The following is a 72,089-nucleotide window of genomic DNA, read 5'->3' as shown; positions in this document are numbered from 1 at the left end:
CTCCTTGTACCTGCACTGGAAGTCAAATCTAATGAAGGCTACCTGCGCTGGGCGAGATTGGCCAAGTGGCACAGTCATTCTGCAAGGTGTCAACTGCCCAGGAAGCTTCCAAACTGACACTTGGTTCATGAGATTCGCCCTGTGATGAGTAAGAGGTACTTGATCACCATGTGTAAGCAAGGATCTCCAAGTGGACTCAAGAACTAAAGATTAACTGAAGAGGGAGAGGACACAAGGCAGCTTCATGTCAGTCTCAAGCTGACTCATCCTCTCTTCTTCTCTCCTATATATAGAGCTCTTCTATGAGATCTAAAGGAGGCTGGAATTTTGTGTAAAGCAAGGAGGTGCTGTTGGTTTACAGTTAGAGCTATTGGGTGATTGTTTTACTAGAGGTGAAGAGGAGAGTTCTTGCTGCTGGGGAGGTGCTGCTGGATTGGAGCCATCAATGGTTGTAACCTTCTCAGAACCCTGTTACTTCTATCAATAAAGTTTTGCATGTTCTCCTATATACTTGTATTGCATTGATGTATTGTATTTACTTGTATATTTGATTCACTCTAATCCATGCATCAGTTATGAGTACATGTATCTTGTAGTTTCCTCTCTTGTTTTGTGCAGGATCTGTGTGTAGCTGGACCAGCAAAGAGAGCAAGGAGCTGGGAACAAGAGACAAAGAGAGAGGATAAGGATCGACTAAGCGAAAGACACCAGGTTGGTTAATCTTTTCTTCCTTCTCTCTGTACTTTCATAAAGGAAAATATCAAAGCTTTACTTTCAGTTGTTGCTAAAGACTGTCACCTTTAGAGTAGGGATAGGGTCATCCGAGTCGGATACTTTTCCCCACAACAATCACCATCATAATACTTCTCATATTAACAAAGCCACTCCCTATGGGTAGTCATTTGGAAGGATGTACCTCATTCAATCAACCATGTCTCATAATTTATAGGTGTACCTGAATAGGAAGCTAAATACACATTCCCACCTTCATCTCAGGTGGTTTCTTCCTCTACAGAAGGAGCATCATTAGATACCTTTCCATTCTCAATAGTTTTAGATCTAGATTCATTTTTCTAGTTCCCTTATTTTCTTCATTTCTAGCATGCCTTTACAAACATTCCTGAAGATTCAAATCTCCCACTTGAGAACTTATTTCTCTCTATGTTCTATGACCATGCTCTTATAGATAAGGCATATCCATTCTAGTTCTTCATATTCTTCCATCTCATCTCTTCCAACAACAATCATGAGACTATTTCATCAAATTTCAACGTAGTTGTATTGCTAGCTATGGAAACAACCAAAATATTCCATGAGTCTAGTAGAGAAAAAAACCAAGTTGATGCACTTATCTTCATCTGTATTTTAATATCAATATATAATCACTGAATTACCACAATATTGAATAATTTTAGATGCTTTGTCACCGAGTCTAGACCCCTTATCCTCAGGTTATACAATGTTTTCCATAGGAACAATTCATTTTCCAGGGACTTAGACTAATACAAAGTGCCTGACCTATATCACAAAGTTTTAATTCTAGCCTCTTTTGAAACATTCTACAATACTAAATTTGATAGAGACAATCAAAATGTGCTCTTTGCCTTCCGATCTAACTTGGTATAGTCCTCTATTGATATTATTGTTGGTTTGTGTTGTACTACTCAACAACCCTACCCATTAAGGTTAATAGTAGAAATAATAAATAATGGGCACCCTTTAAATTTAGGATAAAATCCATAAGTTTTAATAAAATGAGGCAATATTAGATTTGTCACCAAAAAATTTCACTAAATGAGAAAATTCCCTTATCGAAGCTTTCATATCGGATCTTAGGCCCATAAGACAAATTGATAAATAATCTACCCATAGGCTTTTGTTGAAAATGTATTATCATAATAACTTTAACGGAATATTTTAAATATTGTAACATGTCCCAAAGTATAAGTTGTGATAAATCACTCCCCAATTAAAGTTTTCCAATATTTTAAGTCTAGAGGTAATAAAGTTCTTATTTTCGAATATAATAATAAAAGGCCTGACCGCAGAGGATTTCCACATAGCATTATCAGAGCCTCTAAATATTGGAACTTTTCATCTAAGCATGAATTAAAATTCTCCAATATCTCGATCCTCCAATAAACCCCTCCTATCCATATCAGAACTTCCATATCGGAACTTCCTATCGACTACCACTCTTCTCAACCCCCGATACAAGACCTCTTATATCCCTTCCCGCTTATATTTTTACTTGTTACATTTTAATAATAAAATCCTATCGGAAAGTAAGAATATCACAATTTTTAGAGGTACAACGATAACATTTCTCTTATATAATCCTCCAATATGTTGACGTGTACAAAATCCCATGTGAACCCACATTTTATCATTTAATGACCAAATGTAATGAGTTTATGATTTCAAAGTTCTAAACGATTTCATTATTGCGGCTCAATATCACTAGATATTGCTCATAAAGACATGAATTGATATGAAATTGGTTATTCGCTCTAAATATTTCATCATTTAATTCCCATGTTTTCCTTTGCAGGACAGTCTCGATAACAAAATCTCAGTAGAAATTTTTAGAGCAACTTAACCCAGGAAGAAACCCATTGTTCAACAATAGTTGGTTTCTCCTTCACCTGAAGCTAACGAAATCCCTGCGTTACTATAAGTTACAAACTGCTCCGCCGATGCTGGAAGATCTTCTTGGGAAGCTATTTATAAAATCTTTGAATATGAATAACCCACGATGATAGATAAAATAGCTACAACCGATTATTCTACCTCTGTTTCTGAAACTACTTAGAGTGACGTCGCCAATTGATTCCTTCATAGAATTGCAACCCATCCCAACATCATGCCCTATATAGATATGGTTAAATGGGTTATCGAACATATGAATATTGCAGATGGGAATTTCATGTGTAAGAGGGACACATTTATCAGGTTTTTGACCAATAGAGATTTGACCAAGATGCATAATCTGCCAAAGCCTAAGAAAAAAATACGACAAGAAATTTGTAGAAAATTCATGAATGGAAATGAAGATTAGTTAGAGGTCATCAAAGAATTGAGAAGGGATGCCAACAAACACAAGATTGAGGATAAGGGTATGTATTCTATTGCTTCCCTTGTCGGGCCATTCTATTATATAGCTACTATGATATGTAGAATCTATGGTTACTCTAATACCCATAAATTCTCAGACCAGTGGGTACCACTAATTGATGTTGCATCTAATGGTTATATTATGGATTGGGGAAACATATTATCTAACATTTTATTGTTGAAAATGGCAACAAGAAATGCTAAAAATAGAAGTGCTAAAAATAACAGTTTGACTACCAATGCTGGATTGGGCAACAGGCAATGAAAAATGGAAGTGCTAAGAATAGCATTCTATTTTTAGCAGTTCAGGATGGATTCCTATTTTAGTCATTCCTTGGACTAAAAATAGGAAGTAAATTTTGAATTTGATATTAACAACAGTGAATTAATTAATTAATTCATCTTGAGTTAATTAGTTGAGGAAAATCAAATTTGAAGTCTATGTGAGAACATGCAAAAGTTTATCTATTAATTAAGGAATTTTTCAATCAGTTAAAGAGATAAGGATGAGTTGTAATTAGTTGGATCAGTTAACTGAGTCAAGTCCAGTTAAATTAATTTAACAGTTTGTTAAATTAATGAGAGTTCAGTTAGTTAATGCTTGCATGCATTTAACTATTGTATTTCAGATAACTGAGTATTCACTCATGGATAACTCATGCATGTCAATTCAGACAAAGACCCAGTTGAGATCAGAGAAGGGATAGTGTACTATCAGTTGGATGAATATTTTTCCTATAAAGGAAGCTCATCCATGATGAGGATTTATCTCCTTCAGGATTGCATAGTTGGATTAGAGGTTAGTGAGTGTGTGAAGAGGCCAATTCACACAAGTGGCTGCATTGGACCCCAATCAAAATTGCGCAAAGGAATAGGAGGCTTGGAGGGAAAACTAGAGGTTAGATAGAGGCCTTTAACTGTCTATGAGTAGCAGAGGTATTGCAGAGAGAGCATGATAGCTTTTGAGCTGATTCTTTTTGTAATACTGGCTATATTTCCACTTGTATGATAATATAGAGATGGGGTTTTAGGCTAGTGCTTTCCCCGGATTATTCTTCTTTGTCATGTGTGTTTGATTTCTCCATATCAGTTATATGTGTTCTTATTGATGTTGCTCAAATTGATTAAGCTTCCGCTGAATTGATTGTAGAAGTAGATCAAGTATTTTGCTTTAGTATATTGCATTATCAGGTGATCTATAGGTGGGAATTTCTACATGGTATCAAAGCATAGGTGATCAAGGAAGAACAGTATACAAGAAGGGAGAAGTTGAAGTTTGTGGTTTCTAAATATTGAATTGAGTTCTTATCACATCTATTTCACCGATGGCGTTCAGTGGTTTGAGACTCGAATATGCCCTTGATGGAAGATCAAATTATATAGCCTGGAAGGATCACATGGAGGCAGTATTAGAAGATAACGGTTTAAAGGACTTCATTGATCAAGAAGTCCAGAAGCCGATTGATGCTACTCAATTGGCGGAATGGAAAAAGTGTGTGCCTAGAGCAATGAGAATCCTCCTGGAGGGGGTTCGAGATCACATTGTCTCGAGCCTCCATGGGAAGGAGACTTTGTTTTCGATGTGGAAAACATTGAAAGATATTTATCAGAATAGCAGTGATCAGAAGAAGTTGGCACTAAAGGACAAACTTCAAAAGATCAAGTGTGAAAAGGGTGACGCGATCTCCATGTATTGAACAAGCTCACTGCATGCAGGGATGAGCTTGGAAGTGTAGGGATCGTGACAGCTGATGATGACATGGTGAGTCTTACACTCCTCGGTCTTCCTAAGAGCTGACATAGCTACCAGGACTTGGTTAATGGAAGAGAGAAACAGCCAAATTGGGAACGACTTTGGTCGGATTTGATGTAGGATGAGATAAGAAGAAGCACCAAAGATGGTTCTTCATCCATGGAGGATGAAGAAAACTGTGCCTTAGCGAGTAAGGAAAAGAATGGGAAGGGGAAGGTTTCTCTTTCCGAATCCAGTTCTTTCCATGGTGGGAAGAAGTTTTACAAATCAAAAGTGTGATGATTTCGTTGTCATGAGGTGGGCCATTTTGCTACAAATTGTCCACAGAGGAAATGCAAGAGGGGATCCGGGGAAGGATTTGAAGGTGAGGTACTTGCTTCACAGTTCGAGTTGGATTTCACACTCTTCGCATGCATGGTTTCATCCATGGTGGGAAGTGGTTAGTTTCTTGATAATGGAGCTTCTTTCCACATGACCAACGAGAAGAGTTTGTTCAGTACTTTGGAGGAGAAAGATCTCCAGATACTCATAGTGATGGGTAATGATGAAAAGTATAGTGTCTCAAGTGTAGGCATGGTTATTTTTCAGAGGGTGCATGGAGCTCGCCTTACCTTGACCAATGTCAAGTATGTACCAGGACTGAAAAGAAACTTGGTGTCGATCGCGATGATGGAAGACAAAGGCTATGATGTAGTCTTCAGTAAGGGAAAGGTTTTCCTTAGACACCTCATCACTAGACAGGTGAAGTAGATCGGTTCACGGGTCAAGAACCTGTATGCTCTTGAGGTTCAAGATGCATGCAAAGCCTTGAGGAGCAAGGCAACTGATGGAGACTTGGTGGTTGAGAAGGAGAGTATATTACCTCTCAACATGCAGTGCCAGAAGAAGTCTTAGAAGATTGTGGAGGAGCCACGATTGGTGCAGCAGCTTTAGGAGGTTGTGGAGCTTCGATAATAGGGGAAGCCGAGAGGAGACACAGTGGAGGTATCCACTCATGCAGAGACCTCCAATAGGGGGAAATTTCGAGCCAGATGGGTATAGGGATCACATGCATCCATACCTCCAGGTAGGAGGTGGGGTGATGTGGAGTAATTTTCCTAAGAGGGTTGGAATAGGGGCAGGATCCTTGAGGTACCCAACCTCTTTGATTCGACTTTGCTACAGGAGTCCCGACAAGGAGTAGCAGGACTGGCTGATTGGGTAGAGACAGATGCGGATAGAGCAACAGAGAGAGATACAGTGCAAGAGTCCCAAGACTGTGTAGAGCTAGTAGGTTGCAGTGATGCGAGAGGCACAGGGGTGTTGCACCAGTAGAGCTTCAGCATTAGAGTATGTTTCTAGCCCAATCGAGAGGTCAGTTGGGAGTTTTTTTTTTGTTTCGAGAGTTGCTAGAGCAACCAAACTTGGTAAAAGTTTTGCATGCAGAACATTCCGAAGGTACAGGATCGGGTTCGAGAGGAATCCTTTCTTGTTGAGAGGGAGTGTTGAAAATGGCAACAAGAAATGCTAAAAATAGAAGTGTTAAAAATAGCACTGCTAAAAATAGTAGTTTGAGTACCAGTGCTGGATTGGGCAACAGGGAATGAAAAATGGAAGTGCTAAAAATAGCATTCTATTTTTAGTAGTTCAGGATGGATTCCTATTTTAGTCAGTCCTTGGACTAAAAATAGGAAGTAAAATTTGAATTTGATATTAATAACAGTTTGTAAATTAATTAATTAATTCATTAGTTAAAGAAAATCAAACTTGAAGTCTATGTGAGGACATGCAACAATTTATCTATTAATTGAGGAATTTGTCCATCAGTTAAAGAGATAAGAATGAGTTGTAATATTGAGTTGTAATTAGTTGGCTCAATTAACTGAGTCAAGTCCAGTTAGATTAATTTAACAGTTTGTTAAATTAATGAGAGTTCAGTTAGTTAATGCTTGCATGCATGTAACTACTGTAATTCAGATAACTAAGTATTCACTCATGGATAACTTATGCATGTCAGTTCAGACAAAGACCCAATTGAGATCAGATAAGGGACAATGTACTATCAGTTGGGTGAATATTTTTCCTATAAAGGAAGCTCATCCATGATGAGGATTTATCTCCTTCAGGATTGTGTAGTTGGATCAGAGGTTAGTGAGTGTGTGAAGAGGCCAATTCACACAAGTGGCTACACTGGACCCCAATCAGAATTGCACAAAGAAATAGGAGGCTTGGAGGGCAGACCAGAGGTTAGATAGAGGCCTTTGACTGTCTATGAGCAACAGAGATATTGTAGAGAGAGCAAGATAACTTTTGAGCTGATTATTTTTGTAATGCTGGCTATATTTCCACTTGTATGATAATACAGAGATGGGGTTTTAGGCTGGTGCTTTCCCTGGGTTATTCTTCTGTGTTATGTGTGTTTGATTTCTCCATATCAATTATAATTTATATGTGTTCTTATTGATGTTGCTCAAATTGATTAAGCTTCCACTGAATTGATTGTAGAAGTGGATCAAGTATTTTGCTTTAGTATATTGCATTATCAAGTGATCTACACGTGGGAATTTCTACATTTATCCACTTAAATACTGGATTCTATGAGAAAACACACATTTTTCCCAAAAATTGTTCCCCATTTCTATATCAACACCTATATAATGGATGTTATCTATTTCACCTCTGATTTTACATTACTGGGATGGAAATGGACCATAGAAGACCCTACACCTATTCATATCTATCACAACATACTCTACGAATCTAAAAACCAACCTCATTTCTATAAAGTTTGCCATGTAGTTATGCTTCCCATCCACCAAAGTGTCCTTGGAGAGAAGGCTCCTAGTGTTTCAACTGGAGCCAATAATGATTTATTATCAATTGGAAGATGGTTTGGAGAAGAATCCTTCACTTATATCTGGATCTTCTATAGTCTTGCAAAACCTCATGTGTTGCCCTTTTATGTTCACGATAAACTCTTAGCCCGATAGGTCACCTACAAAGCTATAGGGAATGGTCTTTCAAAGCTTTTGAAAGATGCTAAAAAGACAATGTGGCCTACCTTTCCTATTCAATGTGGTATCTATGCTCTTGATAATTTCAGGCATGCTAATCTTGAGATTGAGCAAATTCAATGCCTAAATTTCCCAGCTATCCCCAATAGAAAATATAACCCTAATGATATTGCCAAGAATGTCACTACAGAGGCAAAACTTAGGAAATTCACAAATGAGCTAAAAAAGTTTGATGATTTATTTGAATCATCTTATATCTATTCAAAGGTTGAGAAACAAGTACCATCACAGTTAAGTCTTGAAGAATTGATTCAATTTAATCAGTACAAGAATAAAAGGATATCCCACTTGCATATCGATTTATTGATTCTTCATCGAAAAATAAAGAGAAGGATAAAGTCTCAGTTAGTACAACACAAGTCCCTAATGTCTGTCAGATAAAAGAGACAGTCATTCCCTCCTCTCCTCAGGAAGAAGAAACTTTAATAGATAAAAAACTAGATGCAATATGGGAGCAGTTCAGAAAAGAGACAAATCCTAACAGGAAGAAGTCTCCATTGCAGATGAATATTACACAGACCCCTGAAGTTGTAGGGAAGACCTCTCTTCCTGGTGAGGCTTCCTATAAAGCTCTGGAAATTGATGATTTAGAAGTCATCCCGGTATCCCAGACCGTTGAGGTCGTTTTGAAAATTGAGGAAATTCCTCCTCTTGATGTGTTTTATAGTCCAAAATATAAATTTGTGGTTAACAGACAGAGAAAAAGAAGGAGAATTTAACATATCATGTCCTTAGTCCCCAGTAATGCTTCCTTTGAAGCACTTTGGAAAGATGCTCAGGCTACTCCTCTTGAGAACCTCGAGAGGCTTTCACAATTTGCAGGAGCATATGCTAGTGCTACTATTGATAAAGCTTCTGAAGTACAACAACTCCTAAGGGAGAAAGATGAAAGGATTATGCAGTTAGAACCTTGTTTTGAGAATGAAAAACATATAATCGCTCAACAGTGGCAAGCATAACTTGCAGAACTACAAAATAACTTAAATGAATTGAAGCTTCAACACAAATATGATCTGAAGGGCAAGGATACTTAAATCCACAAACTTCAAGAAAATATTGAGCAATTAAACATGAATATTGAGATAGCTAAATTTAAAAAGGAAGCAGGAGAACTAGACAATCTCCTTTCTCAATTCATTAGTGAATTAGTTGTCTGTTCTAAGGACATACCATAGGGAAATTGAGGATAATATTTTAGATTATATAGATAGGAAAGATAGTACTGAAGGGAGATCAACTGAGCTCCCTAAAATTGAATAATCACATAAACGGATTGTTTTCCAAGAGTGGGAAATAAAACTCAAGCATGCAGAAATGAAAATCTTCAGTGCCAAGGATATTTTAATTAATCTCATTGAATCTATCAGTGACAAATTATTATAGGCCAACCTAATTTCATACTATTGTGAGGATACTTTTCCCAGTGTGAAATTGTTAACTAAAACATGGCAGGAGTGTTCGAAGTAGAAGGTTGAGAACATCAAGAATATGTCAAAGGTTGACTTGGAATGACATTGTCATTTCTTAGTTAAACCTCATAGTCAGTGGTTGGTGCTAAGGTGTCTCTCTGACACAACCACCCATATGCTTTCAGCACTCAATGATGCGATATTAACTGCACAAATGTGCATAAAGCCTCATTTTCCACCTGAATTAATGCTAATGACATATATTTGTGAACTTCAACAACATATGGAAGAGAAGAATTCATCTCAGTCATAGTCAAGTTGTTAAAACTGAAATCTAGTATTGTCTTTTTAATTTTTCTCAAGTGTGTTTTTTTGAAACCACTATAGTCTTTTATGGTTCTTTACTATATTTGTATTTGCATTAGAAACTATAAATCCCCTTCACTGATATTAAGAAGAGGTTCTGAATTTTGGCAAGAAATATTTTTGTTTGCTCTACTGTAACTTGAAGTGATCTTAATAGAAAGAAAAATTGTTATTGTTTCACTTATGAGTAGAGTCAACATATATCGAGTACTACTATTTGTGTATTAGTACTATGTTTATGAGTTGAATGGTTATTTTAATTGTGTTTATCATATATGTTTTTGCACGCAATTAAACATTTATCAGTATTGATGTGTTTGATTGAAATATTTTAATGTGTATGATCATGCAAAATTTTAGGGGCTAATATTCATAGGTGGGCTAATTTTCCATGATTTTTCCAAAAAAAAGATTCACCAATTTCCATTTTTATAAAAATGATTCGCCGAAATTTTATGATATAAAATTATTTTACCCTAAAAATCACCAAAATTATATAGAGAGTATATAAAATGATTATAAATTTGAATAATTTTACAAATACATTAATAACCATTGTATAGTATGCATATTAGGGACTAGTGAGATTCACCAATGTTTTTGAACTTCAAGGTAATTTTCCATGCCTAAATTTTTCCCTAGCAATGATTTTATTCAACTAATTTAATTAAATTAGTTATCTTCATTCATTTTAACCTCATAAATGACTTGATGATCTACATTATCACGTTAAATGTGAGATCTTTCTAAGTCACATATATAGAAAAAGCTTTCTTAGGATAGATATTGTAAGTCTATTTATTGTTTATTTCTTAGTTTAATTTACATCATTATCCCCGCACTTATATATCTCATCAGTTTTTCATAAATTTTATTAAGTGAAACTAGTCTCGTAATCCCAGTCGGAGCCACCATTCCAAATGGAAAAGGAGTTGCATTAAGTTCCTAACCATGTGGTTTTCCTCGATGTTAAGGCAAAAAATTTCGAGCGTTCAATATTTTTGGCATTAGAAGGAGAGCCTCACACTATGAATGGAAAGAAGATCCACTCCTAAATTGAAAGGTCATTCTAAGAGTCAATCTCCCTCAAAATCACCACCAACTTATAGATCACATTTTAAATCTCTAAATCCAAGATCTAAAGTTGCTCAAACAACCAACAAAACTCCTAGCACACTTCCAATGCTTGTTGGCCAAAATTCTTCAAAAATACCTACAAAGGTTCCTGAAGCTCAGAATTTAATTCAAAAATTGGAGGAAATATCCATTTCTCGAGAAAAAATTGTTCAAAATGATATATCGGAAGGAAGTGTTTCATCATCCTTACAGTCTTCTAGTGTATTAACCATATCCCATAGTGAAAAACTTAGATTTAAACCTTTTAAATTTCCACTATCCACTCATTGGAGAAATAAAAGTATCTTAGAGACTTACTCTTATGTTAGTGAGCTCACATCAACATCTTTACCTCATACTCCTTCTCTCGATCCCGCTTCTCCATCTACCTCTTTACCTTCCTCTTATCAACCTCTCATCCAATCCATTCATATTTCTCATCCACAATAATCTAGTTCTATTATAATTAGTAGCACCACAGGAGCAACATCTTCAAATCCCCAATCTCCATCAGCTTCCATATCTTGTGCAACTTCCTCTGTTACTAATATTCCCAAGATGAAAAATAGCCCATGGAACAATCCTAGGGAAGTACAAATGGCTCCACCATTACATCCTCTTCCTAAACATACAGAAATATGGCTTCCTATGTTCAATCTTGATGATGGCATCCTTGCAAAGGAACATCTTCATAATTTCATGTTAGCCATAAATTTAAATGGATTCATAGAATAATATTGTGTTGTTAGAATTTTTCCTTATATTTTTTAAGGGTCCACAGGTTCATGGTATTTCTCTCTTCTTTTCGAGTCCATAACAAACTCGAATATGTTCGAACAACAATTCTTACTCAAATTTGTGGATGACTCGACAACTAGCACTATGATTAATGAATTGTCAAATCTTAAAGCAAATCCAAATGAAAAGATTAAGTATTTTAAATCAATATTTAATAAACTACTGAATAAAATCCCAACAACCTCCAGACTGGGTGCTGATGCACAAATTGAATGGTACATTAGTGCTCTCCGTTCAAATACTGCAATATTAATAGGTAGGGAAACTAAAATGGTACTATTTGATAATCTGAAAGAAGTGTTGCTTGTCAAAAAAGAAATCCTTTCTCTTGAGAAGAAGGTGGATCTTGAGGAAAGAAGGAAAACCATAAAAGTTACTTTCAAGGATGAATCTAGGAAGAAAGCCCCCAAAGACCCTTTCGACCTAGAAGGATTACAAAAGGTTCTAAAGACTATGTCTAATGAAATGGTAGATATTAAGAAACAAGTTGTTGAATATTCAAAAACATCCATGTAGTCCTTTTAAAACAAATCAACCATCCCAGTCACAACCACCTACCATTATATCAAATGCAAAATATGACCAAGATGATGAAGAGGAAGAATTACCCTTATCTGCTGAGGAGTCCCAAGAAGAATAATTAGCAGAAGCTCATGGTTTATGGGATTTTATTCTAACTTCATCAAAAATAAAGAAGAAGAAGAAGACCTACCAGGTAGTACTAGAAGTAAGGGACCTATTGATACCTCTCCAGCAAATAAAAAACAAAAGGCTCTTGCTCCTCTTACTAAAGACAAAGGTATAGTAAAAAAGACTTCTACTCCTTCAAACTCTGATCCAACTACTTCTAAGTCTTCTTCTTCATCTAAAACCTTGGTAGTCTTGGATACCATTGAATATAATATTGTGGAAGACATGAAAAAGGTTAAAGCCAACATTTCCATATATGGAGTTAGTAAGTTAAAACAACAACAACATTTTTTACTCAAGGAGTTAAATGCAGTCCCTGAATCTCCATTACCTATTGTTGGCACTGCAAAAGCTTCAAAAGGGAAAGGTAAACCTCCTAATGTCTTCTTGGATAAAATTGACCCCTCTGATGTTATTTTAATTGGAGACAAATTAAATTCTCACACTCCTCCCTTTTTATTGACTTTCCAAATATTTAACAAAAACATTAATAATTGTTTAGTGTATTCGAGTGCATCATGAAATATCATGCCTTATCTAGTTTGCCTTTAACTAAATATACCACCTTAGAAATTTCCTTTTCAAATTGTTCAATTAGATCGCTCAAAGGTAAAAATTTTGGGGGAAATGAATTTTATTTTTATTAGATTATCTTCAAATTCATAGGTTTTTCAAATAACTGAGATAGTAGTGGCTGACATTCCTGAGTTTTATGGTATTATTTTGAGCATAGACTGGGATGAAAATCTACATGGTTACTTTGCAACTCATTGGTCACATATGTGGCTTCCCTACAATGGAAAACCATATAATATTTGTGTTGATAGGGAGAAACATATGAAATATTCAGTTACTGATTTTGACGAGGAAAATGGACCAGTAGTATTTTCAAACAACATTCATGGAAACTATTCTTTGGAATCTTTCTTTGGTAATTTTCTCACACAAACATCTCCCTTTTTAGTTGATTCTATTTCATCTCAAATTGAAAATTATTCCCAAACCAATTTATCTAAGTGTATTAGTATTGTATAAAACCTTGTAAATAAGCATGATATTTTATTTCAGACTCTTTATTTTGATGGTTCAAAATCTAATGAAGGTGCGGGAATTTGTTGCATCTTAGTAAACCCTGAGGGTGAGAAAACTATGATGGCATGCATATTGAAATTTTACTGTACCAATAATGTTGCTGAATATGAAGCATTGGTACATCGTTTACATAAAACTATTATCCTTGATACGAAATATCTTAAAGTTTTTGGTGACCCAAATATTGGTATTAAACAAGTAAGAAATAACATCCATTGTGTTCCTAGTCACCTTAAACATTAACTTTCTTTTATTAAAGACCTCATTTCTCATTTTCTTGCATTCAATATAGCTCTTATCCCAAGAATACAGAATGATAGTTTTGACCTCGTAACAAATGTTGCTTCCAAACTTATTCCACCCAATGATCCGAATGGAAAATGGCATCAACCCATGGTACTCATCCACCCATATTATTCATCGACCCATGGAATTTACCCATGGTATTATAAATGGCATCCGCTCGTGGTATTGTAAAATCCACCCATGGTATTCATTCACCCATGGAATTGACCCGTGGTATTGTAACTGAAAAATACTATAAGTAACAAGTCACATTTTGTAAAAGGATAGGTTGTCTGCCACAATGTAGCCTTTACAGTTCAGAGGCATGTAGCCACCACATCTCTTCTCAGAGATAAGCTACCATCGCCCTAGCTGGTTTATTTCCATTACTGTTTGTAAGCATATTTCAGTATTTTACATTAATGAAATGAAGTATTATTTCCGTTGCATATCTGTGTTTTTGGTTACATCTGTAATTTGTTTCGTTCCTGTTTAAATCCAGATCAGTGGGTTTTAATAAAAAAATTCTTTGTGGTTTCGTTTATTGGGCATTCTCCTATTTTTCTTCTGGCAATTCAAGTTTTCAGATCTTGGGGTCCTTTCCCCCCAAGATCCATTTCAAGTTTTTCAGATCTTGGGGGTCTCTCCCCCCAAGATCCATTTCAATCTTTTAGATCTTGGGGGCCTCCTCCCAAGATCCGATCAGTGGTATTAGAGCAGGTTATGATTCCATGGGCGGCGACTTTGCAGATTAGATCTGAAACATTTGGTACAAAATTTACAAAAACAAATACCAGATCTGGATTCCTCTTAAAAAATCACCCAATTTCAAAAAAAAAATGGGTCGAATCGGAGTTCAGATGTGGGAGATATCGCTGATTTAAAATCAGCTATTTTATCAGAATTTTTGTGACGGCGGAACTGGCAGCACGAATCTGAGATCTCAGAGTGTCCAGATAAGGATTTCCAACTCATGGGAAGATGCAAAATGGTCCTTCTGCTTCCAAAAACAAGTTATAATAAATATTCTGAGTTATATTGACTGAGTTATGCCCATTTTAATTTTGGAGTAGCATTTGGAGTGGGTTCCCATTGGAGACGTGCCCTCCCACCCCACTTTAGTAGGCACCTGCTTCACATTCATCAGTTTCAACATAGCAGCATTCGGCTTGGGTTATTTGGTGACGTGCCCTCTCACCCCAGGCTATGTAGGCACCTGCTACTTCATCAGCAACCAACATCATGGTTATGGGTCAACCGCATAAAATCCTTGTCATCGAAGTCCATTTGCTAGGTCGCACACTGTCAGAATCACAGTTGGTCACAAGCATTACAGGGTATCTCTATCCTCGGATCTTTGTTTATCAGGGTTTTGGGTTAACTACATAAAACCCTTATCTTCCGCGGCTCTTCATATTCAACAAAGGCTTTACAGGAGGGAACTTTACGCAATGGGGACCATTGCTTCTTAAGGAGGGAGGAATGATCCGAATGGAAAATGGCATCAACCCATGGTACTCATCCACCCATATTATTCATTGACCCATGGAATTTACCCATGGTATTATAAATGGCATCCGCCCGTGGTATTGTAAAATCCACCCATGGTATTCATTCACCCATGGAATTGACCCGTGGTATTGTAACTGAAAAATACTATAAGTAACAAGTCACATTTTGTAAAAGGACAGGTTGTCCGCCACAATGTAGCATTTACAGTTCAGAGGCATGTAGCCACCACATCTCTTCTCAGAGATAAGCTACCATCGCCCTAGCTGGTTTATTTCCATTACTGTTTGTAAGCATATTTCAGTATTTTACATTAATGAAATGAAGTATTATTTCCGCTGCATATCTGTGTTTATGGTTATCTCTGTAATTTGTTGCATTCCTGTTTAAATCCAGATCAGTGGGTTTTAATAAAAAGTTTCTTTGTGGTTTCGTTTATTGGGAATTCTCCTATTTTTCTTCTGGCAATTCAAGTTTTTAGATCTTGGGGTCCTTTCCCCCCAAGATCCATTTCAAGTTTTTCAGATCTTGGGGGTCTCTCCCCCCAAGATCCATTTCAATCTTTTAGATCTTGGAGGCCTCCTCCCAAGATCCAGATCACCCAAATATTTCAGTCCTGAAAGATTTTCAATTGAATTAATTTTTCACCCCTCCATTCCAGACAACATAACTAATTTCCCTGTGTTTAATGATGATGGTGACATTTTGAGTTTCTTAACATCAAAAGGTTCTTACTCCAATCGGGTCATTGATGAAGATGAACATGACAATATGAAAAATAGGTCTTCCGAAGGAAATAAATTTCCTAAACATGTAGAAAAATTGGAAGACTTATGTGATCTAAAAGATAGATTCAAAAGGACCATCAATTGAAAAACTTAGAGCTCTACCTTGAGATTTCAATTAGACAATATAGGATTTTATCATAAGCCTCAAAACATTAATTTAGGCCTTGGAATTTTACGAGATGAAAGATATGATTTCATCCATTTTTTGAAAAGATACAAGGATGTATTTGAATGGAATTATGATAATCTAAAAACTATGACACATCCATCATTCAACACAATATTCCTATACAACTAGTTGTCAAGCTAATTCAAAAAAAGCTTAGGAAGATTCACCCTAACTTAGAAGCTCAAATTAAGACTTAATTGAATAATCTTCTCAAAGATAAAATCATTTTCCTAGTCAGACATTCCAACCAGGTCTCAAATATTGTTCCAGTTAGAAAAAAAGAATGGAGATATTCGTATTTGTATAGATTCTAGAAAATTAAATAAAGCTTGTGAAAAGGATCATTTTCCTTTACCTCGAATGGAGAAAATTTCACAATTTGTTGTTGGTTCTAAACTAATGTCTTTCTTATATGGTTTTTCGGGTTAAAATTAGATTCTTTTACATCCAAATGATAGAATGCAAACCACATTTAGGACTAAGTGGGGGACATATGCTTATCAAAAAATGCCTTCAGGACTAATTAGTGTCGGAGCTACTTTCCAAAGAGCTATGGATATTGATTTTAGAGGTTTGATTAAAAAGAAAGTTGTAGTGTATATATATGACATTACAATTTATTCTAAACATAAGAGTAATCATTTACATGATTTAAAACAAATCTTTGAACGATGTAGAAAATTTGGAATCTCTTTAAATCCTAAAAAGTCATTTTTTTCTCTTAACAAGGGTAAACATTTAGGTTGTATTATGTCTAAAGAAGGAATATGCATAGACCGAGATAGAATCAAGGCAATATCTAAAGTCCCCTTACCACACAACAAAAATTCCATGCAATCCTTCCTTGGGCATATTAGTTTTGTTAACATATTTGTCCCATATTTCTCTCAAATTGTACTCCCCTTACATGCTATGATCAAGAATAAGTCAATTTAGTGGGCATTGATCGAAAGAAAATCACTTGAGTCAACAAAATTGAAAATTATCAATTTCTCTTCGTTATCAACACCTAATTTTGCTGAACAATTTTTTCTTTATAATTTTGCTTCTGAAAATCCTATGTAGCAGTGTTGACTCAACCTAGTGAACAAAAAATTGAAGCTCCAATTTTTTCCTTTCCCTACAGTGAGACAATTTCTTATAGAAAAATAATTAGGAAAGAAAAGGAAAATTTGTTTTACCACCCTGCAAGAATATGACCTAGAAAATAAGCCACATAAAATAGTATGGGGTCAATGTTTTTGTAGATTGATTACTGTAGGTTTTAACACCATACAGAAATTACCTGCATACGAATTCTAAAACATAGAAAATAAACAATGCGAGAGAATAACACCTAAAACACATATACACAGATATTTTCCCCTGGATCCCAAAATCGGGACTACCATCTTGATTTTTCATTATGTTCCTTTTCAATGTTACAATACATATTTATACATGCTGAAGCATCCAAGTCCATGGAACAAAAACCATCGCGTCCAAAACCATGTGCGAAAATCATGCACAAGACCATAGGTAGGTCTGCCCAAACTAATATAGGGTCCAAAAAAAAAAAAAATTGGGGCGCTATCCCGGACCCCATAGAGGGGGGTTACCTACACCCCTCAAACCCCCTGTGACCCCCCCGCTACGCAATCGGTGCAACGAAGGGGGGGCTTCGCCCCCCTCTAACCCCCCGGTTAACTATGTGGGCTAGTCGTGGAAAGAATATAACACAACCCAACATTCTCCCACTTGTTGTTTTCTTTCCAAAGGGGACCACAAGAGAGCTTAGTCATTTATCCAACCCTGCAATAGCCATTGTTTCTCTACACCAAGAGAACTTCTCAGAGCTCACAGATTTTGTCAATGCATCTGCAGTATTCTTCAAAATGTCCACCTTTACCAGCAACACCTTTTTGTCTTCTATCATATCCCTCACAAAGTGATATTGAACATCAATGTGCTTTGTCTTTGAATGATATGCAGGGTTCTTTGCCAAGAATATTGCACTTTCACTGTCACAGTCTATCCTTATAGCTCCCTGTACTAACCCCATACTTGAACACAATCTTTGCAACCAAACTGCGTCCTTGCTTGCATGATGGCTGCCATGTATTTTGCCTCTATAGTTGATAGTGCCACTACAGATTGTTTCTTACTCATCCAACTGACTGCACCTCCAAATAGGTTAAACACATACCCACTTTTAGATCTTCTCTGATCCATGTCTCCAACCTAGTCTGCATCAACAAAGCCATGAATATTCAACACTCTGTCCAATCTTGGTCTTCCTTGGTAGCACAAACCATAATCATTAGTGCCATGCAAATACCTGAAACCCCGCTTCACTGCTGTCTAGTGCTCCTTCCCTAATTTTGACATAAACCTACTCAATACTCCCACTGCATGTGCAATTTTTGGTCTAGTACAGACCATTTTATACGTCAGGCTACTGACTGCACTTGCATATGGAACACGGGACATTTCCTCTTCCTCTTCTTGTGTCATGGGACATTGTTCAGCAGATAACATCACACCTACAGGAACAGGAACCTTCACCAGTTTACTATCCTGCATATTAAACCTCTGCAGTATTATCTCAACATACTTCCTCTAGTTTAACCAGAGCTTCTTCTTTTCCCGATCTCTTTTAATTTCCATGCCCAAAATATAGTTTGCAGCACCAAGATCTTTCATGTCAAATTTGGAGTACAATTGGGTCTTCAAATCCTGGATAATTTCTTTGTCATTTCTAACCAACAACATATCATCCACATACAAGAACAGATAAATAACACGGTCACCAATTAATTTAAAATACACACATTGATCTACTTTTCTTCTAGTGAAGCCAAGTGCCTGTATAAATGTATCAAATTTCTGATACCACATCCCTGGTGACTGTTTTAACCCATACAAAGACTTATTTAACTTGCATACCATTTATTTCTTACCCTTCACCGTAAAACCTTCAGATTGCTTCATGTAGATCTCCTCTTCCAGATCCCCGTGAAGAAACGTTGTCTTCACATTCATCTACTCTACCTCAAAATCAAAAGCAGCAACAACAGATAAAAGTAATCTAATAGAAGGTACCTTGGCAACAGGAGAAAAAATATCACCAAAATAAATTCCTGGCGAATAACCTTTTGCTACCAACCGAGATTTGTATTTCTCCACCTTTCCTTCTACATTTGTCTTCTTCTTGAACACCCCATTTGCTGCCAATGGGTTTCCTTCCAGCCGGTAACTCCACCAGATGTCAAGCCTCATTTATGTGAAAAGATGCCATTTCATCAACCATGGCCTCTTTCTAGAGTTTTCCATCCTCTGAATCTAATGCTTCCTTCACAGTTCTGTGATCATCATCAGTAATAGATAAAGTAAAATTTGAACAAAAATCAGATGGACTATACCTTTCTGTCTGCCTTCTTTCTCGAACTAATCTTCTCACACCCGAAGTTTGTGGCTCTTCATCTTCTGATTCCTCCTCTACTGTAGGGTCTGATTCTTCCTCCTTAAGCTCAAACTCCATCTTCTCAGGTTCCTTTGGTTGGACTTCATGTTTAATAACATCTTTCACCTCTCTGAACACCACATCTCGATTGTACATAACCTTCCGTGTTACTGGGTTCCAAAGCTTATAACCCTTTAAACCATCCTTATACCCAATAAAGATGCACTTTTCAGATTTACTATCCAACTTGGTTATTTTCTCCTTTGGAACATGTACATATGCATCACATCCAAATACCCTCAGATGTGAAAGAGAGGGTTTCTTACCAGTCCATACCTCTTATGGAGTCTTATCCTCCAACGCTGATGAAGGTGATCTGTTGACTAGGTAGCATGTTGTCTCCACTGCCTATGCCCAGAATTCCTGGCCTAACCCAGCACCAGTGAGCATGCTTCTTGCCCTTTCCATCAACGTCTTGTTCATTATTTCTGCAACTCCATTTTTCTCAGGTGTGTATGCAGTAGTCTTCTATTGTGCTATACCACACTTCATATAGAATTCTTCAAATTCCTTACTGCAAAATTCTCCATTGTTATCTGTCCTCAACACCTTTATCTTCTTCTCTATTTGGTTTTCCACGAGAGCCTTAAATTCTTTAACCTGTCAAAGACTTCAGATTTCTTCTTAAGAAAATATATCCATGTATTCCTTGAGAAGTCATCTATAAATGATACATAGTACACAGACTTACCTAGTGATGGAACCTTTGCTTGGTCAATTTAGTGTCCTAAATTGCTCTACATAAATTATCAATCCGAGTATCGTAAACTGATGAAGTGTAGTGCACTGTTTATGCTAGATAACCCTTCTTACTTCATTGTTTTTGTGTTTTATGTTGTTTTGGGGTGTTCTTGGTCATTTGATACCTAATGATTTACAATGTAATTATCGAAAACTTGAGTCTAACTTATGTAAGGACTACTCAAAATCTAAAAATGAAAACAGAGCTTTTAAGGAAGAAATGAAAATAGAGCTGAGACAGACTTGGAATCAAAGCTTAAGCAAGAAATGAAAATAGAGTTTCTATTCCTGTTTTACCATTATTTCCAAATCATGATTTAAGAACTGAAAGTGAAATTTGTAACTGATGCCTAATTAATTACATAAATAAAACTAAATGAAATACTTAGTTACTATGCCTCTCAATTTTGGGAGAAAGTCTCCTTGGGATGACATTTGAGGAATTATGTACTTCATTAATATAACAGAAAGCAAATACAGAAATGCAGCAAAGACTCATTGCATAAACGAAATGCTGAACCACTTAGTTTAGGATGAATTATCAACTTGAAGGATTTTTATAGACATTCATTAACACCATGAGTTATTAAACTTAGGAATGGCAGAGACAGTAAATGACACTGATCAGTCTAATTGAAAATTTAAAGACTAGTAAAACAGTGAATGAAGAAAACTAGATTACATTACTGAAATTCATTTTCTATCTATTGATAAAAAATAGAAAGAGATTAAGCAAATGGAAGCTACTCTAAATTGTGAACACTATTAATAAGATAATGATGAAAATTGCATTATAAACATGGTTAGCAAGAAAATGGTTATAAACACTGTGAAAGGAAATGATGAATTTACAGTTAGCAGAAAGAAGAGAAATAAAAGGAAATGAAACCTTTTTCAGTGCAGGGGCCCTCTGAAACTGATTAGGCTATGCTTTCTCAATCAACTTCATGGAAACTCCTTCAAATTCTCATAAAACATGTGGTCTTCATATTAAAAACAGGGACACAAAATGCCTAGAAATTATAGAGTTCAGAACTTGATTTCACAATAAAACTATTACTATCACTCCTAACTTCCTCGGTTCTTTACACAGGTATTTATAAGAAAACAATACAACTATTTGTGGAGAAAGATATGTTACAGTCAAAACACATAGAAGACAGGTATGCGGAATTTCTTCCTCGACTGATGGAGAGTCGAGACATAAATCCAAGATGGTGGCTGTTGGATTCAGTTGCATAGGTGGCCGTTGGAGTTCGTAGGTTCAGGTAGTTGTTTCGAATAACGCTTCCCATCACTATGAAACGTGTTAGTTATCCATGAAACAGAGTCCTGTTACCTTTGGTCTTTACATTTGACTTCTCCATTGACCGTAGTCTTATACCAACTTCCTTGTCGACCTGGGCTAGGTAAATAGGACAAGGTCCATGTCACAATGATTTCCAAGCTGCCCATGTAGTTAGTTTCTCCTTCTGACACCTGGAACCTGTTAAAGCATGAAGGTAGCTACAGAATGGCCGACTAGCTACAGAATAGGTTGCGCTCCGTAGCTAATATACAAAAATTTATTCAAACAACAAAACATAAAAGCATAATATGTAAACCACTAATTTTCCTCCTTAAGATAGTATATACCGGTCATTGGTGATGAGAATGCATCTTTCTCATGGAGAAATAGGGAAAAAGAGTGAAAAGGGTTGCTATGGAAAGAGCAATTTTGAAGCTCAACATACCCCCACTACAAAATTATTGCATGTCCCCATGCAATATTTACCAAAACTGTGAACTTTTTCCTTATTGCATCTACTCAGATACCTCTGCCAATACATCTAACTTTCTTCTCTTGCTTTTCTTTGAAGTAACAACCATCCTTGGTTTCTTCATGAGAAGTCTGTACTTGAGATTGATCATTGTTTTGTTCAAGTTTCTGTTTTTCCTTTTCAACTTCCTATTTTTCTTGTACCATAGGCCCAAGTGCAGTATGGTATTGTCATGTATGGCCTTATCCAGTTTGCTTTGTTCCTTTAGGGTTTCATTTTCTTTCTTAATGTGCATGTTCAATATCTCCAACTCATAGATTTCATGTTTGAGTGTGTCAGTCAGAGGTTCTTGTGGATTGACGGGTTGTTCTAGATTGGATGAGGAACCTGGATCCTTTGAGGCATTTTTCTTTTCCAGTGATTCTATGTAATCATAAATTTGTTGTTGAATTAGATCTATGCTTGGGATCCTTTACTAGGACTACCTTAAAAATAATGTCTAGGAGAGTTTTGAGGACTGTATGTAAGTGGAATATTTTCAGGAGATGATGTTGGTGTTTCTTCTTCCAAATTGATGAACTCTATTTCCTTTGATGACACCTTTTTTACCATTCCTTTGAGCATAGAGCTTCTTCTAAGGGGTTTTATGTTTTCCTCCTTTGCACCCTTTTTCTCTTTTCCTATCTTTTTCTTCCCCTTGATTTGTCTCTTAATCTCTATCAATTTTTTTAGAGATTGGTTCTTCTTCATCATTTTTCTATGCTGAAGGTTTAGGGTTGCTTTGAATCTTTCTCCTACTCTTTCTGACACTATATTTTTCACAAGATTCTAGTGTCTCTTGGAGATGGTTTCTTATCAGAAAGTTTTCCCAGGTATCCCCTATTTTCTTGAGGTGATATTCAACCAGGATTTTGACCAATCCATGGTGATACATGGTTGTTTCCAAAGATTCTATTTTCTTCTGTACATTTGAAGCCATTCTCCTTAGACTATTTAGGAGGAAGAAAGGGTGGTTCATGTCCCCATTGTCTAGAAAGTTCATCAATAAACGTATATGATAAACATACATACATCCAAATATTCACTCACAATAATAAATTTTTGCAATATCAAAAGCATGCACCTCCATTTATTTTTGAGTGTTGAAATAGGGATTCCTTTCCTAAACACAGTGACATCCATACTTGGGTTTTTGAGGAATACCTTCCATGATTCACTGTGGAATTCTTTGTTTTTGAACCACCTCTCACCAAGTCTTGGTAGTTCTGTAGCCTCTGCTATGTAGGATTCTGTTATTGCAAACTTGATGTCCACAATCTCCACTTTTGTACCATCAAAGGATCTAGTGAAAGATTTCGTGATCTCCTTATGATATCCATCAAACTTTTCAATGAACTTAAGCCAACCAGTCTTCTACAACATCTCCTTAAGTTTGGGATATCCTTCCATGAATATTTCCCCTACAGGCTCTGCCCTGATGATGAGTCACATGGTCTTTATTCTATAGAATTTATTGATCTCAAAATTACTCTTTACTTTCTATGGAACGAGTGCTATTTAGGAAATAGAATGACTGTGTGTATGGAAATGGAGTGACTAGGTATATGGAAACAGAATGACAGTGTATATGAAATGGCCACGTGAATATGAGAGAAAAACTTAAGAGTTGGCATGTAACAAATAGATAGTCAGGGTTTAGAGAGTCGTAGATAGGTAGCTCACATCGTCATTTTGACTGTTAACAAGTGTAGCAAGCGCACTTGTGGAGGACCGTTTGAGTACCAATTATGGAGTTTGAAGCAGAGATTGATTATGAAGGAATCATTGAGACCATTTTTCATTAAAGGCAGAAGATATGGCGGAGATATCGTGGCAGTCAAATCAAATGATGTTTAATTAAGGAGACATGTGATCATACATATCATACAAGCTTATGTTTTCAAATTGCTTTTTGAAATAAATTTTTGCATTTTACCTTTGGATCCTTTACCTTTGCTTGCCAAAATTTTCCTTTGATGTTGATCCACAGGTGCCTTGAGCATGATTGGTCTCCAAAAATTGATTTTCCCTTAATTCCCTGCATTCAAGATTTTATTATGTACTGTACATTTGTGCCTGAACTAGTGAACAATTTGTAGCTGCAGAACAGAATCAACTGCAGAATAGAATCAGCTGCAGAATGTGAAACAGAAAGTGAAAATATGGCTTATGGATCATGAATGAAATGGAAATGGATATGTAAGTGAAATGAAATGAGATGTAAGACAAGATGATAAATGAAATGGAGATGGAATGAATTATGAAATATGGTAATGGTATGAAGTGAAACTGCAAAAGCAAAACAGAGTGAGGTGAGATGAGATGATAAATTTTTGAAGAATCTAAACTACAGAGTGACTGTGGCTTTTTGTCACTATTTATTATAGAAAGGAAATGGAAATTATAGGGTGTCAGAAACATCTGATTTTCACCCTGTATTTTCTCTATAAGTATGCCAATCAATGATTGGTTTTCAACCTTATGCAATTTATTACTTTATATATATATATATCTATATATATATATATATATATATAGGAAAAATAAAGACTAAGTTAGTGGAGAAGAAGGATTCTTCTTCACTAACTTCATTTCAGAATTGTCTTGGAAAATCTTAATGAACTCCTCTTTTGAGATTGGTTTCTGATATATCTTTAATCTATGACCATTCACCAGAAGAGGAGTTTTACTTTCATCTATTGTTCTAGTCCTCACTACTCCATTACTAAAAAAATTTCAATCTCGTATGCCCCTATCCAATGAGTTTGAAACTTCCCTTGAAAATCTTTAAACTTTGAATCAAATAACAACGCCCAATCTCCCACTTGAAACCTCTTGTCCTTGATGTATTTGTCATGCCATTTAGCCCTCTGTTGTTGGACTATACTAGTCCTTTGAACTGCATCTTGCCTGATTTCATCAAGTTCATTTAATTGCTCCAACCTATGCTTTTGTGCCTCTAATAAATCTAGTCCCAATTGAACTATCAGCTTGAAAGTTTTGATTTGGAACTCTATAGGGAACATGACTTGTTTACCATAAACAAGTTCATAGAGTGTATGTCCCGTTGTGTTCCTCCATGTAGTCCTATAGGCCCATAAGGCTTCAGGAAGCCTTTTTGCCCAATCTCTAAAATGTAGATGCACAGTCTTGGTGAGGATTCCTTCAATCACTTTATTTGTAGATTCCACTTGACCATTTGCTTGTGGATGATAGGGAGTAGATTTCTGATGCTTGATCTTGTATTCTTCCACAAGCCTTTCCACCATGTTAGATGTGAATTGAGATCCTTGATCTGTCACAATTTCTCTTGGAACACCAAAACGAGTGAAGATGTCCTCAAAAATAATATTAACTACAGATTTTTCATTAGCAAAAGGTAATGCTTTGGCTTCCACCCATTTAGTGACATAATCAATGCATACCAATATATACTTTTTATGCTTAGATGGAGTATTAATTGGTCCAAAAAAATCTAAGGCCCACTTTTCAAAGGGTTCGATGAGTACCTGAATTTGTAATGGCATTTCATTTGAGGGGGTAGGTTTCCCTATTCTGGCAACTGTCACATCTACTGACATATTCTTTAGCATCTTTGAATATAGTTGGCCAATAATATCCTAATAAAGGGATTTTATAGGATATCCTCTTGTCAGCAAAGTGTCCACCACATGGCTCATCATGACATGCCTTAAGAATCTCGGGCATCTCATCTTCCCTGACACACCTTCTGATCATAAGATCTGGCCCTGTTTTATACAATTCATTAGTGATCCATGAATATCTTGCACTTTCTTGAATAATTTTTCTTTTCTCTCTAGGAAACAAATGTACTTCCCTGTGACCAAGTAGTTAGCAACATCTACAAACCAAGGAGTTTGAGTAGTTACTGAAAAAATATATTCATCAGGAAACTTATCTTCAACAGGAGAATATTCTTTGATATTCTGAATTCTGGACAAGAAATCAACAACTATGTTTGGTTTTCCAGGTCTATCTAACATAGTAATGTTGAATTCTTGCAAAAGTAAAAGCCATCTTGTAACTCTGCCATTAGTAATAGGCTTATTCATCAAATATCTAATTGCAAAGTGATATGTATGAAAAAAGGTTTCATAGCCTATTATATAGTGTCTGAACTTGTTAATTGCATGAACAACAGCTAAACACTCCTTTTCAGTCACAGTATAATTCAACTCAGTGGGAGTCATATTCTTGCTTGTATAATAAATGGCATAAGGAATCAAATATTTTTGTCCCAATAAAGCTCCCAGATTTGTATCTGAAGCATCTGTGGAAATATGGAAAGGGAGTTTCCAATTTGGACCTCTTAAAATGGGTGCTTCAGAAATTTTTTCTTTCAAGGTTTCAATGCCAACTAACAATCGGAATTCCAATTGAATTCACAATCTTTGGTAAGCAATTTAAAGAGTGGGGATGCTATTTTAGTGAAGTTTTCTATAAACCTTCCATAGTACCCTGTAAATCCCAAAAAACTTCTAACATCCTTTTGGCAATTTGGAATTGATAATTTAGAGATGACTTCAACTTTAGACTCGTCAACTTTAATCCCATCTCCTGAAATGTGATGTCCTAAAACAATGCCTTCTGTAAAAATCATAAAACATTTTCCTTGGCTTAAAGAAAGGTTTGTTTCTTTACATATTTTAAGAACTTTTTCCAAATTTTCCAAATCTTCTTCAAATGTATTCCCATAGACTGTAAAATCATTCATATATACCTCTACACAATCATGTATTAGATCATAAAAAATTCCTAGTACTGCTCTTTGGAATGTTGTAGGTGCATTACATAACCCAAAAGGAAGTACTCGGTAGGCATAAGTTCCCCATGGACAAGTAAATGTGGTCTTATCCTGATCTTCAAGTGCTACCTGAATTTGATTATAACCACTAAAACCATCCAAGAATGAGAAATACTTCTTACCTGCTAATGTATCTAACATTTGATCTATAAAAGGCAAAGGAAAATGATCTTTAACGGTTGCTTTATTTAGTTCTCGATAGTCAATGCACACCCTCCATTTACCATTCTTTTTAGGCACAATTACCAAAGGAGAAACCCATTGGCTATCTGAAATTGGGTAAATGAAGTTTACATTTAGTAATTTTTGGAGCTCTTCTTTCACAATCTCCCTAAGATTTGGATTCATCCTTCTCTGAGGTTGTCTAATAGGTCTACTATTTTCCTCAATATAGATGTGATGGATATAAGTCTTAGGATCAATGCCTTTCATGTCAGTGTATTCCCATGCAAATGCAGCATAATGTTTTTGTAATGTTTTGATTAGCTCTTCTTGTTATAGTTTCTCCAAGTTTTTGTTTATGTTCAATGTCCTTCCTGGAAAAATTTCAATTGTAGTACCAAAATCTTCCATAGAATATAGAGACATCTGCCAAGATGAAAAATATTCAACATTAGATTTTTCTTGAAATTGCTCATGGTCATATTCTAAAGATGATTCAAAATTTTCCAATGTGTTTAAAATTTGACTATCCTCACTAATTTCTGAAATAGGAAAGAGAGGTTGAATATCATCTTCATCATCAATCCATTCTTTGTCATCTATTCTGTGATTGCTTTTGCTGGAGGATATAGAGTAGATTTCTTTGTTGAATTACCATCAGAAATATACATGTGACTAGATCTACAGCTAATAAAGGCATCAGTTATGGCCAGCCAAGGACTTCCTAATACGAGTGGATGTCCTAGATTTTTCTTGGGAGTTAAGATCATGAAATCAACAGGATATTCCCAAGAATCTAGGGATACTGAAATATCTTCTAACACACCATCTGGTTTAATTACTGATCTATCTGCTAGTTGCAGTAAGGTAGGTGTGTAAAGAAGATTAGGAAGCTTGAGCTACTCCATAGTTTGTTTTCTCATGATGTTTATTGCTGCCCCTAAGTCAATCAATGTATTTGGAATTTCAATTCCATTTATATGTGTTTTCACAATTGGACTTCCTAGATCCACATATTTTTGTATGGCAATTTTTCCCATCATTATGTCTGCTATTTTTCCTACCAGGTGAATTCTTTTTGTTTCTTTTGCTTTTCTTCCTAGTTTTTTTATGCTCAACTCCTTTATTGTTTTGGTTAGAATTGGAATTTCTCTAGTGGCTTGTAGCAAAGGAATTTTGATATAGAAATTCTTCAATTCATCTAGGAAATCATAGTTGGGCAACAAGATCTATTTTTCTACCCCTCTATCAATTTGTAGTCTTTCAGGAAAAGGAGGTGTAGAAGTAGATGTTGGTTGCTCAATGATAGGAGTTGTGTTTACTGATTCTTTTTGTTTTTCTATTTCAATATTTTGGTTTTGGGGAGATGTTCCCTCAAAAATTTTATTGATCTTTAGAGAATCTTCCTCAGAACTGTCATGTTCCTGAATAACTACAGAAGGTCTTTCCTTTTCTAATATCCTTCCAGATCTTAGTTGAACATCATTAAGATCTATAGGGGTAATCATGTAAGCTGGAAATTGTTGTCCTTCTACCATGTAGGCATTCTGAGGGTTTTTATTGTTGGGGTTTGGCAATGGTTGGGTAGGTAGTTTATTTGGTTTCTGCTGAAATGGCAGTAAGGGTTGAGGATTTTGGTTTTGTTGTGGAGGTCATTGTGGAAATGGCAATGAAACTTGAGGGTTCTAATTTTGAAGTTGTGGCTGCTGATTTTGTTGTGAAATGTGTGGGGGAGGATAAATCTGATATGATGGAGGATATTGGTAATATTGAGAAAATCTCCCATAAGGATTTTGTATTCCTTGTGCCCACGGTTGAGATTGAAACTAAGATTGAGTTTGAGGTTTAGGTTGAGGTTGAGGTTGAGGCCAAGGTTGCTGCTAAGGATTCCAATTTGGTGGGGGCTAAAGATACATTTGATTGTTAAATCCCTGATTTTGTGGCCCCTGCCAATGTCTTCTAGCAACAAAACAAAGAGGTTCTGCAAAAACTGGGACTGTTTCCTCTTGAAAGACAGCCTTCAGACCTCGGATTGAAGGACAACCCTTGGTCTCATGACTTTCTAAGAAAATCATACAAGTTTCTACAATTTTTTCTTCTAAAGGGCATTCCCTTAGAGCATGTTTTTTTTCTGCATTTTGGACAAAAAATGGCTAAAGAATCAGCCTCGATTTTCTACTTGTTTTGTATTTTAAGGGTGTCTAATTTCTCACTAAGGCTCCCTAGAATGTCAGTTTTAAATTCATCAAGTATATTACCAATTTCTGCCTTGCTTACAGATCCCGTTGCAGATTTGTTTACTCTAACAAGAGAAGGATCTCTTGGCCCTTTCCCTATTTTAGATTTCCCTCTTGACAGATGAACACACAATTCTCCTATATCATTCAATGGGAGTTGAGAAATATCTCCCTTCCCCATCATGTCAAGGATATCTATCCACTCATCTCTAATGGCTTTTAATAAAAGAGCTTTCAAGGTTTCTTCATCTAAATCATTCATCTTTGCTCTTTTCAAATTATAGTCGAAACTCTCAATCAAATCTTCTAAGTTTTCATCTTCTCTTTGCATCATTTTGAACACTTCATCTTTGTGATTGGTAGGTATGCAATAATCCAAGTACCTATCCAAAAATGTTTTTTTCATGTCATTCCATGCTCTAATGGACTAATTAACTAATGCCATAAACCATTTCAAAGCAGCTCCTTTTATTTTTGAAGGAAACAATTTGAGTTTTTGAGAGTCTTCTAGATAATCATAGGCTCTGCACAAGACTTCGAACTCAAATAAGAATGTTTCAGGATCCTCACTTTTCAACCCATGAAAGTTTGGGAGGACAGAGGGTGAGATATTTTTCATTGTGGCATTTATTTCCTCATCCACTCTAGGGAATCCAAAAGAATTATCTATTTCCCTATTTCCTCTGCCTCCTACATCATTTCCTCTATCTTCTCCATTATTTCCCCTACCTCCTCCATTATTTCCTCTACCTCTCCCTCTACCCCCTCCTCCAAATAGTGAGAATTGTCCATCTTGTTCTTCTTCTACCATTATAGTTTCTTCAGAGTCAGTATAGGGCTCAACCTGCAAGGTTACTTCCTCCTCCTCTGGTTCTTCTATTAATGGAATATGGGAGAGAGGTTCTACTTATTCTTCCTCACCGGGTGTTCCTAATTCCTCAACTACAATGTGCTCTCCTATGGAGGTGAAAAAGGCTATTCCTGTTGTTGGAGATTCAAAATTTTTCTCTCATAATACTACCTTGGTAGATGAAGTAGGATATTTTGCTAATTGGATTTCTGCCTTGGAATTTCAAGAATTCGATGGCTAGAAGTATGAGTTTGGAATGGAGGTGTATCTTTTCTTGTTCTTGGTGGAGTAGATGGTGTTGTAGGAATTGAAATTCTGCCCCTAGCTATAAATCTACCCCTAGAGTCTCTTTCTCTATGCAAGTCATTTTTTTTTAATGTACGAGATAAGGCTACCTAGTTACACTTCCCCGGCAATGGCACCAAAATCTCTGTTCAATTTAGTGTCCTAAATTGTTCTACATAAATTATCAATCCAAGTATCGTAAATTGATGAAGTGTAGTGCACTATTTGTGCTAGATAACCCTTATTACTTCGTTGTTTTTGTGTTTTATGTTGTTTTGGGGGGTTTTTGGTCTTTTAATACCTAATGATTTACAATGTAATTATCAAAAACTTGAGTCTAACTTATGTAAGGACTACTTAAAATATAAAAATGAAAATAGAGCTGAGACAAACTTGGAATCAAAGCTTAAGAAAGAAATGAAAACAGAGTTTTTATTCTTGTTTTACCATTATTTCCAAATCATGATTTAAGAACTGAAAGTGAAATTTGTAACTGATGCCTAACTAATTACATAATTAAAACTAAATGAAACACTTAGTTACTCTGCCTCTCAATTTTGGGAGAAAGTCTCCTTGGGATGACATTTGAGGAATTCTATACTTCATTAATCTAACAGAAAGCAAATATAGAAATGCAGCAAAGACTCATTGCATAAATGAAATTCTCAACCACTTAGTTTAGGATGAATTATCAACGTGAAGGTTTTTTAGAGACATTCATTAACACCATGAGTTAGTAAACTTAAGAATGGTAGAGACAGTAAATGACACTGATTAGTCTAATTGAAAATTTAAAGACCAGTAAAACAATGAATGAAGAAAACTAGATTACATTACTGAACTTCATCTTCTATCTACTGATAAAAACTAGAAAGAGATTAAGCAAATGGAAGCTACTCTAAATTATGAACACTGTTAATAAGATAAAGATGAAAATTTCATTATAAACATGGTTAGCAAGAAAATGGTTATAAACACTATGAAAGGAAATGATGAATTTACAGTTAGCAAAAAGAAGAGAAATAAAATGAAATGAAACCTTTTTCAATGCAGGGGCCCTCTCCAACTGATTAGGCTATGCTTGCTCAATCAACTTCAAGGAAACTCATTAAAATTCTCATAAAACATGTGGTCTTCATATTAAAAACAAGGACACAAAATGCCCAGAAATTACAGAGTTCAAAACTTGATTCCACAATAAAACTATTACTATCACTCCTAACTTCCTCGGTTCTTTACACAGGTATCTATAAGAAAACCATACAACTGTTTGTGGAGAAAAATATGCTACTGTCAAAACACGTAGAATACAAGTACGCAGAATTTCTTCCTCGACTGTTGGAGACATAAATCCAAGACGGTGGCTGTTGGATTTGGTTGCACAGGTGGCTGTTGGAGTCCATAGGTTCAGGTAGTTGTTTCGGATAACTCTTCCCATCACTGTGAAACGTGTTAGCTATCCACAAGACAGAGTCCTGTTACCTCCGGTCTCTGCTTTTGACTTCTCCATTGACCGTAGTATTATACCAACTTCCCTGTCGACCTGGGCTAGGTAAATAGGACAAGGTCCATGTCACAATGATTTCCAAGCTGCCCATGTAGTTAGTTTCTCCTACTGACACCTGGAACCTATTAAAGCATGAAGGTAGCTACAGAATAGCCAATTAGCTGCAGAATATGCTGCGTTCCGTAGCTAATCTACAAAAATTTATTCAAAGAGAAAAACATAAAAGCATAATAATTAAACCACTAAATGTCTTCCTTAAGATAGTATATACCGGTCATTAGTGATGAGAATGCATCTTTTTCATGGAGAAACAAGGAAAAAGAGCGAAAAGTGTTGCTATGGAAAGAGTAATTTTGAAGCTCAACAACCTTCATGGGTCCAAACACATCACTGTGCAGAAACTCTAATATCTATTTCGCCCTCTTACCACCAGAGGGGAAACTCACCCGATTTTGCTTCCCATATACACAATTTTCACAGAAATCAAAATCCAGAGAGATATTACTCATACCTTCTACCATACCTTTACCATGAAGTATTCAAAGGCCCTTCTCTACAATATGTCCAAGCCTTTGATGCCACATCATGGTCTTCTCTCCAAAGACCACTAGATTTTTTGCTCCTCTTTCTGGAACCACAGAACTATTGCACCCATCAACAACAGTGCTACCTTATAGCCTATACAAAGTTCCAATCCGAACTCCCCGCATCAATACGAGATCTAACCCAAACCATCTTGCAGGTATCCTTCTCGAACACTATTTTTACACCTGCATCATCTAGCTTGCTTAAAAAAATCAAATTTCTGGCCAATGCAGGAATATGCAGAACACCCGGAAGTGTTCTAACCCTTCCACCTTGCAACTTCAACTTTACTTTTCCGTGACCAACGATTCTAGCCTTCCTGTCATCCCGCAAGAAGACATCACCACCATCATATTTCTCATACTCGGAGAACCACTCTCTATGTGGAGTGAAGTGAAAGGATGCACTTGAGTCAATCAACCATGCCTCATGAGCTACATGTGTACTTGAAGAAGCCAAGTACGCATCCCCACCTTCATCTGAGGTAGTTTTTTCCTCTGCAGAAGGAGCATCATCAGATCCCTTTCCTTTGTCAGGAGCTTTAGATTTACAGTCCCTTTTTTAGTGCCCTTCCTTTCCGCATTTCCAGCGAACCATCTTTACAAGTTTTCCTAAAGATTTAAATCTCCCTCTAGATTTAGATCTCCCACTCGATGACTTATTTTTGTTTCTGTTCTGGGACTGTCCTCGTACAAACAAGGCATCACCATTCTGGCTCTCCATATTTTTCCATCTCATCTCCTCCATCAGCAAGGATGAGACTATTTCATCAAACTACAAGGCAGTTGCATTGCTACCTATTCCAATAACCAGACTATCCCACGAATCTGGTAGAGAACACAAAAAACTGATGCACTTATCTTCATCTGAAATTTTAATATCAACAGATAATAACTGACTTACCATAGTATTAAATGCGTTCAGATGCTCTGTCACCGAGTCTCCATCTTTCATCCTTAGGTTATATAGCTTTTTCCGTAGGAACAGTTTATTCACCAGAGACTTAGATTGGTACAAAGTCCCTAACTTTTCCCACAAATCCTTCACCGTAACTTCCCTTGATACATTCAACAATACAGAATCTGAGACACACAATCGTATTGTGCTCTTTGCCTTCTGATTCAACTTCTTCCATTCTTCATTGAACACTCCCATTGGTTTAGTACCCGGATCTACTGCAATCCACTAATCTTTATCCACCAACAGATCCTCCATCTTGAGTTTCCACAATTCAAAACTTTGACCATTAAATTTCTCGATCTCTATCTTTTCACTGCTCGCCATCTTCTTTCACCACCATAATCGATCTCACAGATCTCCCATTGAACAGGGTCTACCACAGGCCCGAGCGAAACCCCTCAGCAAAAAAGGCGTCCCCTTGAAGCCAAAACAGCTCTGATACCAAATGTAGGTTTTAACTCTGTACATAAATTATCTGCATATGAATTCTAAAACATAGAAAATAAAAAATGTGAGAGCATAACACATAAAACACATATACACAGAGATTTTCCCCTGGATCCCAAAACCGAGACTACCATCATGATTTTTCATTATGTTCCTTTCAATGTTACAATACATATTTATACATGTCAAAGTATCCAATACCATGGATCGAAAACCATCGCGTTCAAAACCATGTGCGAAAATCATGCACAAAATCATAGGTAGGTCCACCCAACCTAATATAGGGTCCAAAAAACAAAATTTTCCGAGGTGCTGCCCTAGACCCCATATAGGGGAGTTACCTACGCCCCTCAAACCCCTTGTGACCCCCTTGCTATGCAATTGGTGCAACGAAGGGGTGCTCCGCCCGCCCTCTAACCCCCTGGTTAACTACGTGGGCTAGTCATGGAAAGAATATAACACAACCCAACAATTTCTGGATCTTATGACACTTCGACTAATGAATATTCAGGTAATAATGTTCAAATTACATAGGTATGTCCCATTGATATTGAATCCCAATATGTTGATCTTATTTTTTACTTAAAACATGGTTATGATCCATTGGAACTCAATTATAAAAATAAAAGAGCTCTCAGACTTAAAGTTAATCAATATCATCCTATCAATGATGTCTTGTTTAAAAGGAATTGCGATTATGTTTTGTTAAGATGTTTAGAAAAATATGAAGAAGAAAAAGTCTTGCAGTAGCTACATGATGGACTCATTAGTGGAAACTATGGTAGAGACACAATTGCTCATAAGATTCTTCTTGTTGGATATTATTGGCCGACTCTCTTCAAGGACAATCATGCCTATGTCAAAAAATGAAAAGTCTTCCAAACTGCTTCGGGAAGATAAACGAAACCAGCCTTATCGTTATATGCAGTTAACATTGAGAAACCTTCTGAACAAAAGGGATTGGACATAGTAGGTGATACTGTTCATAACTCTTCCAAGCTGCATAAATACATCTTGACTGCTATGGATTATTTCACCAAATGGGTGGAAGAAATACCCCTAGAGATGTCCAATTCTGAAAACATTATTGAATTTATCGAACAATTTATTGTTACTGGGTTTGGTCTTCCTTATGCCCTTATGTTTGATAATGCATCTTATTTCTTAGAAAATACCATTACCGAGTTTTCTCTTAAAATAGGTTTTAAACTCAAGTATTCTACAAATTATTATCCTCAAGTAAACAACTTAGAAGAGTCTACTAATAAAAACCTCATTAGAATAATGAAACGAACGGTTGACCAAAATCCAAGAAATTGTCACAAAGCTCTAGTTTTTTCTTTATGGGCAAACAAAATTACTCAGAAGGTCTCTATAGGCACTTCTCCATTTAAATTAGTGTATGGAAAAGAAGTTATTCTACCTCCTAATCTAGCTATTCCATCACTAGCCCTAGTACACTCCATTGAAAAAAACATTCCTCTACTTTACAATTAAGAATGTCCCAAATTATTAAGCTAGAGGAAGAAAGGGATAAAGCTAGAGAAGATCATACCCATTATCAACAATTGGTTAAATATTCATTTGATAGAAATTTAGTTAATACCAAATTTTTTGAAATTGGCAATTTAGTTCTAAAACGTGACAAAGCCCACGAAGAAAAAGGAAAACACACAAAGTTCCAAAAATTATGGCTAGGCCCATTTCAGATCATTGAAAACCTAGGCCCATCAACCTTTATCCTCCAAGATTTACAGGGAAAGAGGTATTCTCTTCTCATTAATGGGCTAGTTTTGGAAAAAAGTAAATGTTAAGGACACATATCCTCCTATAAATATGTAAATAATCACATGTATATACCAGTGTCTTTAACCCTGGTAATGTTAGGTAATACACTTTTGTCTTCACATGAAATTTGAGTGATTAGAGAAGAGATCTTAGGAAGAAAATTATAACATTGAAGTTTATTGTTGCATCTATTACAAAGCTCTGAAATATTTATATCCATTAGATTGTAAATATTTCATAACATGAAAACTTTATAAAATCTTGTTATCCTATGATTGGTCATTAAAAAGTTTTCTTTAAAAAGGTGAACATTACTTTAAAGTTTTAGCATATTTTTGCTTCAATTGCCATCCATTACTCTTAAGGTGTGAATATACCTCCCAATCTACTAATTTCAAAAAAAATATAGTGTAATTAAAAAACATATAAAAATTGAAATATAAGAGGCCTCAACATGAGATGACTTACCATGATCATAGGAAACTAATGATATTGACATTATCATGACTGGTCACCAAACCAGGTTAATTGATTATGCCTGACTAACTATAAGACAAGAGGTCTCATCATGAGCCAACTTGTTTAATATCATTATAACTTGTGAATGAGATTTTCAACATCTGGTTACCAAGCCAGGACAATGACTTTCAAGCTAATCTTTAAAAGAAAAATTATAAAAGAAAAGGTTAAATACCTCTAATAATATTACTATAAGTGGATGTGATACTGGAATATCTTTGGTTAAATGGTAACCTTGTCGAGGCTATGGGTGCCTACTGGTAGCAATGTCTCTACGAATGACAAACAAGTGTATATAAAACACTAAGCTTCTATAGCTCTAAAATTTATCTTTATAACCGATTAAATGACCAACAAAAGTAATAAAGATCTTCATCAATAAACATGTTATTTTTACCTTTCTAAGTATTTTCCTTTAATAGTTTAAAATTTATTTATTTTTAACAAAGATAATTGTTTCGCCTAGTATGTCACCAATTGTTGTACTAATCAACACCCTCCCATTAAGGTTAATAGTAGAACTAATAAATAATGGGGACCCTTTAAATTTAGGAAAAAATCCATTAGTTTTAATAAAATAAGACAATATTATTTTTTCTCACAAAAAACTTGACTAAATGAGAAAATTCCCTTATCTCAGCTTTCATATCGAAGCTTAGGCCCATAAGACATATTCATAAATAAGCTACACATAGGATTTTGTTTAAAATGTATTATCAGCAAAACTTTATTAGAATATTTTAAATATTGTAACATTTCCCACATGATAAGTTGTGATAAATTCCTCCCCAGTTAAAGTTTTCCAATATTTTAAGTCTAAAAGTAATAAAGCACTTATTTTTTAATATAATAATAAAATGCATAACCCCACAGGATTTCCAAGTAGAATTATGAGAGCCTTTGAATATTGGATCTTTTCATATAAGCCTCACTTAAAATTCTTCGATATCCTGATCCTCCGATATCTGTTTTAGCCCATACTCCAATATATGACATCTTAAATACTCTGATATCCTGATATCGCTGATCTCCGATATTCCCAATACTTTGATCCTCCGATAAACCCATCCTATCTATATCGGAACTTCCATATCAAAAATTCCTAACGGAAGTCGCTCTTTTTAAACCTTGATATCAAATCATTGATACAAGAGCTTTGATATATCTTCTCGCTTATATTTTTAGCTGTTACATTTTAATAATAAAAGCCTATCAGAAAGTAAGAATATCACAAGTTTCAAAGATACAACCACATTTTTTCTCCAACATAATCCTCTGATATGCTGATGTGTACAAAATCCCAGTGAACCCGCATTTTATCATTCAATAACCAAATGTAATGAATTTATGATTTCAAAGTTCTAAAAGATTTCATTATTATGGCTCAATATCACTAGATTTTTCTCATAAAGACATGAATTAATATGAAATTAGTTATTCGCTCAAATGAATTATTCAGTTAAGAAATTTTCTTCTTATTCTCGTGTTTCCTTATACAAGTCAATCTCGATAAGAAAATCTCAACAGAAATGTCTAGGGAAACTAAACCCAGGAAGAAACCCATTGTTCAAAAATAGTCTCAAGCTATTAAAATGCCTATGTTATTCTCTGATAAAAATTTCATGGAGAAACAAGGAAAAAGAGCGAAAAGTGTTGCTATGGAAAGAGTAATTTTGAAGCTCAACAACCTTCATGGGTCCAAACACATCACTGTGCAGAAACTCTAATATCTATTTCGCCCTGTTACCACCAGAGGGGAAACTCACCCGATTTTGCTTCCCATATACACAATTTTCACAGAAATCAAAATCCAGAGAGATATTACTCATACCTTCTACCATACCTTTACCATGAAGTATTCAAAGGCCCTTCTCTACAATATGTCCAAGCCTTTGATGCCACATCATGGTCTTCTCTCCAAAGACCACTAGATTTTTTGCTCCTCTTTCTGGAACCACAGAACTATTGCACCCATCAACAACAGTGCTACCTTATAGCCTATACAAAGTTCCAATCCGAACTCCCCGCATCAATACGAGATCTAACCCAAACCATCTTGCAGGTATCCTTCTCGAACATTGTTTTTACACCTGCATCATCTAGCTTGCTTAAAAAAATCAAATTTCTGGCCAATGCAGGAATATGCAGAACACCCGGAAGTGTTCTAACCCTTCCACCTTGCAACTTCAACTTTACTTTTCCGTGACCAACGATTCTAGCCTTCCTGTCATCCCGCAAGAAGACATCACCACCATCATATTTCTCATACTCGGAGAACCACTCTCTATGTGGAGTGAAGTGAAAGGATGCACTTGAGTCAATCAACCATGCCTCATGAGCTACATGTGTACTTGAAGAAGCCAAGTACGCATCCCCACCTTCATCTGAGGTAGTTTTTTCCTCTGCAGAAGGAGCATCATCAGATCCCTTTCCTTTGTCAGGAGCTTTAGATTTACAGTCCCTTTTTTAGTGCCCTTCCTTTCCGCATTTCCAGCGAACCATCTTTACAAGTTTTCCTAAAGATTTAAATCTCCCTCTAGATTTAGATCTCCCACTCGATGACTTATTTTTGTTTCTGTTCTGGGACTGTCCTCGTACAAACAAGGCATCACCATTCTGGCTCTCCATATTTTTCCATCTGATCTCCTCCATCAGCAAGGATGAGACTATTTCATCAAACTACAAGGCAGTTGCATTGCTACCTATTCCAATAACCAGACTATCCCACGAATCTGGTAGAGAACACAAAAAACTGATGCACTTATCTTCATCTGAAATTTTAATATCAACAGATAATAACTGACTTACCATAGTATTAAATGCGTTCAGATGCTCTGTCACCGAGTCTCCATCTTTCATCCTTAGGTTATATAGCTTTTTCCGTAGGAACAGTTTATTCACCAGAGACTTAGATTGGTACAAAGTCCCTAACTTTTCCCACAAATCCTTCACCGTAACTTCCCTTGATACATTCAACAATACAGAATCTGAGACACACAATCGTATTGTGCTCTTTGCCTTCTGATTCAACTTCTTCCATTCTTCATTGAACACTCCCATTGGTTTAGTACCCGGATCTACTGCAATCCACTAATCTTTATCCACCAACAGATCCTCCATCTTGAGTTTCCACAATTCAAAACTTTGACCATTAAATTTCTCGATCTCTATCTTTTCACTGCTCGCCATCTTCTTTCACCACCATAATCGATCTCACAGATCTCCCATTGAACAGGGTCTACCACAGGTCCGAGCGAAACCCCTCAGCAAAAAAGGCGTCCCCTTGAAGCCAAAACAGCTCTGATACCAAATGTAGGTTTTAACTCCGTACATAAATTATCTGCATATGAATTCTAAAACATAGAAAATAAAAAATGTGAGAGCATAACACATAAAACACATATACACAGAGATTTTCCCCTGGATCCCAAAACCGAGACTACCATCATGATTTTTCATTATGTTCCTTTCAATGTTACAATACATATTTATACATGTCAAAGTATCCAATACCATGGATCGAAAACCATCGCGTTCAAAACCATGTGCGAAAATCATGCACAAAATCATAGGTAGGTCCACCCAACCTAATATAGGGTCCAAAAAACAAAATTTTCCGAGGTGCTGCCCTAGACCCCATATAGGGGAGTTACCTACGCCCCTCAAACCCCTTGTGACCCCCTTGCTATGCAATTGGTGCAACGAAGGGGGTGCTCCGCCCGCCCTCTAACCCCCTGGTTAACTACGTGGGCTAGTCATGGAAAGAATATAACACAACCCAACAATTTCTGGATCTTATGACACTTCGACTAATGAATATTCAGGTAATAATGTTCAAATTACATAGGTATGTCCCATTGATATTGAATCCCAATATGTTGATCTTATTTTTTACTTAAAACATGGTTATGATCCATTGGAACTCAATTATAAAAATAAAAGAGCTCTCAGACTTAAAGTTAATCAATATCATCCTATCAATGATGTCTTGTTTAAAAGGAATTACGATTATGTTTTGTTAAGATGTTTAGAAAAATATGAAGAAGAAAAAGTCTTGCAGTAGCTACATGATGGACTCATTAGTGGAAACTATGGTAGAGACACAATTGCTCATAAGATTCTTCTTGTTGGATATTATTGGCAGACTCTCTTCAAGGACAATCATGCCTATGTCAAAAAATGAAAAGTCTTCCAAACTGCTTCGGGAAGATAAACGAAACCAACCTTATCGTTATATGCAGTTAACATTGAGAAACCTTCTGAACAAAAGGGATTGGACATAGTAGGTGATACTGTTCATAACTCTTCCAAGCTGCATAAATACATCTTGACTGCTATGGATTATTTCACCAAATGGGTGGAAGAAATACCCCTAGAGATGTCCAATTCTGAAAACATTATTGAATTTATCGAACAATTTATTGTTACTGGGTTTGGTCTTCCTTATGCCCTTATGTTTGATAATGCATCTTATTTCTTAGAAAATACCATTACCGAGTTTTCTCTTAAAATAGGTTTTAAACTCAAGTATTCTACAAATTATTATCCTCAAGTAAACAACTTAGAAGAGTCTACTAATAAAAACCTCATTAGAATAATGAAACGAACGGTTGACCAAAATCCAAGAAATTGTCACAAAGCTCTAGTTTTTTCTTTATGGGCAAACAAAATTACTCAGAAGGTCTCTATAGGCACTTCTCCATTTAAATTAGTGTATGGAAAAGAAGTTATTCTACCTCCTAATCTAGCTATTCCATCACTAGCCCTAGTACACTCCATTGAAAAAAACATTCCTCTACTTTACAATTAAGAATGTCCCAAATTATTAAGCTAGAGGAAGAAAGGGATAAAGCTAGAGAAGATCATACCCATTATCAACAATTGGTTAAATATTCATTTGATAGAAATTTAGTTAATACCAAATTTTTTGAAATTGGCAATTTAGTTCTAAAACGTGACAAAGCCCACGAAGAAAAAGGAAAACACACAAAGTTCCAAAAATTATGGCTAGGCCCATTTCAGATCATTGAAAACCTAGGCCCATCAACCTTTATCCTCCAAGATTTACAGGGAAAGAGGTATTCTCTTCTCATTAATGGGCTAGTTTTGGAAAAAAGTAAATGTTAAGGACACATATCCTCCTATAAATATGTAAATAATCACATGTATATACCAGTGTCTTTAACCCTGGTAATGTTAGGTAATACACTTTTGTCTTCACATGAAATTTGAGTGATTAGAGAAGAGATCTTAGGAAGAAAATTATAACATTGAAGTTTATTGTTGCATCTATTACAAAGCTTTGAAATATTTATATCCATTAGATTGTAAATATTTCATAACATGAAAACTTTATAAAATCTTGTTATCCTATGATTGGTCATTAAAAAGTTTTCTTTAAAAAGGTGAACATTACTTTAAAGTTTTAGCATATTTTTGCTTCAATTGCCATCCATTACTCTTAAGGTGTGAATATACCTCCCAATCTACTAATTTCAAAAAAAATATAGTGTAATTAAAAAACATATAAAAATTGAAATATAAGAGGCCTCAACATGAGATGACTTACCATGATCATAGGAAACTAATGATATTGACATTATCATGACTGGTCACCAAACCAGGTTAATTGATTATAACTGACTAACTATAAGACAAGAGGTCTCATCATGAGCCAACTTGTTTAATATCATTATAACTTGTGAATGAGATTTTCAACATCTGGTTACCAAGCCAGGACAATGACTTTCAAGCTAATCTTTAAAAGAAAAATTATAAAAGAAAAGGTTAAATACCTCTAATAATATTACTATAAGTGGATGTGATACTGGAATATCTTTGGTTAAATGGTAACCTTGTCGAGGCTATGGGTGCCTACTGGTAGCAATGTCTCTACGAATGACAAACAAGTGTATATAAAACACTAAGCTTCTATAGCTCTAAAATTTATCTTTATAACCGATTAAATGACCAACAAAAGTAATAAAGATCTTCATCAATAAACATGCTATTTTTACCTTTCTAAGTATTTTCCTTTAATAGTTTAAAATTTATTTATTTTTAACAAAGATAATTGTTTCGCCTAGTATGTCACCAATTGTTGTACTAGTCAACACCCTCCCATTAAGGTTAATAGTAGAACTAATAAATAATGGGGACCCTTTAAATTTAGGAAAAAATCCATTAGTTTTAATAAAATAAGACAATATTATTTTTTCTCACAAAAAACTTGACTAAATGAGAAAATTCCCTTATCTCAGCTTTCATATCGAAGCTTAGGCCCATAAGACATATTCATAAATAAGCTACACATAGGATTTTGTTTAAAATGTATTATCAGCAAAACTTTATTAGAATATTTTAAATATTGTAACATTTCCCACATGATAAGTTGTGATAAATTCCTCCCCAGTTAAAGTTTTCCAATATTTTAAGTCTAAAAGTAATAAAGCACTTATTTTTTAATATAATAATAAAATGCATAACCCCACAGGATTTCCAAGTAGAATTATGAGAGCCTTTGAATATTGGATCTTTTCATATAAGCCTCACTTAAAATTCTTCGATATCCTGATCCTCCGATATCTGTTTTAGCCCATACTCCAATATATGACATCTTAAATACTCTGATATCCTGATATCGCTGATCTCCGATATTCCCAATACTTTGATCCTCCGATAAACCCATCCTATCTATATCGGAACTTCCATATCAAAAATTCCTAACGGAAGTCGCTCTTTTTAAACCTTGATATCAAATCATTGATACAAGAGCTTTGATATATCTTCTCGCTTATATTTTTAGCTGTTACATTTTAATAATAAAAGCCTATCAGAAAGTAAGAATATCACAAGTTTCAAAGATACAACCACATTTTTTCTCCAACATAATCCTCTGATATGCTGATGTGTACAAAATCCCAGTGAACCCGCGTTTTATCATTCAATAACCAAATGTAATGAATTTATGATTTCAAAGTTCTAAAAGATTTCATTATTATGGCTCAATATCACTAGATTTTTCTCATAAAGACATGAATTAATATGAAATTAGTTATTCGCTCAAATGAATTATTCAGTTAAGAAATTTTCTTCTTATTCTCGTGTTTCCTTATACAAGTCAATCTCGATAAGAAAATCTCAACAGAAATGTCTAGGGAAACTAAACCCAGGAAGAAACCCATTGTTCAAAAATAGTCTCAAGCTATTAAAATGCCTATGTTATTCTCTGATAAAAATTTCACTCCTGATGCTGGAATCTCTTCTTGGGAAGCCATTTATAAACGCTTTGAAGATGAACAAACCAGGGTGATAGAGCAAACAACTACAACCAATGATTATACGCCTGTTTCTGAAACTACTTACAGTGACGTTGACAATTCATTCTCACATAGGATTACAGCGTGACCCAACATCATGCCCTATAAAGATATGGTTAAATGGGTTTTCAACCATATGAATATTGCAGATAGGAATTTCATGACTAAGAGGGACATAGTTATCATGTCATTTACCAACAATGATTTGAGAAATATGTATCATCTTCCACAACCTCGGAAAAATATGACAAGTAATTTGTAGAAAAAATCATGAATGAACATGAGGATCAATCATAGGTCATAAAAGAATGGAGAAGGGATCCCAACAAATACAAGTGTGAGTATAAGGGTATGTATTCTATTGCTTTCCTTGCCATGCCATTATGGTATATAACTGCTATGATGTGTAGAATCTATGGTTACTCTAAGACCCATAAATTCTCAGACCAGTGGGTACCACTAATTGATGTTGCATCTGATGGTTATATTATGGATTGGGGAAACATATTATCTAATAGTATAGCCACTAAAATCCTCAATTATAGGAGAAAACATAATTTATTCTCAAACATTCTTCCCCCTTTCTATATGAGCGCATGTATAATGGATGTTATCTGTTTCACCTTCTATTTTACATAAATGGGATGGAAATGGGCCATAGAAGACCCTACACCTATTCATATCTATCATAACATAATCTAGGAATCTAAATACCAGCCCCATTGCTATAAAATTTTCCATGGTGTTATGCTTCCCATTCCACAAAGTTTCTTTGGAGAGAAGGCTCCTAGGTTTTCACCTGAAGCCAATAATTATTTATTATCAATTGGAAGATGGTTTGCAGATGAATCCTTCATTTATATCTAGATCTTCGAAAGTCTCAAAAAACCTCATGTGTTGCCCCTTTATGTTCCCGATAAACTCTTATCCTGATAGGTAGCCTACCAAACTAAAGGGAATGGCCTTTCAAACATTTAGAGTTTGATTATAATACAACTGTAATTCCCTTGACAATATCTACAAAATACCATAGTAAAAACCATCATGCCCAAGACCATGTGAAAAATACATGTGGAAAAACATGGGCCAATCCAGCCACCATCCATGGGAAGGACCCCATCCTTAGGTTTACATAAAAAAATTAAAGAAAAATTTTGGGTCATTTCCCTAATCCTGCTGTAAGGGGGCTACAAACCCCCCTATAGGGAGGGTTTCCTAACCCATGTAACCCCCCCATTTCACCCAATGCAATGTAATGACACCTAAGCCCATCTATGTAAATAATGTAACACATACACATGATTTCTATGTTGGATAATCCACCCCTTTTTGGAACAATTTCCTTACTTTATAATATGGATTTTCCCTACTTCCTTCCCCATTAAATCTATTTAAATTTCCCTTGATATTCATTGTGGTTACACATCTCATGGTGGTTGTTTCATCAATATTTCAACTTCACTATCTTTTATGTCTTCCTTCATTATGGGATTTTTTTTAGTTTTAGTGATTCTGTATAAGATTTTCACTAGTTGTCACATAGTTAGCCTATTCACAAGCATTAGTTACATTTTTTTTCTTCTAAGCTTAAGTTATTTGTAATGGTTTAACCCTTCGGTATTTACCTTTTTTTATATTTATTATTAGGTGATTGTGGAATTGAAATCCTGATCATTATTTCTGAAGTGGGGATTGGATTATAAGAAATCAAATCTAGTCCATGGGGGAAACAAAGTGAACCAACATCTTCATTTTTTTCATTGAAAGAGTTTATTGTAATAGAAAACAAAGTAGGTGTGACTTCTTTGTTTCAATTTATCATTATAGTTGAGAGAACATAAATGGTCTCTAAGAAAACTAATGATGCAAAAAATCAATTCGAGATCGGAGGACGCATAATCAATGGTGAGGCCACAACATTCATGAAGGTGGAACCATGTTGAAGAGGTGGAAACCTTTTGAGAGAATCAAGTTATGCTTAGGTGGAGGATGGAACACAAGGTGCAGACCTCCTCTCCTCCTATTTGACATCACAAGGGTTCTATATTTCACATTTATGTGATGCATTTATGCTATAAGAATACACTTAAGGAAAATTGTTATTTTTGGTATATTTACAATTACTTTATTTGTTTATTGTTTTAAGAATATTAGGACTCACTATGCAAATAAAATTACTTCTAATAATTTGAGTCTTTGTACAAGGTGAAAATGTGGTTCCAAAGTCTAGTGCTACGAATTTTGTGATGGACATTGAAGATTCTAACTCATTTATGCTCCCTTTACAACAAGAACATCTAATCTCCTAGCCCAACCACATGATTAGGCAATCGAACATTCACATAGAGATCTACTTATACATTTTTCATATTCTCTGACTATTGGCTTAAAAACAATGTTAATGATTCACCAACAAGAGGAGGAAAAATCCCCAGTTATGATTTAGATCCAAATACATGATTGGAATTTGGATTCTAAAACATGGCCAAGAAAGTGGTGTGCACATGTCAAACTTTATAAAATTGCATGTGTTAGATGGCATGATTTATAGTATTGTCTAAATGCGATTGAAACAAGTAAATATTTTTGTCCTCTTTATTAGTCAATGCCTAATTGGTTTTATTACATATCGCATTATTATTTTAGTTCCAATATTTGTATTGTATATTGTAACTTGCCACTAACCTCAAGGACTTAAAGTAGAATGTTAATTACAGTAGAAACCAGATTTTTTATTAGTTTATTATTTTGAGTACATTATGGTTCACTCTAGAATTCAAACAACTGTTTACAATTATTTATAGACAAAATTGATTAGTCCTTATCTTTCTTTGTAATTTTTTTAACTAGCTACTTATTTCAATAACTCAAATAAAATTGTTATTTGTGATAGACTTCACATTGTTTTATTTTATTATTATTTTAAGAAACTTAGAATTTACCATGTAAATCAAACTATTGTTAACAATTAGACTATTTCTATCGGATGAAAATGTACTAAATGTACCCGGATGCGGGTGTTCGCACGGCAGAGGATGCTAGGCCACATGGCCAGCAGGTGACGACACGAATCTACACGAGGGAGGACACTCGGAACGCCGCCGAAGACATAAATTCTGAGGCCTCTGTTCAGAACCTTCAATGAATTTTAAGGTGGATTGTATTGGTGGCAGAGCGCATTTATGGCGCCCAGGTATCAAGAGAATGTTGATAGAATTAAGCTAGATGTTGGTATGGGGTATAACCATTCTCAGAGAGGCACGCTGCGCAGACAGGCCTGGGCAAACTCTTCCTTCTGGCAGACGCTGCGGCCGTCGAATTCCCTGTTGATAAAGGCAGGGGCATCAATGTATTATTTTCAGGTGTTGAGGACAGAGGCCCTGCCTTTGAAGCACTGTTTTACACAGTCAGCTCCACTGCCATCATGGCCAGGCCAAGAGAAAGAATGTCGTGCAGATGCGGCACTGGTCGAGGGGGCTCCTCACGCCTTCCAGCAGCAGATTCCCATCACCATTGCTGCTGCTGCTATTGTCATAGAAGGGCTGGGGCTCCCCACTTGCAGGCTACACAGTTCATGGACACGGGTAGCCCCAATGCAGGACCACCCTCGCTTCCAGCGTTTGGCACTGCAGTGTTTACTCTTGGAAACATCAGCGCACACATTTCAGTCCTATTTATTAAGGAAAACGAGAAGGATGAAGACGGGTCGAGCAGCAGAGAATCGCCCTCCGATGACCAACCGCAAAGGGCTGAGGAAAGGGCTCCTGAGAAGGCTCCCACCTAACTTCAGACGCAGGAGGCGTCGTCATCCAAGGCAGGGGAATAACGGGAAGGCGTCCCTGAAGAATATGGATGGGTCCCGATCATTGAGGAGGAGCCTGAAGAGTAGCAGTCAGTGGAACGCTCCGTCGACCATCTTTTTGTTTAGGTCTTTTGTCTCGGTCGCTATTTGTGTATGGGATAAATCACATGTTTATATCTGGGTCTTTTAGTTCTTATGCAGGTCTTTATGTGCTTTGGTTTCAGTTAGTAGGTATTTTAAGGGCGATAACACAAGTCCTTGGTCGCCCCTGCGAGGGTAGTTTTTTGTGTCAAAGCCCCTGCGAGGGTAATGTTGGTTTAAGAATGAAAACTCTGATGAATTTTGAGGCGGCTTGGACTCATTTCTTTGGAAGGGCCTGCTATCAACCCACAGTGCCACTGTCGGCCATGGGAAACCTGTTTTTCTGTCTGTAATGTTCTTATGTACATAATTAAATAGATTAGCATAGTTTTACTGAGAAAAAAAGAAAATGTACTAAATGTAATATCCCTAGCATAAGTTGTCGTAAAAATACTCGTAAAATGTGTGTTGTTGAATAATAAAATATTATTAATTCTTATATTGATATTACAAGAAGAATATTCATCTAATTCTTACTTTTTATATTCAAAATTAAGGAAAAAGAAAATCTACCTTGAAAAAACATGAGAGATTTATGGAGTGATTTATATAGTGATTTTAGGATTTAAGAAAAAACTGATTTATGGAGTGATTTATGTAATTCTCTTAGGATATAGAAAAACAATTAGATTTTCTTAATTCTACTTATTGTAAGCCTATGGGAAAATATGAGAAAAAATGACAGAATACATGTAGAATCAAGCAAAGAGAGAGGAAGGAGAGATTCCAAGCATGCATTAAAAAATAAGTAATTATTCTCTTTGAAATTTATTATTGTGTTTTCATATGGTGCGTGAAGAAATAAGAAACAAATTTATTTCCTCGAAAAAATTTATATGATAAAGAGTAAAGATTATTTTCTTCGGAAAACTTGCATGGATTTTCGTGCATAGAGAAATACGTGTTTTTTCATTGAATTCTTAAAATATTTCATGTGCATTGAATTGTTATAATATTATCATGGCTAAATAATTGTGTGAATTGCATGAGTTATTGAAAAATAGGGTCCAAATATATCCTTGTATATCTCAAACTAGGAATACGTGTTTTTTCATTGAATTCTTAAAATATTTCATGTGCATTGAATTCTTATAAGATTATCATGGCTAAATAATTTTGTGAATTCAATGAGTTATTGAAAAATAAGGTCCAAATATATCCTTGTATATCTCAAACCATGACAGATGTGTAAACATTGAAATACGTTTTTTTAAATGAGCCCATTCTTGCAAAAATACTCTTTCATATTTCAAAAATTATTTTTCAAATTCTCGAAACCTGCATCCAAAGTCTATGGCTAAAACAAGAAATTATTTAATATTTAAATATGGAAAAATTGGCTACAAAGATAAATTCGAATCTTTGAAACCATGACACTTGTGTAAACACTAAGAGAATATTTTATTAATGAACCCATTGCCAAAAAAACCCTTTTTTATATTCAAAAACTCATTTCTACATGTTCAGAAACAACATCTAAAGTTGATGACCAAAAAAAAAAAAAAAGAGTAAAACTGAGTGCTTCCATTTGATTTTTCAGCGGGATAAGAATAGTTAGTTATGTACATATAGAGAAAAATATTGTATTAATTTTCTTGAAAATAAATAAATTAATTGCATTCGCAACAAATAACTATTAACTTTGATATTTATTGAAAAGAAATAAGTTATTCGCATGCATAAAAAAATATAACAAATATGCTGATCATTCTAGAAAAGGAATTAAGTTATTTCATTTAAAATATTGCCAAGGATGTTCTAGTGATGCATATGCATATGAATTAAAGTTTAAAAGATAAATACTACAATCTTAAAGACAATGTGTGATTATGTGTATAGGAGTAATATCTAGCATATTTGATCTACTAGAAATGAATATGTGATTTTACTTGTGGGAAGCTTCAGTCATGCAGAAAGAGATAAGTAATTTTTTTGAGAAAGAGTTTACATAAACCTTTGCACAAAAGAAAATTGGTTGTGTTATTTGAGGTGGATTTGTTATTCATCCTATTTCTTAAGGAAATATTACACATTTGTTTGATGTGTGAAATGATAGGAAAAGATGTGGTATTGCATACATAATAGCTAGTGAGTTAGCTAACTTTTGGAAAAAGAATAATTATTGTGTTAGATTTCCTGGAATATATATATATATATATATATATATATATATATATATATATATATATATATATATATATATATATATATATATATATATATATATATATATATATATATATGCAACAAAGTATTTTTTATTTTAGAACTTTTCAAAAGGAAGAGAAGAAAACAAAATGCTCTTGTATGCGCTATTGAATTAGATTCTTGGAGAGGAAAACTGGTAATCTCATGCTTTATTATGTTAATATTCTTTTGGAATATTATTTAGAGAAACATATACACTTGCATGCATGGAAAAGTATAGTTTTGGTATTAGATTTCTGGAGAAAAGGAAGGTGCAATCACATAATATTGATTGTGTTAGCCTTCTTTTGGGAAAAACAATATGCATTTGCACACCTAAAGGGATTAGCTATGGTATTAGCTTTCTTTTGGTAGAATATTATGTATAGTGGTTCAGATAGATCTTTTGGTAAGAGGAAAATGTGTTTTTGCGTTCATGAAATAATAAATTTTATGAGTTTGATCCCTTAGAAAAGAAATGTGTTTATTTTTCCATGAAATATTTAGTTAATTTCCTTTGGAAATAAATATAATTTTCACTTGAAAAAAGAACAAGCTACCATGTTCTTTTTTGTTGGAGAGGACAATTAGTTGCATGCAAGAAATTATAACTATTATGTTAACTTTGATTGAAATAGAGCTTGCATTTTTTACATAAGAGTCATTGTGGATAACTCTCCTATGGAAAACATGTTTTAGGAAAAGATTATGCATTCACATGCATAAGTATATAATCTATTGCATCAATCCCTTTGGAAAAGAAAATATAATAGTAGGGAAAATGAAAATTACTTGTTGGGCTAGTTCTCTTGAAATCTTGTTATACATCTCCATGTGTAAGAATAATATCTAGCATGTTAGATTTCCTTTGGAAAGAATATGAAAGTACATGAAAGATTTTGTTAGCATTTTGTTGGGAATATGATGCTTGATAGTGATTGGATTATTATTAATCCATGTGCAATTACATTAAAGAAGGCATTACATGACATTTTGTTTATGTTTTATGCATCCACACACATAGATGTTGAAAGTTCCATTAATAAAGATTGATTATTGGTTAATTAATATCTTATGTTTTAACGAATCATGATATAAGTGTGCTCACGACAACCGTGGTAGGAAAGGATGGTGACTTGTGTAAATGATAGTTCATGTTTAACATTGTGGAAGATAAATATTTTTGGGTCCCTGCAAATTGAGGAATTCCAACTGTAGAATGATCCATTGATGGAAACAGTTACCACAAAAACATAAATATTGAGGATTCATAGTAAATGATATCATGATTTTGTAATAGATTATAGCTAGTTATGTTTCATAGAATATGATTTTTATATCAAATATTTTATGACAATGGTCAAGGGATGGAATCCCTTATAACCATTGAGTGAGGGATGAACAACTATGAACAATCTTGAGCACTCGCTATTTATAGTGATGATTAATGTCACATACCTCTTTGACACCATATCAAAAATCACATAATATTGGTAGATACCTCCTTGACACAATATTAAAAAACACATATTATCTTCCTTCACTAAATTTATCTTGGATTATATGTAATAGTTGTCACATGCTTCTATATATAGTCAACTCATAAGACAAGTTAACACAAGAAATTCTATCCATCACATCGTAGAGGAAAGAATGAATCATGATCATTCAATATCTTGCATTCGAGTTTCCTTCCTTTGAGGATTCAACACAATCATTATTGTAGACAATGTCATAAATACACTGTAACTATATTTTCCATATAACATCTTCATAGTCCTACTATCATAGTCGAAAGTATCAATGACATATATCTTATGCAATATGAATAAAGAACTAAAATGAGTCTCGGTGGATGTAATTCATCCCATGATTCATAATGCGTAGATTAGATAACTTGAACCACAGGCTATACAATTTCAAACCTTCAAAACATAATCATTCATCATACATAGTTGTCTCATGAACAATTGTTCACCCACGAGCCGAGAGTTATTTCCATGGATCAAGTAACTCTCTTGATCCCATCAATGGGTATTTAATACCCTCTTTCATGATATGGTTTCCTTTAGTGGTGTCCCACTTTTAGGAGGATATTTTTATCCATTTTCCTAGGCTTTTCCTACAAAATCTTGCCTTTATCTCTCACGAGGCTTTTTCAAATAAAAGCTTTCCTTTCTCTCCCGCAAGGCTTTTATGTTTTTCTTAACTTATCATATTTCTCTAGCTAAGTAGATTAATGGATATTTATCTCCAATCCATTAAGATTATCTATAATTGCAGCTAGAAGTCTTATCATGAAATAGTTATCCATTCGCATTCACCAATGGTATTTTATTTGGCAAGAACCTCATCTCTTGGTGTCTCATTTTCCAAGTGATTAATTTATCTTTATTTATACAATAATAAATTATTTACTTTCATTGTTATACATGAGACCTATCTTTTCCTATCTTAGGTCAAAAAAGTGTTTACATACAATAGAGGGGTATTATATACTCCCTCCCTTAAATTTACACTATCCTCGGTGTATTACTGCATCTTACAATTTATTCTCTCATTCACAACTAGTTGTTTCTAAATTTTCAGGTTCCCATGGCCTTGCCACCTGAAACAAATCTTGTGATATATAGGTTACAAAGGAGTTCTGCCACAATTCTCCTTCAATTTCTACACATAACATTTTTCCAATCACTTATTTGAGAGGCTTTAGATGCCATAAAAATAAAACTCAATTTCTTTACAATAATTAATGTCATAACTTGATATAAAAATACTATTATTTTAGTAACTACAGGTTATGTTGCTCGCCATGAAAGAAATGCATGTTCTTCCAATCAAATCTTTCCATGCCTTTTTGTTCTTAATGAACACTTTCTTCCTGCATTAGTATCAACAAGTCAAACTAGCACATTTGAAAAATCAACATGTATAAAATATCATGTCAAGTTAGCTCAAATATAACCATCACAATCATAACTCATATGTAACCATCATATAGCAAATTCATATATTATAGATATATTAAGACTAAAGCAACATATTGATACATATCCTTAGTTTCCAATACCAATCCTTAGTTCCCACCTTTGTCTTGCCTCTATACGTACTCTGGATCAACTGCCACACCAGGGAATCACCCAGTTCCTTCTCCTCAACAATGTGCAACTACAGATAGTTTTTATTACACACATACAATTATACATGTCACATATCATCATGTAATTCCTGCATCCATACCAGTACCATATGTACGATTTGTACACAATACCACCTGTACACATGTACCCAATACCAAGTGTCCATAACATCACCTTCATGACATATATTTTATCCACATGTTTTCAACCATGTTAGTATTATGCCAAAAATTCCTTCAATTATTCATATTACATTTAGGCAATTCAGATCAAATCGTACTTGGTTTTTCGATTGGGGAATAAGGAATTCATGGACCTGTTCTACTTCTGCAACCAGAGTATAACTAAATTTTTTTATGTCAAAGTATTCAAGTGCTTTTACTTTTTCATGTATCTTGCGGTTGCAGGAAATTTCCAGCAAATGATAACATAGGTACATAATGCAGCTTTACAAAACCAATAAATTTTAGTTTTGGGATTGAACATGTCCCATAGACAAGGTTTTAATAACAACGAAATATGACCTCTTCCCCATCATAAAACAGACTTATTGACTATGATAGTTAGTATAGTAAGGTATTCAGTATTATACTTGAAGTTCAATAACGACTTTTAGCCTTGTATTTAAGAAATTAATTGTTTGTTACTCAAAAGTACACCACACATAAACTAGTCATATCGTATGATTTTATGTTGTTATTTGAAACCCTATTTCCAACACCTCGTTGGCCATGAATAATTCAGTGTATGTCCAAAAACAATTTGAACAATCAGTATGCAAGTACATACATCTCCCATACATTAGCTATAAATGAAAGTTACAATACTCTCAATTTCACACCCATTAAGTTTTTAGGCACTATGTGTACCAGGGTGTGAACCTAGGTCATTAGTATGTTGATACCCCAATTTAACACTAGAACATGATGTGGTAGAATATAATTCATAAATTGTTTATGCAATAATTCTTATGTTGTCATATTCAAAACCAAACAATGCTATTAATTCAATCTGACACGTAGACTTCTTTCATATTTTGTAGTACAAAATATTCATTTCATATTGTACGATTGTCAATTTATCTGAATAGATTGCTAGATATCATTTTATTGAACCCAATTATCTTTGTACAACATAATCTCAATTACCAGTACCACTTTTCCATCAATATGGTTCAAGAATACTATTGATCTAGCAATGAGTTGATTCACACTTTAAGTTGCAAAAATTTGCACATTAGAATTTGAGTGAACTCTTAAGCTTAATATTGTCTTTCTGCTATTAACCGAGAACCACTAGGAGCTACTTTTACAGTTACATTATGTATTTGTAGTTTTGGGTTCTAGTCCCATTGACCTACTTATGATTTTCATAAAATTATTAATGCATAATGTCTTCTTCAATATGTATACAGTATGTTGTATTACATTTATGCACACTCTTCACAACTTTGACCCTAGTTTAGTCTAGATTGGAATATACTTTGTGCCTCTTGGATATCTCAATTACAATTATTGAGATATTGCTTTACTCAACAAAAACATGTAGGTTCCAAACTATGCAGGTCTAATTAAATATGCATAATAACCTCGTACGATTTTGTTCCCTCAGATAATGTATATTTGGAGTATTTTACCACTAACAGTGAATTAAATGATTCAACCACTGGCAATACCATATCCAAAAATGAACCACATCATTACATGTAGATGAATAAAATATTAAAATGAAAGGCAATTATATACTCTCTTACCACATATAGAGACATGTCTTTTACTAGTTTAACGATATTTCAGGGAACTTCCTGAATAGATACAATTTTAAGAAGACCTTCAGAAATTGTTCTAGGATGGAGATTAATTAACCATCACTCTCTTGTTAATGTTGATAGAATTTCATGAGCTTTATTTTGGTGATTTATATAGAATCCCTCTATATATTTAATCTTTAACTTTTCCCATGATCTTATGGAAAGATCCTTGTTTCTTTCCTTTATATCTCATCATTTCTTAATATCTCTAAGAGCATAAAATTTATTCCATTAGTTTATGTCATTGACTGGATTATCTTTACCTGAATTAGTTTGTATTTCATTAAGCTATGTCCTTGCGTAGCAATCATATAACTCATAATATAATTTCAATGCCAGTAAAATGATATGATGGCCATATCACTAAAATCCATCAAATAACCATACTTTAAAAGTCACTTATTCACCACCATCATTTATTCATAGCTTTCATATTAATTATCCTTAAGTTGGTCATATGCTTTACTCCTCTTACGTCGAGGCATTGAGTATTTGAGCCTTATCTAATTTCAAGGATATATATGTATCTAATTTAATATCTCATTAACACTTCGCAGGTAATTTCTAACACTCAATAAGTAGGCCCATAAAATAAATAACCAATTTATTGTTGGCCATTTCTACTTAATGAAATCAATATGTTAATTCTTGTCGTTTCGTTGCATTATTCTTATACTCTACTACAACACTACAAGACTCTATGTTATATAACACATTGCAGAATAACCTTTCATGATTCCTCCTCCCCACATTACTATTATATCTATCCAAAGACTTGAGAAATTCAATATAAGTACAGGGATTAAATCCAACCATGTACATTTATATAGAAACTTATTTAAAGATTTAATTAATGAATTATAAGATAGATATAGTTTAATTTTTTACCTTTATTGTATCTATCAAGAATCAAATACACCACCTAGACCCAAGTACTACAACATTCTCAAGTGTCGTTTTAATTAAAACTTGTTATCAACTATCTCTATAGCTCTCCCTCCTCCCTTCTTGAACAAAGGAAAAATGTATGCTTGACATTTTCTATCCTCTCATTGGTACATATACCAACTTATGCTCAAGTTGCCACTAGCGGTTTCTTTTACAATCCCTAATTTCAAGCAACCTTTGATTGAAACTAATCAATATATATATATATATATATATATATATATATATATATGTATGTATGTATGTATGTATGTATGTATGTATGTATGTATGTATGTATGTTATGAAACCAGCTCAAGAAAAGATAGAAAAGATAGATCAACGCCTTAGAATTCAGCCTCTTCGAGGGGGAAACCTCCTTTACATTACATAAATGAACAATTCTTGGATGATTCAAATGACAAAACCTCCTTTCTATATATAGGAGTCTAAGGAGTCACAATATAATCCAGCCGACCTAACAATAATAATATAAAGCCACAAAAATAACAATAGAGGGATTCTATGGGGCACAGTAATAACAATATGGGGGCAATAGGGGCACAACAATATTAATAAGGGGTATAACTACAATAGTAATGGGGTAATCACTAGTATTATAGGGACCCAACATGCCCCTCTCCTTCAAAAAAGTGTTGTCCTCAACGCTTGAGTAGTTCTGGATACTTCTGCATAAAATTCTCATCCTCCCATGTGGAATCTTCAGCGATAAGTTCTTCCACTTGATAAGATACTCTGAAATTGATCGATTTCGTAGCTGTCGAGTTCTTGTTTCTGTGACTGCTTCCGGTTCCAATATAATTTTTCCTTCCTCGTCAAGTTCTGGCAATATTGTTTGAACTGGGAGCTTGTCGCCTATAACCTTCTTTAAACATGAAACATGGAAAACTGGGTGCAATCGAGAAGCTGCAGGAAGCTCCAATTTGTATGCCATAGTACCAATCTTTTGCAACACCTTGTACGGACCATAATACTTTGGTGATAATTTATTATCCTTCTTAGCTTGCTTGAGGGACATTTGCTTATATGGTTGTAGCCGTAGGAATACCCAATCACCTACATCAAAACTTCTTTCACTGCGATGTTGATCTGCCTGTTGTTTCATTCTATTTTGTGCCAACACGAGGTTATCCTTTAAGAGTTGGAGGACTTGTTGTTGATGTTCGATGTGATGTTCCACTGCTTGAACCTTAGAATTTTCTCTTAAATATGATGTGATGGATGGTGGTTGATACCCATAAAGTGCCATAAATGGGGTCATTTTTGTTGTTGTATGGAAGGAAGTGTTATACCACCATTCAGCCAGAGGCAACCATTTGACCCATTGTGTCTGTTTATCAGATACAAAGCAACGAAGATATCCTTCCAAACATTTGTTTACTATCTCAGTTTGCCCATCAGATTGAGGATGATAAGATGAGCTATGAGCTAACTGAGTACCAAGACAAGAAAATAATTCTGTCCAAAAATTTCCAGTGAAAATGGGATCTCTGTCACTTACAATAATCTTTGGGTTTCCATGTAGCTTTTGAATTGTTTCCATAAATGCAGTAGAAACTGTACTGGCTTTAAATGGATGTGATAATGCACAAAAGTGTGCATACTTGGTAAGTCTGTCAACTACCACCATGATGACACTCTTTCCCTCAGACTTGGGTAAACCTGTGATAAAATCCATTGAAACCTCCTCCCAACGTTGGCTTGGAATGGATAAAGGTTGTAATAGACCCGGTGTCTTAATTGTTTCAACTTTATTTTGTTGGCAAACCAAACATTCTGCCACAAACTTTTGAATATCTGATTTAAGGCCATCCCAAAAAATTCCTTCTTAACCTGTGGTAAGTTTTTAAAAATCCTGAGTGCCCTCCTAAGGGAGAAGTGTGCAATTCCATAAGAATCTTTTGTTTTAGCTGGGAATTCTTACAGAGGTATAAGCGATCTTTGTACCATAACGAATCATTTTTCCAGCTAAATGTATCAGACGTACTGGAATCTTGTTGTAACTTTCGAATAAGTGCCCACACTTCTTCGTCATTCTTCCATTCCTCCCTTGCTTCGTTTATCCAATCTGGTTGGATAATAGAAATGGCGCACAACAATGCTTCCACATCCTCATCCTTTCTTGAGAGTGCATCTGCCACCACATTTTGCTTCCCTTTTTTGTAGATGATTTCAAAGTCATAACCCAACATCTTTGTGACCCACTTTTGTTGCTCTTCAGAGGATAATCTTTGTTCTAAAAAGTATTTAAGGCTATCATGATCCGTTTTTACCTTGAAGTGTCTTCCCATTAGGTAGGGTCGCCATTTCTTAAGTGCATGGAGTATTGCCAACATTTCCTTCTCATAAATAGCTTTGCTTAAAAACTTTCCCTTGATTGGACGACTTTCAAAAGCAATGGGTCTTTCATCTTGCATTAGAACAGCACCAATTCCATTTCCTGAAGCATCACATTCCACAATAAAGGTTTTGTGAAGTCCGGTGTAGCTAAGACCGGTGCTTGGCACATTGCCTCTTTAAGATGTTCAAAGGCCTTTGTTGCTTCCGGAGTCCATGAAAATGCATCTTTCTTCAATAATGTTGTTAGAGGTGCTGCTATTCTCCCATAATTCTTAACAAACTTGCGATAATACCCTGTCAACCCGAGAAATCCTCGCAGATGCTTTATGGATGTGGGGATTTTCCATTCCTTAATGGCTTTAATTTTGCTAGGGTCTACCTTAACTCCTTCATGAGATACAATATGACCCAGATATTCCACCTCCTGGACTCCAAAGAAACATTTGGATCTTTTTGCATATAATTGTTTCTCCTCCAATAGTTGTAGCACCCTGTCAACATGTTCAACATGATCCTTCCAAGACTTGTTGTAGATTAGTATATCATCAAAAAATACTAACACAAATTTTCTAAGGAATGGTTTGAAAATTGAATTCATCAAACCTTGAAATGTTGAAGGTGCATTGGTAAGGCCAAAAGGCATGACCAAAAATTCATAATGACCCTCATGAGTTCTAAATGTTGTTTTCGGAATGTCTTCAATCTTCATTCTGATTTGATGATATCCTGAACGAAGATCCAACTTGGTGAAGTAAATTGATCCATGCAATTCATCCAGTAATTCATCAATGACAGGAATGGGGAACTTATCTTTAATAGTGAGCTTGTTGAGCTCCCTATAATCCGGACACATGCGCCATGATCCATCCTTCTTGTGCACCAATACTACTGGAGTAGAGAAAGAACTTTGACTTGGTTGAATTATACCAGCCTCTAGCATTTCTGCAACCATACGTTCAATTTCACTCTTTTGGACATAGGGATATCTGTACGGCCTGATGTTTGGAGGAACACTTCCTGGAATCAGATGAATAGCATGATCATGATCACGCATAGGTGGGAGACCTTTGGGAGTCTCAAATACCTTGGAATGATTGTCCAGGACTTTTTGGAGATCTGGAGAAATAGATGATTCCGATGTGGAAACATCTAGCGAACATAATTGTGCAATTACACCTCTTTGCTCCTTTTTTAGAAGCTTTGTCATACCATTAGAGCTGATTATCTTTCCTGGTTTCCCTGCAATACCCCTTAATTCAACTTCCTTTCCTTTCGTAGAAAATTTCATGAAAAGTTCTTGAAAATTAAAAGCTATTGTACCCAAGGATTGTAGCCATTGGACTCCTAGTACAACATCAGCACCTCCCATTGGAATGGAAAGCATTGGGCTAGTCAATACATATTCTCCCATGGATAGCTTGATATTATGGCACTTTCCAGAGCAATTTATTGTTCCTCCATTTGCAATCATCACTTGACACTCTGGTGCTGGATATAGGAAGCAATTCAATTCTTTTGCTACCTTACAATGAATAAAATTGTGGGTGCTTCCTGAATCAATCAACACTATTACCTTTTTCTTCTTGATTTGTCCTTCTATCTTGATGGTTTGAGGAGTGGTAATTCCCACCAATGCATTACAAGATATGGTCGGATTTATTTGTTCTTCATCTAGGCTTTGTTCCTGGAGTATATCCTCTTCTTTTGACCTTTCTTGCTCCTTTTCTTCTTCCTCTTCACAATCTATGTAGAATAATTTCTTCTCAGCACACTTATGACCTTTAGTGTATTTGCTATCACAACTGTAACAAAGCCCTTTTGCTCTTTTTTCTTCCAATTGTTGTGGTGTCAACCTTATAGGTTGTGGAAGACTAGGGGCAACAACACTTCCATCTTTATAGTTGTGAGTGGTATGCTTCCTGGTTGCCATAATTTTGCTTTCCATTTTTCTTGCTAACCTGAATGCCTTCTCTAATGAATCAGGTTCCCAAAGGCGAACATCATGTTGGATATTATCCTTTAAAGACCCTATGAACACATCAATCCTATGCTCCTCTGGAATATATTTTACCCTTATGTTCAATTTTTGGAACTCCTCAATGTGCTCCATTATTGAACCCTTTTGTTTGAGACTTATCAATTGGCTAAAAAAAGTGTTGCTTTTTGTATCCTCATAATGTGCTATCAATTCTTCCATAAAAATTGCCCAAGTGATAAATTGTTTACGAGAGCAAAGCCATTGATACCATACAAACTGATTTGGTTCCAAATATAAAGTTGCCATACGTACCTTTTGTGTGTTTTGCACATTATTGAGATCGAAGAATTGCTCCATCTGTAATATCCATGTGGCGGAATCCTTGCCATCAAACTTCCTCATATCGATTTTTGGAATATGGTGTGTCTTTGATCCCACATTAGAGTCTATGATATCATGATTAATATTTCTTTTGTTCGCATCATGAGTTTCCTTTACTACCTTTTCACCATTAGTAAGTATTTCTTGTAGAAAATTTGTCAAATCTGCCTTCAAATCTGCCATGCCTGTCTTCAAATTTGTGTTCAAATCTATCTTCAAATTTTCCATCTTAGCTTCCATGCCATTCATCTTAGCTTCCACGCCATTTATCTTAGCTTCTGTTAACTTTTGTGAGCGTGACATTTGTTGCACTTGTTCTTGTAATTTTGATATATCATGTAGCATTTCTTCTTCTTCTTCATGAGTCATGCTAGAGCTTTCAGGTTCCTTACTAGGTGTTTGCATTTTCTTTCCTCGGGGCATCAGTTACCGATAATAATTCTCTACTATGCCCTTTGAATTCCTTCAAAATAAATTTTCAAACCAAGCTTAAGCAAAAATTTAAGAAAATCTACACACCTTTTTTCACTTTGTAGGAGCTCGATATTGCCTCTGATGTATCTCTGTACTTTCCAATCATCTAGTCCTGAATTTGTGATCTGCAGTAGCCCTTTGTGTCCTCTTTCCAATGCCACAAGTCTGACCCAAATTGGATTCTCCAAGAAAGAGTTATGTGAAATCTCCCACAGTGACTTGATTATAGACTAGTTCAGTAGAGCGAACTTGTATGATGTGCCATGAGTCACTGTTTCAACCTTTGGATCTGAAAAATGCTTACAAGAAACTACAGTCTGTCCTATTTCTATACCTTTTTACGAAATTTCAATCCGATCCCCAGAGAGAAAGTTATGACGATTTTCCCCAGGTCACCTGTTCGGAATGTAATTCAGGAGTCTGCAAAAAGACCAACTTCCTCAGATCATATCTCCTCAAATATAGCGCAAAAAGCTCTGAAATTCGGACCCGAGGTTCAGCGTGATTTCTTCTCAAATGGGTTATTTTTGAAACTTTTGAAACGTCACAAAAAAAATTTATAGTGAAAATGCCACGATAACCTGTTTGGAGCAGCGAAACCCTAGAATCCAAAGCTCTGATACCAAATGTTATGAAACCAGCTCAAGAAAAGATAGAAAAGATAGATCAACGCCTTAGAATTCAGCCTCTTCGAGGAGGAAACCTCCTTTACATTACATAAATGAACAATTCTTTGATGATTCAAATGACAAAACCTCCTTTCTATATATAGGATTCTAAGGAGTCACAATATAATCCAGCCGACCTAACAATAATAATATAAAGCCACAAAATAACAATAGAGGGATTCTATGGGGCACAGTAATAACAATATGGGGGCAATAGGGGCACAACAATATTAATAAGGGGCATAACTACAATAGTAATGGGGTAATCACTAGTATTATAGGGACCCAACATATATATATGTATGTATATGTTCTAGTTCTTCAACATCCCCCTCCAATAAATCATTCTAATATTTAATTTCAACTTTTATGGATTTTGGAATATGTCTTATAGAAATTTATAATGGAACCCTTCATTAAATTTATTAATTGTGTAAGACCTACTTTAGGACCTACATTTGTATATTACAAAGGTGGTTTGGCATTTAGGCCACAATATTTAAACTTAGAGCTCTGATACCATTTGTCACATACCTCTTTCACACCATATTAAAAACTGCATGCTATTGGTAGATACCTCCTTCAAACAATTTTAAAAAACACATATTATGTTCCTTCACTAAATTTAGCTTGGATTATATGCAATACTTGTCACATGCATCCATTTATATCCATCTCATAAGCCAAATTAACATAGACAATTCTATACATTACATCATAGAGGAAAGAATCTATCATGATCATTCAAGATCATGCTTTCAAGTTTCCTTTGAGGATTCAACACAAGAATTAATGGAGACAATGTCATAAATACACTGTAATTATCTTTTCCATATAACATTTTCATATTTTTACTATCATAGTCAAAAGTATCACTGACATATATCTTATGCAATACGAATAAATAACTAAAACAAGCCTCAGTGGATTCAATTCATCCCATGATGCATAATGCATAGATTAGATAACCTGAACCACAAGGTATACAATTTCAAACCTTAAAACATAATCATTCATCATACACAGTTGTCTCATGCATGATTATTCAATCATATCATAAGAAAAGATAAAACATGTAACTCAACCATCTCATAAGCTTAAGATTTGACAATAATAAGAATAAGGAGCCAACATACAGAGCATCCCATGCCATTGAATCAAACCAAAGTAGAAGAGAGAACATCATGTGGAAAACTGAGCACTGCCACCCAACCTAGAACTGACTTCCTTCATTTCACCCCTGAGTTGAGAGTTCTTTCCATGGATCAATTACCTCTCTTGATCCTTTCAATGGGTACTTAATAGTCTCTTTCATGATATGGTTTCCTTTAACGACGTCCCTCTTTTAACTGGATATTTTTATCCATTTGCCTAGGCTTTTCCTACAAAATCTTGCCTTTATCTCTGGCGAGGATTTTCCTCATAAAATATTTCCTTTCTCTCCCGCAAGGCTTTTATGTTTTTCTTAAATTAGCATCTTTCTCCAGCTAAGTAGATTAATGGATATTTATCTCCAATCCTTTAATCTTATTAGAATTGTATCTAGAAGTCTTATCATGAAAGAATTATCCATTTCCATTCACCAATGATATTTTATTTGGCAAGAACCTCATCTCTTGGTGTCTCATTTTCGAAATGATTAATTTATTTTTATTTATTCAGTAATAAAGTATTTACTTTAACTGTTACACATCATACCTAGATTTTCTTAGCTTAGTTCAAAAGAGCGTTTACATACAATAGAGGGGTGTTACAATTAATTTCAAACCTTTGAATGCATGCTATTACAATAATGATTATGGTGACAAATAAAAAACATGACTAAAGTAATAATGCACTAATTATAAAGAATGAATGCATGTACGGTTTTTGTTATATCTAAAGAATGTGGAAGTTGGGGTTGTACCTAAAGAGGACAATACAATATTTTAAAAAACACATGGAGAGAACCTCTCTATATGTTAAAAATGAACAACGAGTCAAGTAGAATTCATATAGTGAAATTGAATTCAAGGAAAAACTCGTATTAGCATAATTTGGGTTGTATTTCTTCATGTAGAGTTGTAGATGAAAGTCTACATTCCATGTGTTTGAAAAAAATGGTAAATCAGATCCAAATTTTTCTTGTTCTAAATAATTTCATCCCTAGGAGTTTTGGATGTGATTTAACTCAACATCAGGGGGTATTCATACCTTAATACCATGTAACCAAGACTTTAATTGCAGAAAAGTGTTTTTCAAACTCCAATCCCATAACCTTGTCAATTTTACCGATTTGTCATTGCCTTGTAGAGATTGTTGATTGTGTTGTTTTGCAAAACAATTTGTTAGGTCCCTATACTACTAGTGTAACCCCTTATTTTTATTAGTACAACCCCCTTATTATATTGGTGTGCCCATGTAGTCCCCATATTGTTATTATTGTGCCACATAGAAGCCCACTATTGTTATGTCGGATCTGATTATATTATGACCCCTTAGACTCCTATATATATAAAGGAGGTCTTGTCATTTGTATCATCTAAGAATTGTTCATTTGTGTAATGTAAAGGAGGTTTCCCCCTCGAAGAGAATTATTTCTAAGGCGTTGATCTATCTTTTCTATCTTTTTGTGAGCTCGTTTCATAACATTTGGTATCAGAGCTTTGGATTCGAGGGTTTCACTACTCCAAACAAGTCATCGTGGAATTTTCACTATAACTTTTTTGTTACAAAGTTTCATATGCTAAAACAAAAACTCATTTTACCCAAAATCGTTCTGAACTTTGAGTCCAAATTTCAGACCTTCTCTCACTATATTTTCGGAGATATGATCTGAGGAAGTTAGGGTTTATGAAAAGTACAGAATTCCATCTCAAATAGGGCATTGTGGAATTTCTCTATTCTTGTTTTTCTGTGAAGTTTCAGACTCTAAAATTAAAACCCATTTGATCCATAACTTTGGTGAAGCTCGGGCCCAAATTTTAGATCTTGGTTCGCTATATTTTCGAAGATACAGTCCAAGACATTTAGGGTTTCTGCAGGCTCCCGAATTACATCCTACACAGGTGACCTTGGGAAAATCATCATAACTTTCTCTCTGAGCATAAAATTTAAATTTCACAAGAATTTTCAGCAAGAGGACAGATTTTATTTTTTTTTGTATCAGTTTCAGGTCCTAAGTTTGAAACAGTGACATGCGGCACTTCGTACAAGTTAGCTCTACTGAACTAGTCTATAATCAGGTCATCGTGGGAGATTTGACATAACTCTTCCTTGACGAATCCAATCTTGATCAGACTTATGGGGTTAGAAAGAGGACTCAGAGGAATACCGTAGGATGTAATTTTAGAACTTGTAGATCTGAAATTAGAGAGTTACAATCGTTTCAAGATGGAGCTCCTAAAAACAAGAAAAGGCGATATGAGGAAGTTTGATGGCAAGGATCCGATAAATTTGATACTGCAGATGGAGAAATATTTTGATATACATGAGGTGAAACTATTACAAACATCTTCATACTTAGAACCGAATCAATTTTTATGGTATAGAGGGCTTTTTTCTTGTAAACCACTTGTCACGTGGTCAATTTTCACGGAGGAAATGATAGCACATTATGAGGATACAAAGAGAAACACCTTCTTTAGCCAATTAATAAATCTCAAACAAAAGTGTTCAATTGCAGACCCTATTGAGGACTTTCAAAAATTGAATATAAGGGAAAATGATTTCTAGAGAAGCAAAGGATTGATGTCTCCATAGGGACTTTAAAGGATAACATTCAACATGAGGTTCATCTTTGGGAACCTGATTCATTGGAAAAGGCATTCAAGTTGGCAATAAAAGTGGAAAGCAAAATTATGACAACATGTAAGTCTACCCCTCACAACTATAAAGATGGAAGTTTTGTTTCTCCTAGCCTTCCATAACCTACAAGGTTGACACCACAACAATTGGAAGAAAAAATAACAAAAGGGCTTTGTTACAATTGTGATAAGAAATACATTAAAGGTCATAAGTGTGCTGAGAAGAAATTATTTTACATTGATTGTGGAGAGGAGGAACAAAAGGATCAAGAAAAATCAAAAGAAGATGATATACACCAAGAACCAACCCCAAAGAAAGAAGAAATGAATCTGACCATATCTTGTAAAGCATTGGCAAGAATTACCACTCCTCAAACTCTCAAGATAGAAGGACATATCAAGAAGAAAAAGGTTCAAGAGGTGAAATATCACATCGAGAAAGAAGAAATGAATTCAACCATATCTTGTAATGCATTGGCCAGAATTACCACTCCTAAAACTATCAAGATAGAAGGACATATCAAGAAGAAAAATGTTCAATAAGTGAAAGATCACATTGAGCATCAAGAAATGAATCTAACCATATCTGTAATGCATTGGAAGAAATTACCACTCCTCAAACTCTCAAGATAGGAGGACATAGCAAGAAGAAAAATATTCAAGCAGTGAAGGATCACGTCGAGCATCAAGAACAAGTTCTCCAACTTTTAAAGGATAGCGCCACTTTCGTGCAGAATCGAATGAAACAACAGGTAGATCAACATCACAGTGAAAGAATTTTTGATGTAGGTGATTGGGTATTTTTACGGCTACATATCAAGCAAGCTATTTATGAGAAGGAAATGATGGCAATACTACATGCACTTAAGAAATGGTGACCTTACCTGATGGGAAGACACTTCAAGGTAAAATGGGATCATGATAGTCTTAAATACTTTTTAGAACAAAGATTATCTTTAGAAGAACAGAAAAAATGGGTCACAAATATGTTGGGCTATGATCTTGAAATCATCTACAAAAAAGGGAAGAAAAATGTTGTTGCAGATACACTCTCAAGAAAGGATGAGGATATGGAAGCATTGTTTGGTGTTATTTCTATTATCCAACCAGATTGGATAAACAAAGCAAGGGATGAATGGAAGAAGGAAGAAGAAGTGTGGCCACTCATTCAAAAGTTGCAGAAGATCCCAGTTCAAACAATATTTCCAGAACTTGACAAGGAAGGAAAAATCATAATGGGTCCTAGAGCAGTCATAGAAGCAAGAACCCGACAGCTACAAAATCGATCAATTTCAGAGTATCTCATCAAGTGGAAGAACTTACTCGTTGAACATTCCACATGGGAGGACAAGTATTTTATACAGAAGCATCAAGAACTACTCAAGCGTTGAGAACAACACTTTTTGAAGGAGAGGGGCATGTTAGGTCCCTATACTACTAGTGTAACCCCTTATTGTTATTAGTACAACGGTTACCCCCTTATTGTATTGTTGTGCCCATGTAGTCCCCATATTGTTATTATTGTGCCCCATAGAAGCCCACTATTGTTATTATTGGGCCCTTACATTATTATTGTTATGTCGGATCTGATTATATTATGACCCCTTAGACTCCTATATATAGAAAGGAGGTCTTGTCATTTGTATCATCTAAGAATTGTTCATTTGTGTAATGTAAGGAGGTTGCCCCCTCGAAGAGGCTTATTTCTAAGGCGTTGATCTATCGTTTCTATTTTTTTGTGATCTGGTTTCATAACAAATTACGATTGATGATATTAATATGATTCATGTTAGTTTTTAAATTCTAGTTTTATTGTATCTTTGATAGTTTAAACATCTTTATAGAAAATTATTTCATTTCTGCTATTTTTTTTTTAATGCCACAACGGCTATAGATTTCATGGTTGCAAACTATTTGTTAGAATGCCTCATTGGTAGTGGATTGCATTCTTGAAAAATATTTGTTACAATCCTTCAACAGATTTATAGTGCATGGTTGCAAACTATTTGATCAAATGACTCAGTGGTTGTAGATTTCATGCTTGCAAATGGTTTGCCCAAAATTACACAATGGCTATAACTTACACCACTGGAAGCTAATCGTAAAAAAAAAAAATGCCCCAATGTCTGTAGTTTTTCATATTACTAAAGTTGTTGTAAGAATGCATCAATGCACATGGCTTATAACTTTACTTGTGTGTGAAGCATTGATATTATTGTGAGGCAATGAAGAATGATGTTATGTAAGAATATATATGTTGACAATCATTAAAGACATGATTAAGAATGTGATACCATGTCTGGAAAGGTCACAAAAGACCAGGGATTAATTATAGAGTTAATTTTTTATAAAATTTATAATGAATTGTAAGGAGTGAAGCAGGGCCAAATGTTTTGAGTAAGAATTTAATTTAGAAATGTTACAGATTGTTTGATAATAAAAGGGAATCTTATCTTTCCATCCATAAATGTTATTACTAGACAAAAAGTATCTTAAAGAGTGATGGATTAAAGTAAGGGTACCAAGTAATTAAGATATATATATGTGTGTGTGTGTGTGTACATACATACATACATACATACATACATACATACATACATACATACATACATACATACATAAATATATATATATATATATATATATATATATATATATATATATATATATATATATCATATTTTTTTGTCTTAGTGTTCAATGAGACTATTATTTCTATATAATATTGATGGTTGGTAAGGTGGGACCTTACAAAAAGTATAATGTTATGGTGTGCAAGATATGTTAATGTTTTTTTTCTAAGTTGCATTATTGTTATTATGTGGAAATTTGGAATGTATACCACTTGTATGACATGTGATGATTTTCTGTCAATGTACTTTTACAAATTGTTGGACCCATGTTGAGGGTCAAGTATGGATGCATGATGTACATAAATGTTCATTTTTTAAATGATAATATGAAAATGGACAGTTATATAAATTACAATGGATTTTTACACACTAACTATTTTTAGACAATCAATTATAATTGGATTGAAAGGTTATCGAAGCCATGATAGGACTATTGTGATGATGTAATATTTTATTTTATTAACTAGGTAATGAATAAATTGTTTGGGATATTCAATAAATAACACTAGACTTTTACAAGAATTATTGCAAACTTATGAAAAGTTATTGTGGTTGGGTCCACATGATGAAACTTTCCTAAAATTCTCCTAAAAATCCCTAGGAGAAAATAATAAAAAGGAAAATATTAACATGAGAGAGAAAGATTATGTTAATCACTTAATTGAAGAGAAATAATAAGTGTAGTGAAATAAAGCACAATAGGAGAGAAATGCATCTTTAAATATAAAGAAAATAATGATTTTTGAAAAAAAATCAAACAAAATGACCTAGGAAAAAGGTTGGGAGACCTTAAAGTAGGACACGACTAAATTTTTTTAGGAATAAATATTTAAAATAAACCACCAAGGAATCAATGAGATTATTGATTCTAGTGGCAATTAGATCATAGCTTGGTGGGGAACTATTGGAGATAGTTCACAGTTGGGTGAATATGCTTGGTTCTTGAAAAAATCCCAGACATTAATTACAATTATATGAAATTTTGTCTATAGTTTCCTATTGACTTCGAAATCATCTAACAATGTTGGATGTTAGAATAGACCATAAGTTGTGTGTCACTAAGTATTTGTATGTGTTATAGTTTTTCATACATGATCTATTATGTATCTAAGCGACAATTTCGATGCAATAGGTTGTGTTTGGATGTTTGTGTGAACAAATGAACATGTCATAAATGAATTATCTATATGCATGCATAGACGAAATACATTGTTAATCTATGTAATTATGATTTAACTTATGAGGGAAACAATCAGACTAGAGGAAAATGGCCAGAGATATATGCCATTAGTTTGAATTTGATTGAAATTACCATGGGAGAGAATAACAATGATTTGCAAACAACACTAGTGGGAAGCAAAGACTGATGTAACCCCCAAATAAAAGACAACATCCACTTGACATGGTTTTCTTTTATCTATTTGATGATTAGAGGGGTATTTATCTCTAAGTATTTGTGGAAGTATTATGATTAAAGTATTATTTGAAATTGCATAAATAATTGATAATGAGATGTATTTCATTCGATAAATAGTATTGACTCTACTTATTGAACATAAATATCATTCATTCTGAACAAAAAATATTTCTTTTATGGTTATTTAGATTGTTATATTGTGATAAAACATTAATGTTCCAACAAGAGAAGAACACTGAGGACGATGTTCTCTTTAAGCAGGGGAATATGTAATATTTTTGGCATAAGTTATCATAAAAAAACTCGTAAAATAAGTGTTGTTGAGTAATTAAATATTATTAATTCTTATATTGATATTGCAAGAAGAATATTCTTCTAATTCTTAATTTTAATAATATTATTATTACAAGCATTAATTGTTACTTTTTATATTAAGAATAATTTGTAATCTTCTGTATCAATAAATTGCATTTCCAAGTTGATATACTTTGAGTTTTGGAACTAATGAGTCATAGTTTTAGAAAATATATAGAATGTTTTGTCCATAAGCCAAAAGAAAACCTACCTTGAAAAAACATTGGACATTTATGGATGATTTATCGAGTGATTTTGGTGACTTTATATTTTTGAAGAAGGTGATTTATGGAGTGTTTTTATGATTTACAAAAAATCTAATTTATGGAGTGATTTATGGAATACTTTTAGCTTTTAGAAAATTTATTTCATTTTCTTAACTCTACTTTTGTAAGCCTATGGGCAAATAGGAGAAAAAATGAATGAATACATATAGAATCATGCCAAGAGAGAGGAATGAGGGATTCCAAGCATGCATTAAAAGATAAGTATTTATTCTGTTTGAAAATTATTATTTTGTTTGCATATGGTGCGTTAAGAAATAAGAATGACATTTTTTTCTTGAAAAGTTCCATATCATAAAGAGTCAATATTTTCTTCGGAAAACCTCCGTCGACTTTCATGCATAGAGGAATAAGTTCTTTATTCATTTAATTCTTAAAAGATTTCAAGTGCATTGAATTCTTAAAGGATTATTATGGCTAAATAATTGTATGAAAACCATGATAGATGTATAAAAATAGAAAGATATTTTTTAAATTGGATCATTCTTGGAAAAATCCTCTTTTAGATTTTAAAAATTTGATTTCAAATTCTTGAAATCCACGTCCAAACCTGATAATGAAAACAAGAAATTATTTATTTATTAAATATGGAAAAATGGGCTACAAATATTAATTTGAATCTTCCTAACCATGATGCCTGTGTAAAATTTGATAGAGTTTTCTTTTAATGAACTCGTTCCCAACAAAAACCTATTTTTTTTTTTCAGAAATGTGTTTCTAGATGTTTGGAAACCACATCCAATGTTTATGGCTAAAACATGGAAAACAAATCAAAACAAAGTGCTTCCATTTGATTTTTCAGCTAGATAAGAATAGTTGCTTATGTAAATATAGAGATAACTATTGTGCTAATGTTCTAAAAAATAAATAAATTGATTGCATGCAAAATAAATAATTATTGAGTTTCATGTTTCTTGAAAATAAATAAGTTATTCACATGCAAAAAAATACAACAATTATGTTGATATTTCTTGAAAAGAAATAATTTTTTTGTATGCATAAAAAAATATAGCAAATATGTTGATAATTCTTGAAAATGTATTAAGTTCTTTCATTTAAAAAAATACCAAGGATGTTCCCACGATGCATATGCATTAAATTTTTAAAGAGAAATATTGGACTCTTAAAGAGAATATGTGCCTATGTGCATAGGAGTAATATATATCATATTTGATCTACTAGAAATGAATATGTGGTTTTACATGCATGGGGAGCTTGAGTCGTGCAAAAAGAGATAAGTAAATTTTTTGAGGAAGAGTTCACATAAAACATCTACACAAAAGACAATTGGTTGTGTTATTTGAGATGGATTTGTTATTCATGCTATTTCTTAAGGAAATACTACAAATTTATCTTATGTGTGAAATGATAGGAAAAGATGTGGTATTGCATACATAATGGATAGTGAGTTAGCTAACTTTTCGAAAAATAATAATTATTGTGTTAGATTCCTTGGAAAATAAATATATATATCTGTGTTCAGGGAAATATTTGTTGTCTTAGAACTTTTCTAAAATAAGAGAAGAGAAAAACATGTTCTTGTATGCATTATTGAATTAGATTCTTCAAGAGGAAAACTAGTAATATCATGCTTTATTGTGTTAAGATTTCTTTTGAAGATTATTTAGAGAAACATATACACTTTCATGTAAGGAAAAGTGTAGTTTTCGTATTAGATTATGGAGAAAAGGACGGTGCAATCACATAATATTGATTGTATTAGCCTTTTTTTAAGAAAAATAATATGCATTTACACACCTAAAGGGATTAGATATGGTATTAGCTTTCTTTTGGGAGAATGTTATGTACATTTATTGGGCTAGATCTTTTGGTAAGAGGAAAATGTATTTTTGTATGCACAAAAGAATAAATGTTATGCGTTTGATCCCTTGGAAAAGAAATGTGTTTATTTTTCCATGAAACATTTAGTTAATTTTCCATTGGAAAGAAATATATGTTTCACATGAAAAAATAGCAAGCCATGATTTTATTTTTTTGTTGGAGAGGACACGTAGTTGTATGCAAGAAATTATTACTATTATGTTAACTTTGATTGAAATAGAGCTTTCATTTTTATAC

The sequence above is a fragment of the Pinus tabuliformis genome, chromosome 7 (genome assembly GCF_031772625.1).
Source record: "Pinus tabuliformis cultivar Carrire ecotype Pingquan chromosome 7, CPIR1, whole genome shotgun sequence".
Lineage (NCBI taxonomy): Eukaryota > Viridiplantae > Streptophyta > Pinopsida > Pinales > Pinaceae > Pinus > Pinus tabuliformis.
Note: the sequence above shows the minus strand (reverse complement) of the source record.